Genomic DNA, 52,968 nt, shown 5'->3' on the forward strand with positions numbered 1-52,968 from the left:
ACAACCTATTCTATTTTTGAGGTGGGCCTTAATTTGATTGCTTAAAGCTTCATCCTTATATAAACTTTTTCCTAAACGGGTCAAATGTGTCGGTGAATAGGACTTGGGAACTCAGTAAACCACTCTCTTTCTCTCTCATCTATAACTCTCTCTTTCTCTAGAATGAGGACTATAAAGATTGTGTGAGAATTGAGTAGTCACTTTTGTAGGATTTCTATGGATTAGCACCTAACTTTTCCCATATAACGACACCCATTTTCTTCCAACTTCGTGTGACATTTTACGAAAAATATCACTTAAGAGGGTTTATTCACTTTAGTGCTCAGATCATCTCTTAAAAATAGTTATTTTTTGGGTTTCATTCTCTTTCGAAGACCATCTCTTAAAAGAATAGTTATTTTTAAGTCTCATTTTCACTTGGATATCTATTTAAAACATGGATTAAGGAATTGACCAAATAGCTATTTTTAAAGTTGGGAATCCCTAACAAGCAGTAGTATTTTATTAATTTGGGCACATTTATGTAGCTCAAGTGAAATGAGATAAATACCAATGGTTATCCATTCTGATCCCAATTAAGTGACTTGAGGTAGTGAATATACATACCGCTTGTTGATTGGTGGAAAAATTGCAACCTCCAAAATGGACTTTTTAGGTACTTTACCCGTTCAACTTTTTTTAGAAACTTCTCACAAAAAATCATGTTTTCTAACAAATACCCCTATACAAAAGTTTTTTTTTTTTTACTAAAATAACTTTTATGTAACAAATCATTTTCCAATCCCAATAAAAGGAAACGGTTGACCGCATTTATACAACGCGAGACTGCTCCTTCAAAATGCCGAATCACCATATCAAAACGTCGAACTGCTCCTTCAAAATGTCGGACCGCAACTTCAAAATGTCGGACCGCCACCATGAAACGCCGGACCAGCCATTCCAGCAAAAACCTGTTCAAAATGCCGGACCTCCCTCTACAACGAAAATAATTTGTTATGTGAGGGAAGAGCACTTACATAAAAAAAAAAAAACTTTTGTGGATATTTGTTAGAAAAAGTTGGGTGGGGCAAAGTGCGTAAAACGTACACTTTAAGGGGGGTTTGCAATTTTCCCTAAAATCAATCAGGGTTTATGGCAAAAATTAAGGGCCACATTGCTAACCCTCAACGGTATGAGATACAAACAATCCTTTCTTAATTTGAATGGTGATAACACCCATCCTTGTTTAGACATAGGAACCTGAAACAAGGTTTTTCAAAATAAAAAAATGAATTTTGTGTTGCTAAGCCTACTAAAGAAGGTAAAAAAATGTCATATTGATAAGACCTCTCAACTAAAGAGCAACAATGATATTACCCTTTTTATCCTACTAGATAACTCGAACAAGGATTTTTAAGGGTAAAAAAAGGACGGTTTATGCTCAAACATGAACAAGCGGATGTAGAGTCACCATTTATGTAGTGCCAATTATTTTGAGCATAATGACATAAATACCCTAGTCTTTTCATTCCATGAACCCTAAAAAAAATATATTAGTAGTAAAAACATGTTCTTTTTTTGGAAACCTAAAATAATCAAGGATATCCTTGTCATTTGGCTGGGCTACTTGATGGCCAAATCACCAAAATACCCCTATTTATGCGGGGTTTCCAATCATCCCTACTTATGCAGAGTTCCTAATCGTGAACAATATTGTTATTGTTAAATAGATTTAAAAAATAAAATTTAAAAATAACCATTGTAATGCTAAATGAGACGATTTAACACCAATATTTTCCCTGATTTTACTCTACCAGTTGTCCTCCTTAGTGTTATTTACCCCCAACATCATTTTCTCTCTATTCAATCACTACGGATTAATTTTAGGAAAAATATCTAGATACTCCTTAGTTTTTAAGTTTAATTTCACAATAGATTCAATGGTTTAAAAGATATCTTGAGGCATAAAAATTGTAGATTTTATTTCTTCTAACCCCTTGAGTTTTTCTAAACCTGTTTTTTTAGGCCAAACAAAGTTAAAAAGACATGCCTTTTCTAAAAGCTATCGTCTTAAACTTTTAGAGAGAGAAGCGCTTCATGGAGGTGAGAGGTTACTGGAAAGAGAGAGAGAGAGAGGTATTTGGAGAAACACAGGATGAGAGAGCGAGTGAGAGATACAAGAAGAGAGAGAAAAAGAAAAGTTTGGGGTATAGAAGTGGAGAGAGAAAAGATTGGGTTTAGAAAGAGCATGTCTTTATCACATTTGTTTAAGTTGAAAAATAGGTTTAAAGTGACCAGAGGGTTAGAGGATACCGTTTGAAATTTTAGGTTTGATATGAAACCTAAAAATAGGGGATATAGATATATATTTCTTTAATTTTATTTATAAGTCTTGGGCAAGTAAGTATCCAGCAAGCTCCTATGAATGATTTTCTTAAGAAAAAAGTATGTGGCTGATTTATATTTTTAAGACCACTTATTTTTCGTAGGAAGAGGTCACAATTACCACTGTCAATTGGATGTCAGATTGGGCAGTTGGTAGTCTACTATTGATCGGGTTCAATGTCCAAAAGAAAATGTTTTGAGACTCGTGACATACCCCATATTATCAAAAATTATATTTGATGGCTAGAATTGATTGTGACATCCTTTTACTATAAGTAAATGGTCTCATAGTATACAATTCCTTTTTTATATGAAAAATTAGATATTCGTGTAAAAATTATTCAGAATTAAAGTGACCAAGATCTCGATCTCATAGATTAAACTACCCCAATATAAAACAAAAACAATATATGATCAAAATCTCTAATTAAGAATTGACATGATATCATATGAGGAGCTTGTTATACCGAAGGAAACATATACAAGGAGAGCATTTACTTTTGGTATACAATAAGGTCATAATTGCTATTTTCCGTCTGATTTCAAATCTGGTGGTTGTAAGAATGTCATTGACTAGATTCAAAGTTAAATTTTTTTTCTTAAATATCGTGACACAACTCGAACCATCCAATTTGACATCTAATGGTTGAGAGTAATTGTGACCTCGTTATAATAAAGATAAATGATCTCATACTCTACAATCCTTATACAGAATTTAACACCCATTTTGTTACTATTATGTTGGGATTGCTTCTGCTATCTCTCTTTCTCGAAGGGAGCTGGAAGAAGGGGTGGCAATGGACCTGGGGCCCGACCCGGGTAGACCCAATCTAGGTCCCGATATGGGTCCAAAAATTGGTCCCGGCGGGTCGGGTCTGGGTCCGAGTCTGGGTTCAGTAATATTTTTCGGGTCTCAATTTATGAAATACACAAAAAAACAGTTAAATAAATAAATACTCTACTTTTTTGGTCAGTTCTGGTCCGGTCCGGTTCCGGGTCCTGGTCCGATGAATTTAGGTCTAGTCAAACCGGACCCAACCCGACTCGTTGCGACTCGTAGCTGGAAGGGATTGAAAAGTTTAAGCCATTCTCTACGGCCTCTTCAAGATTTGAGTAGGGCAACATGAAAGTATAGTGGAGGGTGGTACAGTTTCCTCTCTCATCATCACCATCACGATCAGGAGAGAGGTAGGTGGACTCCCCATCAATTAAATCAAACATATTGAGAGACGCTCCCCTGTGCTGATTAATGAATTCAAACGAGAAGGGGCACGCTCCCATTATTCAAATCAAACATAAGCTCTCGATTGCAACTACGTTGTCCTTATCTACAGGAGATCTCCCTTTTGACCAAAAGCTTAATTTGTCCAATACAAAAGAATAAAAAGTGTTTTATATGGTGTTCCCACTAGACTTGTGTAGCCACGTGAGGGAACACTTACTTTCTCCCATTTCCTTATTTTACACCTTGCTTGTTGGAAGGATGAGGCTTTATTTTATTAGGAATAGCATTTTCGAACTTTTGTGATATAAAAACAAAAAGGAATCAATCTCTGAACAAACTTATGTATAGATATGTGGGCTACGCATGAATCTCGATATGTGGTATTTCTTTAACCTCTTTCTATGCAAATAAAAAGATTTTGGTTTATGGAGTTACAAAAAGGAATAATACAAATATCAAGAAATCAATTAATAAGTGTTTTTGGGTATTTTGAGTAGAAATAATAAAAGAAATTAATTAAGGATCTTACGTGCATGCTGGTCAGCAAAATGGTTGGGCAATACATCACTCAAGATGCAGTATCAAAAAAAAAAAAAAAAAAGGGTAAGTCAATGGGGGATTTGGGGTTTTAGCTTTTTTATGAGAATGGAGTCGGTGACTTCATCGTAGCATTCTTTGATACTAAGCCCATTCTCAACTTAAGATGCAGTATCTGGAGCTTTATAGATGATCAACCTCCAAACAATCTCACCTCTCATAAATGACGTTGGGGTCTAATTGCTCCTGAAACATTGAATTATCAGTGAGAAGACTCAATTATATTACGGAGTCCTCATGCAAAAGATATGCTAGAGAATTTTTCTGTTTTAAATTTTGGGATCTAGTATAAAATCATGAGTAAGTTATTATAAAAAAAAAAAAAAAAGATTTTGAGCTTCAAAGCATTTAGATTTGACCATCTAAAATTTCAATTGTTTCCATTCAATCTAAGGATATATCTCTTTATGCACTTATAGGCGTCTTATTTTTTCCTTGTTTGCCTTTCTTTGAGATTGGCAACTAGATTAAAGAGGTTACATCTCAAAATTTAGGTTCATAAACATACTTCTACATGTGAAACTCAAAATCTTTTTTGTTTTTAAATACTCATCTATTGATTCTAAATAGATCTCAGAAGTTAAAATGAGAAAATACTCTTAGATCTTTTAACCGAAGGAGTAAGTCTATGGCGTGCTGTCACGAGAGCAAACTATAGGCAATTTGACATAAAAGTGACAAATTTTCATTTCAAAGAGGGTGGCAAAGAGACAAGGGGGTGTTTTGTTTTCTAACCTAGTTTTGGGGAATGCATAATGCATATGATTGTAGAAAAGTCACATTATTAAGGGTTATTATAGTAAAAGGTGCGGTTTGCATAGAACCGAGGCTCTAAACAATCAAGTTAGGGCCCACCTTCAAATAGTGTCGAAAAATGTGGTTTCAATACTGGAAATCTTTATGATAGTCTTAAAAACTATTTTCATCTTAATTATAAGATTTAAAGCTTCAAAACTAGTGTAGATCCCAGTAGATCTAAGAAAGCTTGAAATCTTGAAAATTGAGGGTCCAAGTATGCGTTACAACATGCACTATTTCAAAAACTTGAAATCAATTTTTTTTTCATATCCATGCATCTTGATGATCAATTTGAGGATATTTGAGCATCAAAACAACCTCTTCTAGTGAAATTTTGAAGTAGGCTCTAATTTGATTGTTGAGAGCATCGGCTCTATATAAACTTTTCCCTATAGGGGTGTAAATGTTCAAAACACAAAATGTTATTATAGCCCACACAATTGATGGAAATGAAGAGTTTGTAATCAAGGCTGGAAGTAAGGTGGTCTCAGTTTAACAACGGGCAATAGTTGCTGGAGATGAAGCACAAGTTATCTCCTCATTGCTGACATGAATCTTTGGCAAGTGTGCTATGGGATCTTCCATCTCCTTAATTGAAAGCCTTTAAAGCTATGTGCAGACACTCTTATCCAAACCATGATTAAAATTCGCAATCTGAGCATTGGTAAAACAACACATAGAATTTGGAAAAGGGGCTGGGGTCGTGGCGGTAGCACCCCGTTTCTGCTCTCACTATTAACACCACCGCACTAATACATTCAAAAAAATTAACTATTAATTTACTTGAAAAAATAGGTAGGGCCAGTATTTTCCACTGAATTATCCCAAAAATAAGAAAAAAAGAAAAACACCTGGAAATGGTGAGGAAATCTATTGAGTGAAATATCACTCTCAACCGATTTTACTCGTAGATTGAGCTGTGGCAGTCACCAAAGTTGCATTCATCTTCACATCTGTGCAATTTAAGCAATAGAACCAGGAGTTATGCCTGCCCTATGGTTCTGTAAAACCGATATCTAGCCAATAGTAGAAGGGTGGACATTATGCCCTTAATGACTTGTCTAGACTGGGAAAGGCTTTATAGTCTTCTTGTCTTCGATAAAAAAAAGCACTCACTTATTGCCAAGGGGTGGATGGTCCTTTGACCTTAATTGAAAGGTGTAACCTTGGTAGGGTTGGCAATGGACTCCGACTCGACCCTGGATCCAATGATCAGAACCGACCCAGGTTTGGGTATGGGTCAAAAAATTGGACCAGACAGGTCTGGTCCAAGTTCAAATATTAAACCTGAATACTATTCATGTCCGGGTCTTGGTCTGTGTAGGACCCAACCCAGACCCGACTCGAATAGGTAAATAATATTTAATATATAATATTGGTTATGTTAGGGTGTTCATATCATAGAGCATTTTATAATTGTGCTCAATAAATTTTGGACACTTATATATCTTTGTTTTGTACATGTAGCATATTTTGTGCTCCATGTGGGTTATGTCACATATCATATAGATGATGTCACACCCTCTCAATGACCAAAATACCCTTACTTAAAAATATTTTATGTACAAAATAATAAATATCTAAAATTTGTCGAGTACAATTATAAAATATTATATTTTGTGAGTACCTTAACATAACGTTACAGTAGAGAGCTAAATGCACTTCATTGGTCCATAGAGGTCTGAGTAGATATGTACCCAAAATTGGACTTATTTGTGCACGCAAAGAACGTGTTAGTTCTCTCCTGTATAGGAGTCCCGGTTGAGTACAGTATCACAGGTGGGAAGTGGGAATTACCAAAAAATTACCAAAAAGAATTTCCCTATTCGAAAAGAAAAAGTATACAATAAAACAATTTATTTTTTTTAGAGCCTTGGCTCTATACAAACTTTTCCCATGTATCTTTGGTACAAGGTGGTTACAGTTAATCTTGACCATTGGATATGAAGTTAGACAGCTGCATTTATTCCATTGACCAAGCTCAAACTTCAAAATAAATTTTCCCGAACTTTTTGACACACCCAAATTATTAGATTTCACATTGGATAGTTGTAAGTAAATGTAATATCCTTGTTTTAAAGATAAATAGTCTCATTACATGAAATCCCAAAGATTGATTGAGTTAAAAATCCAAATAATTCATGCATTACCAGAGGTGTTTTGAAGAAATACTAAAAGGGAAAAACTCTTGTCTGCCCAAAGGCTGATAGAATAGTGTAAGTCCAAATTGCATCTGGGTCAATCAGACGGTCATGACTGAATTTTGTGTTTGAATTTTAATTATTTTTTACAAATCTAAATCATAGATGTCTACTCTTCTCATCAAGGCACACCTAATAAAAATATTAAAAAATAATTTGCAAAAGTAAATTGACAAAAATACCTTCTGAAACTTTTAGGGGCATTTTGATCAATTTATATTCATGAATTATTATTTTTTATATTTTATTTGATTCTCCTATTTTTTAAGAATAGATGCTCAAAATATGAAGTGATTTAGATTTAACAAAAAAAAAAAAATTCAAATATAAAATATAATTGTGACCATTAAATCAGCCTAGATTCAATCTAGACCATTGAGCGTTTACTGTAGCTGTGAGCTACCGGGCTAATCTCACATTCTCCCATACTAAAAATTCAACATAAATAAATACCGTGTGCAGGGCCCCTTCCCAGCTAATTTACCCAAGAAAAGCCACCATCAAATGCTATGTCTTGTTGTAGGATCCCCTTCGCCCACTGATTTACCCAAAAACCAAGAAAAGCCACCATCAAATGCTATGTCTTGTTGTAGGATCCCCTTCCCCCACTGATTTACCCAAAAAAAACTACAAATAAATGTTTTGTCTTGCTCTTATTTAGTTCCTCATTTGAAGTTAAAATTGCAATTTACTTAATTTAATATTTTATTTTGGATTGTATGTCATGTTTGATACTAGTGTACTCTATTGGGTGCCATCAAAACAAGACTTCAAGAGATTCCCTTTTTTGCTTTAGGGTATGTTTGACAAACATAATCTAAATATTTCAATTTTAGAAAATTTGAATAATGGTACCTTTTTCATATATTTGAGTTATACATTATTCTGATGTGTGTTGTATTATAGAATTGTTTTATATATGAATTATTTAACTGTCTAGAAGAGTGCATGTTCAACCATGAACTCACGATTTCTTTAAGTAAAACACAGTGCAGAGGTTGCAGAAGTAGCCTCACCATTTTCATCACTCTCTGCAATATTAATCTCGTTCTCTCTCTAACTCCTCTATCACCAAGTTTCATCCCTTTCTCTAAAACTCGTATCTCTCTTAATTATTCTTTCTAAAACTTCGTCTCTCTCTTCAATTCTATTTATGGTGGAGTTTGGTTTCCATGGCCTTAGCGGTGTAACTACTTGCTTTTTTAACGGAGGAGATGGGTTTTCTCATGGTACTTAAATGGAGAGACTGGGGTCTCCTGGTACCAATAGGGATTCCTGCTAATTCAGATATTAGACCATTATTTAGATATTAGACCATTATTTGGATATAAAATTATATGATTCGGTACTGTCAAACATGGTACACTAACTTCTATAATTAAAATTATATTTGATTCTACAATATGCTAAACTCTCATGATATTAGTGTGTTATCAATGTATAAATGAATCATTATCCAAGAGGATCTCCATTTTAGTTTTACAGTTACAAAAATTAATCCTTTATTTGTTTCTTATGTTACACCTTATAGCCAAGAGATATTAAGCACTCGCTGGATTCGTGGTTGGTCTTTCTATAGGGTCCATAGGAATCCATCACTAGTGGAAAGGAGAATCCCCAATACCAAGATCCCACCCAATATCATGTGCATAATTTGGTTGGTATGAAGCAAGTGAATACAACTAAAGAAGAAGTGCAAAAAATAAAGTAAACACAAAAAACACAACACAACAATACACAACTTGCATGGTTCACTATATAGGGCAACATCCACAGCCTCGATATGTAGAAACTCACTATCATAATGATGATTATAGTTTTGGGTTATAAGATATACCTCTCTCTAAACATTAGCAAAATCCTTAACCGATATCCTCTCTTTTAAACTCGCTCTCCCAACTTAGTAATGTTGTTGATTGATATATTTTCCATCACAATACCATTATAGAAAAGATAACCTTAAAAGTAATTGAGAAACTTTTTTTATTTAAAAATGAAAATTTAACCGGCCCAAAATCCCATGTGAATACCTCTTCTCTCTAAGAGTTTATACCTCCCTCTCTCGAAAACTATCTCCTTCTTGAATATCCCTTCCCATGACCCAAAAGGGGTGACCCTCAAGATGAATATTATGAATGTTGTTATCATAGTTCAATTGTATATTCGTATGGGCATTATTTTTTAATAGTAAAATATCCATATCAATATGTGTAGCATAGATAAAGAAGCACATGTACTGTATACGTGCATTGGACCTATTATGCACCACCATCGCGTGTCTATAGAAAAGATTATGCCAAATGATTTCGTGCTCCCGAGGGAGCATAATGCATTTTTGCTCCCTTGGACAAAACCCAATCTAGGAGTATTTTCAAGACCCCATACTTTGAGGATATAAAGTTGGGTTTTTGTGCCCATTAAAGAATAAGAGCATGTAATCAATATTTGATCTAGTGGAATATAAACTTAATGGGAGAGTGGTCCTTTGTGAATCATAATAGGCAAATGCTATATGCCGATGCTCAAATATGACTTGACGTGCTAAGCCAGTTGGGCTGGAAAATCCATGATTCCTAAGCATAGAAACAAACTGATGAGGGTTTTATGGGTCATCCTTAGATGAGGTCGGAGTTGCCCAAATAAGTGAGCTGATGGACTATGTGACCCTCGTATGTGATGGTTGGCATCTAGAGATCAGGACCAAAGCCTCATCACTGAACCATCACATGACATGTACATATGATAGCCGTATCAAGAAAGCGAACCACCTTTCAAGGTGAAACGTGTATATGTGGGAGACATTTCGCCTATGCACCATAGAGTTGTGGTTGGTCTAGATGACCTTGGATTTGTCTATGGGGAAGAACCTGTGGTTCATAGACTGAGATGGTGTCCCCTTTCCTATTGGCTAACTTTGGTGGCTCAATCATGAACCCTTGCGGTGATATGTGGGTCATAGGAACCACTGGGTCAGTTTGCGAAAGCAAGTGTGCATTATAGTCTACATTCGGAGGTGGAGTGTTCCAAGGATATTATAATTCCTAGACCTTGTCGGATCCGATTCTATCAAAATTATTTGATTTTAATTATTGATGTGAAATGATTTTTATATTGATTATTTGAATGTTTATGATTATCTGGTTATTTTATTTTTACAAAATGGATTTATTATATAAGAGATATTTATTTTTTATATTTAATTAGTAAAAAAATAAATCTTTTTTCACATATTCTAAAAATAAATTTTATAATTTTATAATTCACTAAACATAGCCCACCAGAGCTATAGACCCACCTTGAATTATGTCACATGGAGAAATTGATTGGGGCCTACTTAAGACCACCTAAGGTGGCACACCCCACTCAAGGAAACTCCTACTTACTATTTTGTGACCAAGCCACCAAGGCTCGTACATCAAATTAAAAAGATACATAAATTTTTGTGATTAAAGAACTTTTGACTATTCAATTTTTGTATGATTTAAAATCTAAGAGATTTATTTCAATCAAAATATTATGTAAGAAGATTATGGAAAAATATACTATGAATGATAATATTTTTCATATTATAATATTTGATGGGATTAAGTATAGGAAGCTGAAGTATAGACTTCTAACATCTACATTTGAATCATGATGACTGATCTAACGAATTGATGACTCATATCTCTCACCCCACATGTCTCATATGATCAATGATCTGGATCTAATCTCCAGAAAGATGGATAACCTCAAAAAAACCCTAACCCTTGGAAACTCTATAAAGAGTGGTATCTCTCTCATAAACCTCTACACATTTTCTCTCTCTCTCTCTCTCTCTAAGATCTCTCTCTCCTTAGACAAATATTTTTTAAAGTTAGGAATAGGGGGCATGCCCCACACATACAAAGTATTGAGGACTTATGGTTTATGTGATAAACCATGTTGCTTTCATATTTGATTAAGGGTTGTAGCCAAGGCTTTCCCATACTTCAAATATCTAATATAGATCATTGATCACATGCGTCATTGAAGGAGGAGACATGGGGTGTACTAAGCCCGGTTGAAGTATTCTCCGATATCTTTTCCTTTGTGCTTTGTAGTATCTTATGTTTTGTGCCTTTCTTATTCCTGTAGCATAGTGTTACTTTTTATTAATTCAATAAAAGTTGTTGTAATTAGTGGTAGCAAGAGGAAACTACTTTTATTTATTTATTTTAAATGAGTTTTATTGTATTTGTACCATTATCAGTCTTCTAGTTGGTGAGAAAAAAAAAAAATGTAAAATTATATACACCATACTAGATCACTTTGTCCAACTTTTATATAAGCTCTTCAACTCATTTGCTATGCTTAGTATTTTTTTTTTCTAAATTGCATTCTCCATGAGATTAAAAAGATAATCATCAAGATTATATAAAACCGTCCAAATTTTGAAGGATGTTCAAAAACTCAAAATTTAGGTTTTGTTTTCTTCTTTAAAATATTAGTGATTTTTAGGTGGTTTTCGAAAATCTCGGATCAAGAAAACTTCTCAAGCTAGTCTTTTAACTAAAAGGAGTAAGTGTATAGTATGCTCTCGTGGGAGCACAATATAAGTGCTAAAAGATTATTTATTAGAAAATTGTCTTTTGTGACTTAGAGATATTGTTTACTCCATCATATAAATTTTCTATGGGAAAGTAAACCTAAGTAGAGGTTCATGAGGATCGTGAATCTGAAATCTTTTTCTTTTTTGAAAAATAAAAATGGTGCTTTGTAAAAAATTTCCACCATCCATTTTGGCTTTAAGTGGAGGGACCATTTTTTAATGCATACAAAAATAGGTGAGTTGGCTGACTCATCAGAACTGGATCCATTTTCTTTGGTACATTCTTCACATGTTAATACAAGGGGTGGAGTACCTGTTCCATAAGTTGAAGAAGGCCCATTATTTTTGGCGCATTGGCTCCTTCGATAATGCACGAAGAACTTATTTTCGAAAGGGAAAGAAAAGAAAATCCTATGATTATCCAATAGGTTTATATGAAGAACCTTTAAAGGTGAAGATCCTTTGAGAATTCAATGGGTTCACATGAAGATTCTTTACAGGTAAATTATCCAAAACTTTAAAAAAGTATTCTAATGGACAAGTATATAATACATTTTTCATTACAATACATTGAACCTCTCACTCATACCACTATACAACAGTCTTTTGAACAATTTTCAGCAAGGTTAGAGGAGCACAAATACCCCTTCACATTGACACAACCATTTTTATTCACTTTGACTATATGAGAATGTACATAAACTTGACAATACAACACTTAGCCGATATTTTGCTTTATGCAATTCTCGTAGAAATACATCATTTATTTTTGGGTGCGGTCTGTACAGAGTCTAGGCTCTAAACAATCAAATTAGAGCCTACCTTCAAATAGTATCTATAAATATGGTTTCAATACTGAAAATCTTTGTGATAGCCTTAAAATATATTTTTATATTTATTTATAAAGTATAAAGCTTCAAAAAATAGTGTAGATCGACAGATCTATTACCACTTGAAAATCTTAGATATTGTCTAAAAATATGTTACAAAAAATTACTATTTTCAAAAGTTGAAATCCATTTTTTTCCTCATGTCCATGCATCTTGATGTCAAGATGATCAATTTGAAGATATTTGGGCATCCAAACAATCTCTTCTAATGAAAGTTTTGAGGTAGGTTCAAATTTGATTGTTTAGAACCTCGACTCTATATAAAATTTTCCCTTTACTTTTATATGAACTCTTACAATTTTACTTATACTTCAATAAATGTGTGCTTCGGAGACGCAATCCAAAGGAAGCCAAATCAAAATGCAATTTGCCAAGAATCACTTTTCTACACTCTACTTTGAAATTTCAATCCTATAGCACTATGATCCATGCCCAGCAAAATAAGCTTCTAATGAACCAGAACTCATCACTTGAGGGACAGATTTCCAGCAGCAAAGGTGTAGCAGAAACGCTAGGCTAAAGGTGCCAAAATCAAGCAAGATTAATTTTTAAAAACATGGAGCTTTGAATGGGATTAGAAGGGCATAGTTTTGACTTGAAATGAAAACTTACAAGATACCAAGAGAGACTATACCTGTTTTGTTTTTTTGGGTAATCAGAGAGAATATTTGTTGTAAATGTAATTTGACCACATATATTGTCTATCAGGTTAATATGGAAGCCGTATATTTTAATCAGTATATGTGGATGTAATATCTTGTATTTTATAGTAAGTTTAGGGATATCACAAATGTATGTGATTTATTTCTATTTTTTTCATATGCATTTGTCTGTTTAAGACAAGCTTTTATATTCATATTAATTCATGGACACTGAATCTCTTCAGAGAAACCTGAAACTCTTCATACCAAATAGAAAAATATTGAGAAATACCGTTTGCTCACATAGTATCAGAACCAAGTTCATCTTCATTATGTCCATTCATTTAAGATCGAGTTTATTACTCTGTTACTCGATTATATTCTTTTATGTATGATTGCGTTTGTTGTTCTCTTACTCGATAATGTCTGTCAGTCTGCGAGCTGTTGAATCGATCATGGATATACACCGAGTTCTATTAGGTCTTCCAAGTGTCATTTTGTTTTCTCGGCTGACTCGACTAGTTTTCTGTCTCTAGAGAAGATCTGATGTTTTTTGTCTATTGCTCAAGCCTCTACTATAATCGAGTTTTTTATTTTTGAGGCCTGTTGATATGTCGTTACTTGAGCCTGCCCTATTAAGCTATTTTTCTGTGCTTGTTAATCAAGCAATCTGAATATGGCACTACTGCTTACACTGGTCATGCTATGCACTTGAAAATTCAATTGCTCATTTTTGCAACTTAATGTTCAAACTCCAGCCGCTCACTCTCATAGCATCTTGACTTTAAGGGGGAGTGAAAAAAGAAAGTATATACTGTCTACCAGGTTAATATAGACGGTGCATATTGTTATCAGTACATATGAGAAGGGTAGATACAATATCTGGTATTTTTTAATAAGTCTAGGTATAACATAGGTATATGTGATTTATTTCTATCTTTGACATATATATTTGTCTATTTAAGACAAGTTTGTATATTCATATTAATTAATGGAAACTGAGTCTCTTCAAATAAACCTGAGACTCTTCAAACCAAATAGAAAAATACTGAGAAATACAATTTTCTCACAAAATAGAGTGTTTAAGCTTAAAAATAAAAGCCATGGATGTTGGTGAAGCAAGGGTAACAAGGGAGCTTGAAGGTGTAAGCCTTGATGAAGGGAACTTGCCTCTTCTCTCTCTACATCCACTCTCTCTCGTCTCTCGAAACATATAGCCATAGTTTGCCACTTCTTTTTCTATCTCTAACACTCTTTCATACCATGGTATTCCACCCTTTCCAACTTACACTATCTCTAGTTTAGTATTCTCTCACTACAATTGAATTGGTATATGAAATGAAAGTAGGTAACTTCTATTTATTGGCCTTGGTGAATTGGTATATGAAATGAAAGTGATTTCTATTTATGGATCTTGGTGATCATTTTGAGCCATTGATCTGGGTCTCCTATATGTGGGAGAGGCGCTTAATGTTAGCCATCTAAACCCAAGTTGGCTATCACTATCAGTGATCTAGATTTAACAGCATTACCTCTTGATTAATTCAAATTTAAATTTCCCTCTAATTTTCAAATTCAAATCTTCCTACCAGCTGAAATCAAATCCAACCAAATTTAAACCAAACTTTATTTACTTAATTGCCCATGTTTTTGGTCAACTTATATAAGAGAATCATTGTAGAGAGGGGTGTGCCTCTCCTACTAGTTTTAATTCTTTTCTCTTTAGGTCTTAGATTAAAAACCTAGAACTTTCTCTCACTATCACATGGGAAATTCGGAATTGAAGAAAATCTCACCAAGTATATTTTATAAATGACTAAATGCTCTAGCGTTGAGATCTAATTATCAAACCCTAGTACCATTTCTCGAAATAACCCCCATATACATATTTCATGTTTTTTAAGGATATAAAAATATTCATAGAAAAAGGATGGAAAAACAACCCCTCCATCCCCACCCACACCCCCCCCCCCCCCCCCCCCGGCCATTGCTCTTCTTCCTCCTACTCTCGTGTGGGTGTATAGACTTACGCACGTGAGTGCCATGTGTGAGCCTATTGGCCATTTAGGCTCCAAATGTATGGATAACTCATATATACTATCTTATTTGAAATTTCTAAAAAATAAATCTATTTTCATAAAATATCATAAATAAACTAACTAAAACTTCACATAAATCACCAAAAATCATTTTAGAATATTCTCTATCAAACCAAATTACTTCAAGGAATTAAAGAACTCTTTTGGAGGGAAATTCTGTACCTCTGGATTTTATAGTATATAATACTAAGACACTCCACTTTGGCTCATCCCATAATCCTCAAGTATTTTCTCAAACCAACCTGATAAACCTATGAAACATTATCTCAAGTAGGAGCTCATACTCGGCCTATCAAAGTCTATCAATAGATGACAGAATCCTGAAATCTAAGTGAGGTGCCTCCCTCATGGATAAGCATCACATGCATCATTGTGCGAGTGTTGAGGTTTCTCTCTAAAACATATATGCAAACCCCCTATCTGGTGGATCGACAGGAAGGGCCGCTTCCTATTGATCGGCTATCATATGCACATGTTGTGGGATGACTAGTGTCAGGTATTAGGCTCTACTTGAAAATAGACGATCTAGATAACTTGTTACAATATGCACTATTATTAGACTTGTTCTTTTTTCTTTATGTCCACATATCTTGAAGTTGAGATGATCAATTTGAGGGTTCTCCAATACCAGAATACTCTCTTATTTAGGATTTCTGAGGTGTACCTTACTTCAATAGTATAAACTTGCAACCTTGTATAAACATTTTCCATTATAAATATAGGTGTATAAGACTTTTGGACCTTCCTTTGTAGGGTGAGGTTTGTATAAGGTGTCAACCTTATACTATTGAAGTAAGGTGCACCTCAAAACTATGCCGAAAATGGAGTTTCGATGCTACAGAGCTTTGCGATGACATGAAAATCTACTGCTGCCCCCAATTACGAAATTTTAAATTCAAGAAATTGTGATGATCAAGTAGATATATACATATTTGAAAATCTTGAAAATGGATGGTTTAGATAATATGTTAGAAGCTGAACTATTTTAGTACTGGAAATCTCTCTTTTGTTTGTCTCTGAATCTCGAGGCCAAGGTGATCGATTTAAAAGTTTTGTAGCATAGGAACAACCTTCTCTAGTGGGTTTTTTAAGTGCACCTAACTTGTACAGTATAAGGTTGACACTTTATATATACTTTTTCCTACATCGGAAAAAACCACTTATGACCATTTGTTTGATCCAAAATTTGAAATATACACTCTTTTCATTCTAATGATTAATCACAAAAAATAAAAAATTGAAAACACAACTTAGAAAGTATTTTTTTAGCCCAATTAACATAGACCGTTCATTTTGGTGAGATGCTTAGATCTAGGTCTTAGAAGGATTTTTTCATTTCCAATTTTTTTGGTTATTATCATTAGATGAACAATGTTAAAAAATAAAATAAAAATTATTTTGAGTTTATAAAGGCTAAGATCTTGAAATTCACAAAATGAATGATCTATATTTGTTTTTGGAGGGGACTCATTTTGACCATATCTAGGGTTCAAATTGAATTTTTTTTTGGGGGGGGGGGGGGGGGATTGATTATTGAGATGAAGAGAGTGTGTGCGCAAAATTTGGGGTCATACAAATACCACAAACATGGTTTTTTAGAAATTCACAACATGAATGGTCTAGATTCGTTTTTGGAGGGAACTCATTTTGACCATATATAGGGTTCAAGTTGGACTTTTTTTTGGGGGGGGGGATTGATTTTTGAGATGAAGAGAGTATGTGTAAAAAATTTTGGGTCATACAAATACCACAAACATGATTTTCTAGAAGTGTCGTTTCATTATACTATGATACAACCGTTGCATTGGATCATTGCTCTTAACTTGTTAGCTTGATGAGCCTAGTAGTAAACTTTAACAAGCAATTCTCTTTTTACCTTCTTACCCTTTTCATCCTTCTCTTTTTCTATCTAACATTCTGTCTATACCACTTTCACCCTTCTCTCTATTCTAGATGGAGTATAACAATTCAGAGATTTCTATACACAAATTTAAACTTATTAGGTAAAGAAATACAAGAAGGCACAATCGTTGATACATTTAAGTTTAAGACCAATTTGTTGGTTAAGAGATAATGAATTTGTGTTTTGGTTCCGCCAAAAAGAGATGAGTTGGAGATTCCTAACTCTTCCATTTCCAGCTCAATCAAAGACAACCCTAATCTTCTTGCATAAAAATAGGGTTACATACCTATCTCTCTTCATCCTTACCACATTCTCACTCTAGGGATTCTTACTCTATAAACCTTCAAACCATTCTCAACTGGTTTTCTCTCTCTACCAGGTTAGATATTACTGTGCAAAATAGGCTGAGATAGTAACAGTTCCCTCTATAATGAAAGAGAGCCATGATGGAGAAATGGTGGACCTATGAGTATAATATGCTGATGAAAGGGATTTTTGGCTCTTTCTTATTGCTAGATCACTACAGCAATATAAAGCCCTTGCCAGGAGAGAGAGGGACTATATTTCACATGGAGGAAAAGGAGGAGAGGAGACTTAAATCATATTTCTTAGAGAGAGACAGAGGAGGGGGCAAAAAAATTTGGACACAAAAGGGAATTTTTTGAAAGAAATGATTAAAAGGATTCTTATGCTGTGTAAGAACAACTACTTTCATGAAAGGCCTATTTTGGCATTGAAAATATTAATGAAATGGCATTTGTAGGAGAGAGATGATTGGAGGTGAATAAGGTACATTTTCAGTCAATGAATTTCAACTGTTTTAGTTGGAAGGACTTTTCCCAAAAATGATGTAACAACAAAGAAGATGGGAAGATTTCTCCTCAAATTTAGGACCAAATCACTGAGATGCCTCATGAAAATTATAGGTCATAATTCAGATTAGTTGACAACTTAGGTATGTTTTAGTTGGTGTTTAGGAAACCACATTGGCCTTTGGTACTTGGCCTTTGGCCGAGGTGAGTAAATGGACTTAGTGGACTTGGCCGAGTTACATATACCCTTGTAAGATATGTAAAAAAACAAAAAGAAAAATTTAAAAAAAAAAACAAAAACCAGAAAAAAGAAAAAATTATAAAAAATTAAAAAGAGTTAATGGAAATCATTAGAAGACTAGAGAAGGTAAAAAAAATCTGTAAAAGATGCATTACTAAAAAAAATTGATTTGTACATTGAATATTTCATAATATTTAAAAAAAAAGGAAAAATGCGACAATTCCCAATCATCTTAAGAACTATCTAAATCATCTAAAAATATATATTTTTAACCAATATAATGGTGATAACTAATTTTCATAGTTAATATCTCTTAATACTTTTTCGGGGTTTTTGGTGCCTAAAGAGTTGGGAACCCAAACTTAGCCCCAACTCACCTCACTACTAAGGCAAGGCTGAGTTACTCGGTTAGGTCCAAATGAACTCGTCTGATTTACCAAATGAGTGAAATATTAAATAGTTGATATTTAGGTATCATTTGATAACTTTCCTTTAAATTTATAGTGCAAGTTGCTGCTATTCTAAAATTAAGAAACCTTTCCCCCAATGCCAGTTCTCATTATCAGGATATTAACACTGCCTTGTCCTTTTGGAAAAATATAATATATTGTTGCAAACTCATATTATAGAAGTAAGGTGCACCTAAAAAATCCAATAGAAAAGAAACTTCTGCAGTTGAAAAACCTTTTAATTATCTCGACCTCAATGTGTATAAATATAAAGAAAAATAATAATAATTCAAAGTCCTAAAAAGAGTACATGCTGCAACAAGTTATCCAAGCTAGTCTGTTTTTAAGATTTTTAAGTATTTATAAAATTACGCGATCTGCATTAATTTTTAGAACTTTAAATTTCATAATTAGGATTAAATATGAATTTCCAAGTCACTATAAATTTTTTTATACTGGAACTACATCTTCCAACAAAATTTAGCTATAAAGTGCGCACCTTATGCAAATCTCACCCTTCTTTTTACTTAAGGTACGTTTGGTTCGTGCAAAATATTTCTCGAAAAATACTTACATATGTAAATTGTGTTTCATATGTTTGGTTCGAAAAATACTTTCATATGTAAATTGTGTTTCATATGTTTGGTTCGCGCAAATGCATATGCAAACAAAATACCATAGTATAATATTTTAGTATGAAATGGCCCAATACATAGTAAAATGAAACCACACCTCTTGACATGGGAAATATTCCCCGCGCATTTGTTTTCACACGCGGACCTATATTCACCCTTCACCATTTGTTATTTACAATATAATATATTATTATAATTTTTTATATAAATAATATATTATTTTTATTATACTATATTATATAACATTAGATAATATATAATATTATAATATAGTATAATACTACAATATAATAATATAATATTTATACATATTTATAATGTATTATATTATATTATATAGTATATTATTGTAATACTTATATTATATATTATATATAATAAAATATATATTAATAAAATAAATATAAAAACATTATATTATATATTATATAGTTTTATATATATATATATATATATATATATATATATATATATATATATATATAGAAAAAGATGGGATTAGCCCACTAACTCATATGAACATATGAGCCTAACTGTCCAGATTGAATTTGGGCTGATCTGACTATCATAGATGTCCTGTAGTGTTTTAATTTTAATTTTTTTTTTTACAAATCTAAATTACTTGAAATTTTATATTTATGTTCATAAAAAATAGACGAATCTTTGAAAAATATCAAAAAAAATATTTTACGTGAAATAAATTGACCAAAATACCCCCGAAAAGATTCGAGGGGTATTTTGGTCATTTTTGTAAAAAAATTTCAAGTGATTTGGATTTGTAAAAAAATAAAATAAAATTCAAACGCTACCGGATATCTGTGATCGTCAAATCGGCCCAAATTCAATCTGGGCCGTTGGGCTCATATGTTCAAATGAGTTAGTAGGCTATATATATATATATATATATATATATATATATATATATATATATATATATATTCAAGATTTTGTGTAAATATTTTCACACGAACTACATGATACCAAACATATGAAACTGTTTGCTCAGTGTTTTTTAAATGTGCTACCAAACATGGTAAAAAAAAAATGCATATGCAAATATTTTCACAAGTAAAGTATTTACATATGTAAATATTTCTCGAGAAATATTTACGCGCACACAAAACATACCCTTAGAAGTTTAACAAATAGTTATAGTGACTTTAATACATTGAATTAAATATATTATTTACTATGAAATAAATTCTTAATGAGATAGGATGAAGTTAAATTCAAATTATACAAAATGAAAAATTAAATATGGTAAAAAATTTATAAATGGAAAGTGAAAAAAATACCTTCTCGTACAAATCAAAAATAAAATATGAAACCCATTATCCAGTTTGACAACTTTAACTTCATATCATTATCAATCACTTGCAAAATGCTTCCTATTTGCCTTTTAAGAATTTTTTTATAACTATTTTTAGGTAAATGAAATTTTTTTTGCCAAATTCAAATGGCTAATTTTGCTATTGCACTACATAAAGGTTTTTATGTATGGATATAAAGTAAAGGAAAAAGTTGGAAAACCTTTCCTTTGATCTTCTCAACTTCGAGATGTATGGATATAAAGTAAAGGAAAAAGTTTATATAAAGACGAGCTCTAAACAATTAACTTAAGGCGCGCCTCAAAAATTCACTAGAAGGGGTTGTTTTGATGTTGAAAAACCTTTTAACTCGATCATCTCGACCTTAAGATATAAGGAAATGAGAAAAATAGATTTCAAGTCTTGTAAACAATGTATCATTTATTGTATTTTCTAGACCGTCAGTTTTCAAGATTTTTAAGTGTTCATAGATATGCTCCATCTACACTATTTTTGAATATTTAAATTTTATAATCAAAGATGAAAATAAATTTTCTGACCCTCAAAGATTTATGATACTGAAACATTATATTTTGATAGTATTTGAAAGTGTCTTACTTTGATTATTTAGCGCCTCTAAAAAAGAATTTAAAAGTCTTAAAAATAGTGTATCTTGTTGCAAGTTGTCTGGATCTTCTATTTTCAAATATTCACGGATATGATTGATTTGCTTCATTTTTTAAACTTTAAATTGCATAATTAGGTTTAAACATAGATTTTCGACCTATCATAAGATTTCCAAAACAAAATCACTATCTCCCGGCAAAATTTAGAGATGGACCTAACTTGTCTAATATGAGAGAGAGAGAGAGACTGTGCTAAATTTCTGGAACAATAGCATTTTAATACTTCCTTGGTAATTGGAATACAGTGTCTAATTATTAGTTATTACCATGTTTCTCCATTAAACCAATTTAATCAACTAAAACAAAGCTCCAAACTTTCCAGAAAAGGAAATCCAAATCAAAATCTGAAGGCTTCCCCTTCTACCTTGAAATCAAATGCCCCAACGCTTGAAACTTCTTCTCTGCAAATTAAAATTCCTGCCAAGAAGAAACTAAAAACAACCCAAACAAAAAGAAGAAGAATATAACAGTATCCTTGGAGCAATAGAATACCAACATCTATAGTCTTCACAAAAGGAACTCCTTTTCCCTTTGAATCCTCATCTCTTCATAAAACCTAGCAATGAATTTCTCAGCCTTCTTATCAACACAGTCACCTTCTTCCTCTATATCAGTCAGGCTACATGACACAGGCAACCCCACCTCACCAGAAAATACAGTAATTGCCGAAATATCAGGTTCTTCATCTGACAACCCCACCTCACCTGAAAAGACGGTAATGGGCGATATCTCGGGTTCCTCCTCTGGTTGTTGGACAGAGAAGCAATCCTTACAAGGAAGAATAACCATTGCAAGGTGAAACCTTTGACTTTTTCGACTGGGTTTCCTTGAGTATTGAAAAACAGGGGAGTTATCGGGTGAGAACTGGTACGCTGCTATGTATTTGTATTTCTTTTCGGGAGATTGGAAGAGCTTGATTCTTGCTGTGCTGATTGCTTTCTTGCAGAGAATGAGTTTGTGCTTGAGATACCCTCTTTTCTTGGCCATGAAAATGACCCATCTTAGGAGGTCCCAGGCTCGTCTCGCTATTGTGTTGACCTTTTTCGGCATTGGAGATATGCAGAGAGAGAGAGAGGGTTTTCCAAAGTGATTTACTTACTGTAGAGAAAAAACTTGGATTTTGCAGGGTTTTTCTTCTAGGTCCTAGAATGTGGGTTTTCAAAGGAGGTTTTGGCTGTTTCCTGGGTTTTTTTTTGAGCTTTTGCTTTGGAAATGGAATATGGGTGTTTCTAGTACAGGATTCTGGGTGTTTTGAAATATAAAAAAAAAGAGTTTCTATATAAGAATCTCTAAGAGGAAGAAATTGGTGATTTCAGATACTTACCTATCAGGACAAAGTGAAAATGTTCAGCTGAAACGTTGCGATTTCCAAAAAAAAATGTCTTCACAATATTTGAATTTCTAAGGAGTTTCCGGTCCAAAAAAAGTGCTCCTCCTCCAGAGAATTTCAGGCTTGAAACATGGTTTTCCCAGAAGTATAAAACACAGCTCCAAATATCAGGCATATACACCCCTAAAGAGGGGGAAAAGGGTTTTCTCAGGTTTTCAAGAGAAAGAATGGGGCTTTTCTCCTTTGAACTTTTAGAAAGATGGGTTTAGTTGTGCAGAGGGAGAGGGAGAGGGAGAGGGAGACGGAGAGGGGAGGGGCATGAAAATCTGCTGCTGTAATGGGTTTTTTTGGAGGATAGAAATAGGGGTTTGGAGTTGCAGCAAATGGGCGCTTAGTTGAGCTGGAAAAGTTGTTTTGGTCGGTGGGGTTTCAGAAAATTTTAAATTTTCGAAAAAGGAGCGTGGGACTAGCCGTTGGGAATGTCAAGTATTTCATCCTCATCCTTCAGAGAGGATAAGGGAACAGTTGGCTGTGTTCCCTTCGCCTCAAATGCCTGCTGGACCTTTAGAGAGAGAGAGGATGCATTTGGTGAAGGACAGAGTGCATGTGTATAGAGAGAGAGTCTTTATAGAGAGGGAGTGTGTGTTTCTAGAGAGAGAGTCCAGATGTTTGATTAGAAGGAAGAGAGATGGAGTGTGTTTTTATTAGGCGTGGCAATGGACCCGACCAGACCCCGACGGTTAGACCCGAATTCGGGTTTGGGTATGAGCCCAAATGTTGCGCCGGAATATTTTTCAGGTCGAGTCGAACTTGACCGGTACTTGCAGTTATGGGGTATATGATGACAACAATAATGTGTATTCAGATACATGCTAGGTATTCATATTGTCACAATATGGGCAACATGTATAATATTATTGGCAAAACAAAAAAAAGGTCACAGTTATAGATCTTACGATGGTAAAATTTAGGGCAAAAGAAAGAACTCATAGGTATGGCAATGGATCTGACCAAACCCAAAAAGCAACGGGTAGATCCGAGACTTGAAAAATCTGGGTATAGATCCAAATTTGGACCCGAATACTATTCGGGTCTAGATCCGATTCCAGCCGGACCCATCCCGTACCCAACCCGATACTAGCTCTAGTGTTTATAATTCACTTAGGAATGATATCTTGTTAGCTGATAGACACTGTTTGGATAGTATGTTTCACTTTCAGGTCCATGAAATAAGGCGAAGGCTGCGTATTGTCGGACCTTGATACCCCAAGCGGGTCCCATCCAATGTACGTATTATCAAATTTCATTTATTTTAAATAAAGTGGAAAATTTTAGATAAGTCCTACAATAAACAATAGAAAAGGAAACAACACCTCGAAAACCTGACAAGAAATAGAGCTCGAGTGATGGAAAACTCTCGAATTTGACAATAATTGTATGGAAAAAATAATTTTAATTTAAAAAAATATATTTTGTAAAACATTATCTAGCCCATCTATTTTAAGGTGTGTATAGATCCATTACCTCCACATTATTTTTAGAGTTTCAAATTTCAAAAAATAAAATTTTAATAATTTTATAGCGTTTTGGATTCCAGCACTACACTTTCGATGGGTGAGCTACAAGATTATAATTTAAAAAGTTAATGAAAATTATATTTATGTTAGAGTCTTAATTTTTTTTATAGTTTTTTATTCCCAAACTACCTTTGATCATAACTTCTAGGATTTTTTTATATTTTTTATGTGCAAATGTTGCCACAGAGAGAGAGAGAGAGAGAGAGAGAGAGAGAGAGAGAGAGAGAGAGAGAGAGAGAGAGAGAGAGAGAGAGAGAGATTCCTTGTCAAAAAAATATGCCCAGAACTCAAACCATCTAAGTTTTAGACAGCAAATTTAAGTGTTTAGATAATCTAAATATTATACTCATTTTGTGATTCTAAACTGCAATTTGATATAAAAAAAATCATCCAAAATAGGTAATATACCGTTATAATAAATGTAAATTTTGCTGCCTACATTAACCTTCTTAAGAACAACGATCCTGATTAGTAAACAGAATTTCATAACTTTCATTACAAACAAAATAAAATGAAAATCACGGTAACCATTCAAGCTTGTCATTTTTTAGAGCGGTTCACACTTGTCATTATCGAACCCATATTCCTTTACATTAATGTTTCTCCGAAAAAAAAAAAACCATTTTGATTATCTTATTTTTATCCTACTTGGCCACAAAAACATTACATGTTTGGTTATTTGTTAGTGGTTGTTGAGCCACCAAGGCTTCCAAATATGAATGAAAAAGTTTATATAAGGTTGCAACCTTATAATGTAGAGCTACGGATGCACCTCAAAATCCATCGGAAAAGGTAGTTTTAATTTGAAAAACCCTTTGATTGATCATGTCGACATCGAGATATATGATCATAAAAAATAAAAAGATTTTAAGTCTAAAAAATAGCGCATTTTACAATATATTATCTACACCGTCCATTTTCAAGACTTTCATATATTTATAGATCTACTTGATTTTAATTATTTTTTAAATTTAAAATTTTATAATTAGATATAAAAATAGATTTTGAGATAATCATAACAACATTTAACATCAAAATTATATACCATTATAAAATTTGATGGCACACCTTACCTCTACAGCTACGGATGCATCGGTACTACGCCAACTGCACCCAATATGAATAGGTTAGTGGCCTTAGACAAGCATGTTATGATCTGGTCCCTTGCCTCTACTGTAGCACATAACAAAATACCCTTTCATCTTTTTATATTTTCAATATCAAAAGGGCTTGTACACAATGGTATGTACATGGGCCATAATATACTTCCCCAACTGAATATATTGGCTACTTTTACTTCTCTTTTTTTTTTTTTGGACATTAACCGGATTTCATTGAGTGAATAAAAGGTACAACGTAGATCAAACAAAAGATAAACAAAAAAAAAACAAGCCAATACATAAAAGAAAGAAACAAAGGAATCAAAATACTGTAGTAGCATTTTAAGTTGTGTGGGCATGTTGGTTGACCATATTGTAGAACTCAAGACGTTATATTGTAGTACCTAGCCACCCTGACCACCTTATTTTGTGCCCATTCCTTAAACGAGTTTAATCTTGATGTCAATAGGGCTGTCAAATAAGTGAGTTTGTTGTCTCGTTTGGGTCTCAATGCACTCCCCAAAACCCAGCAAGACTGTAAGGTTTGGATTTGATCTATGGATGCAGACCAGCATTGGGAGTCCAAACCCCATCCCGAAGTATCGAGTCCAAGGCTGGGCCACGTTTAGGCGGCCGTAAACGGACCCAAATCAAGGTCTGGCTAGACCACCCAGATCAAGTGAGGCAACTCCACTCCGGATCTAACAGACCTAGACCCCACTAGGTCCCAGTTTGATTCTGACCTGGTAGGGTCAGGTATAGCCCTTGCTGTGAAGTCCTACTTGATTCTTTATTTGATTGAAGACAAAGATAAATGCGGACGGACCTGTTCATCTCAGCAACTGAAGCCCTGAAAACTATGTTAGCCGAAATTTTAGAATCCAAAATTTTAGAAACATATTTGTATTCACCTTGTAATCAATCTCCACGAAGTGCAACATGGACCGACACAGAAGTAGAGTTCAATGTTACACCATATTTTTTGGGCCTCCAATTGCCTAACTGCGTGTTAAGTTCATCACATTAGAGCTCATCATCTCTTGCCATTGATGAAGATATTGGTGCATTTGAGTTTTTCAAATCGATAGCATTGCCTTTTGGACTGGAATTCCAACAAGTGTATTGTGGGGTAATCTCATCAATCATCCACATCATTACATGTGAAAGGCTAGTCGAGGTTAGCTGGTGTTCACTGATGAGACTTAAACAGCAGGACTATGGTTCATCACCACTGGCAGCTTATAAGATTGGATGGTGGATTGAGTGTCTGAGCACTAACCTAGTGTATATTTTCCCATTTTCATTTAGGAAACAGTTTATACAAGGTTGCACCTCCAAAAATCCACAAAAAAAAAGGCTGTTTTTTTTTTTTTGGTCCTGGGTAATTTAGTGGGAATGACGAGCCCCTATCTGTTTTCTAAATCTTTAGTGATTTTTGAAGGCTTTAGACGCGAATGGAAGCCTAGACCCTAGCTAGGACACAAATAGTGGTACCACCACAACCCCAACCCCAGTCTTGAAAAATAAAAAGCTTTTGATATTGGAAACCCTCTAATTGGTCATATCGACATCAAGATGTATGAAAATATATAAATAAAAGTGCATCTTAAAACACATCATCTGAACCATTCATTTTCAAGATTTTCATGCGTTTGTAGACCTACAACAACTTTGGTGCTCAAAAGTTTATAATTAGAGATAAAAACAGATTCTCAAACCATCCTAAGAATTTTGGACAAAAAAAATATACATGACAAAATCTGGAGGTGCGCAGTACTTTGATTGTTTAAGGGCACCCTTTGATTTATACTTGAGGGTTAAGTTTATATTGAAGCAATGGATAGAACAATTTATGTTGCGAACAAGCCATTTTAAAACAAGGAAAAAGTTTATATAAAGGAGCAACCTTATAACGTAGAACTATGGATGCACCTCAAAAATCCATCGGAAAAAGGTAGTTTTAATATTAAAAAACCCTTTGATTGATCATCTCGACATCGAGATCTATGACCATGAAAAATAAAAAGATTTTAAGTCTCAAAAATAGTACATTTTACAACATATTATCTACACCATCCATTTTCAAGATTTTCATATGTTTATAGATCTACTTGATTTTAACCATTTTTTAAATTTAAAATTTTATAATTAGATATAAAAATAGATTTTAAGATAATTCCGAGAACATTTTACATCAAAATTATATACCATGATAAAATTTGAAGATACACCTTACCTCTACAGCTACAGCTACGGATGCATTCGTATGCCAACTGCACCCTTAAAACAAAGGGTGTGATTCGTTTAATTAAATTCATGCAAACAGAATAGAAATACAGATAGATCAGAAACAACTTCAGAGAAACTTGCAGGAGAAAAATTAACGGTTACTTGTATTCTAGAAAGTATCCCGACTGTTGTCCATTCTCATCTCTTTCTTTTTTGGGTTGTTTGGTAGTGATATTTAAACTTGGGATGCAGCGTTAACAATGGTCTCTTGCAGTTTCTATCTCTAAATATTTTCCTCTAAAAAGATTTTTGCTTTTTATTAAATTTTCCTATGAAAGACTTCCAAGACCTCCACTTCCTTTTGAATTCTATTCCTACGCGTTACTCTTTTTCTATCTTTCGGGTTTTCGCCGACGCTGCGAGTTTTCTGAGTACTGGATGAGTTCACTTGTTTTTGCCTCTGTCCAAGTCAGGGACCTATTCAACTATTTGCAAGAGCAAAAGCCAACAAAGTAAAAAGGAAAGAATTAAGAAAGCACCACACATAGTGAGGCTCAGCAATGATGGACCTCATGTTATAGGCTTAAATACGTCGACCAATAAAAAGTAGCAGTAAATTATCCTTTTCTTCAACAGACAGCAAGCAAAGAGAAAACTAAAGTTCAACATAATGGAGAAACAATGCATAAGAAGACAGAAAAGTATGCAGAACCACAAAAGCAGCCTTTAATTTTCATCCGAGAAAACATATCAATATATCATGACTTACAGTGGAAACATTACCAGTCCCTGAAGCCAAAGTCCAAAAGTCTTGATGCCATGTGATCTCATTATTTTTCTAGAGTACACGGGGAACTTTTTGCCAAACAGCATGATTTATTCGAGAAACCCAATTGTTCAGTCGAATCTCCGGCATAAATGAATTTCCCAAGGTTGACAGGTCAGAACAGGGTAGCAAGAGGCCCTACGAGAACAGGATAATGTTGTAGTAGAACGAGGTAATGGAGAGAGACAGTAGTTCACTACTTAATAATGTTACACAAACCTATAGCCCGGCAAGGAAAGACATATGCTACCACTTTGGCATGGCAAAGTCCACAAGATTGTCTGATATTCAAAATTTTCAAGTAATGGTTTGAAGCACTTGAAGAGTTCATTGACATGTCTTCTAATTTCAAGGCATTTTGTCTTGATTTTTGTAAAAAATAAAACAATAGGAATAACAGAAGGAGCTAGGTAACATGTGAACATCCAAAGGCAAATGGCAGTGAGCAAGATGGTGCAAACCACCATCCCATACCCTTTCTTGATCAACTTATCAGGCACTTAATACTACATATTGAAGACAAATCTATACCCTTTCTTGATCAACTTATTAGTCACTTAAGACTACATATCGAATACAAACAGTTGAATCCACAATTTTACTGTAACTGTGGTAAATTGGACTACAATATGAAATTTTTCAAAAATGGATTGCAAAATATCGAATGAATAAAGGTCTTCATGGGAAACATTAAAAAAAATCCTGGCAAATAATGGAAAGAAATGAGTGAGGCACAACTGTTTAGACAACATAATAGATATAGCGGCATCACTTTAGTTGCCGAACAAGGCAACGGCATAAACAGAAGTGAAAGGTATTTCCTTTTACTATGTTTCCCTCCATGGTCTGGTGCTCAGAGCATTGAAAGTATTTTCTCCAAGATAGTCATAGCCAACCCTTAAAGACCCAGATTGTACAGAAAAATAAATTTATAAAAAATACTGAATCTTGCAACCCATTCTTGTTGAAACCTGAGGGCAGGAAATCATCTCCCAATTTCATGTAACTCAACCTACCAAACCCACCACCATTGATCAAAGAGACCATATGTCAACTAAATTATGGAATGTAATGGTAAGGGGTTACTGTAATCATAAATGATTTTGGATAACATTAAATGTATCAGACATACATTTGTAAACTTGTCTTCCTTAGACATTAATTCTCTGTCAGACATTCAATTTTTCTCTATATGTTATAAGGATTCTGGTATGCTTTTACCATTTTCTAAAGCATCATTGTTTCTTATTTATTTGAGCTTGAAATAAAAAGAGTATCATCTAAAGCTTTAGTAAATGGGAACCTCTTCAGGCCTAACTCCATTGTATTTTTTGCAATATTGTTCTGCATTAGGAGATGGAAAAAAGGGAAAGTTATAGAAAAGGTACTAGAAAAATATTGATGAAGCTTCCGAAAAGGAAAGCATTTGCAGGAAAAGGATACTAAGAACATAAGCAAAGCAATTATACACATAAAAAAAAAGGACCCGAACACTGGACTTATATGTTGAGAATTCTGAGCTCTTTCTTAGGGAAAAGCAAAGAGAAAACAATAGATAGGAGCAGGAGAATCTGTAGAACGATGATTATAATTATCTTTGTCACTAGTGCCGCCTTTGAACTTGCTATTCATAATCTATCTTTGTTTCTATTGTATCACTGTGAATCTTATCAAAGCGATCACATTTGTTTGTGCTGCAAATTCTGTATTGTACAATTGAGTGCTCATTAAGCTAAACTTATTACCATGTAACAACACTACAGGCAAGTAATTAAAGAATTAAACCATGCAATAATAAACTAATATATAAGCATGAATGGATCCATCACCAACTAAAAAAGTTCAGCAAAGTGAACAAAGGAGATCAAAAGAAACTCAAACAACATTCCTCCTAAACTGTCCTTAGTCATGGTATCTGAAAGATTTGACACAAAAATAAATAGATAAATAAAAATAAAAAATAAAAGAGATCCAGGGATCTCAAGAACTATGTTATAATATAAGAAACACTCAAATTGCTGACTAGGACCCAACATCATCATGCCTATCAGATTGCATAAAATCTATTGCAGACATGCTTTAAACCAAAACGTTACCACAAAATGTTCTTCCATAAGATTTGTTTGAGCTCATAGGACAAGTTGAAATGAAACAATATTTTGTTTTTCTTTTCTTAAAATTTGTAGAAACAGTTCTGTATAAAAAGGAAATGTACCATTAAGTTCATTTTTTTTTTTGAGAAGGAATGTACCATTAAGTCCGTCAATGAACTTCCTCTGGTTAGGAGAGCCTGAGTCAAAAAAATTCAACCTCGTTGCCTGAGATAAGGTCTACCGATCGAAGCCTTAGGGAGGACTTGGGATTCGTTCCCTGAGAAAGCAGAACCTAACTATGTTGGGCAAATGGCGGTGGCGCTTGGCAAACTCCCCTAATCTGCTCTGGTCACATGTGCTCCGACACAAGTATAGAATCCCATCTGAAGTCTGGCTACCAGAGGGGAGGTCCCACAACAGACCCTTGGGAGCTTGGAAATCGTTCCTATCAATCTTGTCTACTTTTAAACAATCCATCAGGTTCCACCCGAGGTCTGGCAGTAGGGTTCGATTTGGTCAGACCTTGGTTGGGACACACTCCTCTCAAGGATCGTTATCCCTCATTGTACTCCCTTACCACAAAGCCGCTAGCCTCGATCTCGGAAGAACTTCAACTGATAGGTAACAGAAGAGTTTGGAACCCCTCTTTTAGGCGACCTCTTTCTGACGTCGAACTCCTGGAGTTCATCCCCCTCTCAGCCCTGCTCAATGATTATTTTATTCCACCTTCAGGACCGGACAGGATCATATGGACGCTAGATGCCTCCGACTCCTTGTCGGTGTCCTTGTTCTATAGAACATTACTACCATCTCACCCCTCATCCCCTTCGGTAGCTTACAAGGTATGGTCATCAATAGCGCCACCAAAAGTGCAAGCGTTCAATTGGATCGCTTGTGCGAAAAAAGTGCTAACAGTGGACCAACTCAAGTGAAGAGGTATCCCTTTTCCGAATCGATAAGCCTTTTGTCTATAAGAAGAAAAAAACCACCCTCACCTATTCATCCACTGCGATATAGCCCATTACCAGTGGAGCAAACTCCTTAACCTTTTCGGCTTGACCTAGGTCATGCCAGCCTCCATCACTGGACTTTTTAACCTAGCAGACTGTCTACCGTGGCCCAAAGCTGGGAGGCTCCTTTGAAGGCAGCGACAAAGGCCACAATTGGACTTTATGGATGGTAAGGAACACAAGAATTTTTCGAGGAGCCCATTGCAATAATCCCGCCTTATTCCACAAAATCCACACTCTCATAACTTTCTGGGCCACTAATCACAAGGCCTTCAAGTACCTCCCTTCCTCTAACTTCTTAGTCAACTAGCCACAATTACTTCTGCATCAGCACACTCGACCCACACGCCATGTGGGATGGTCTCCCCCTCCGTAGGGTGCAATTAAGTTCAACTTAGATGGCTGCTCGCTTGGAAATCCTGGCCCCTCAAGGGTTGGGGGGGTGTTTAGAGACTACCAAGGGAACACCTTGGCACAGTTCTCCAGACACATAGGCCACGCCAATTAACAACTGGCGGAATCCCTCGCCTTGCTTACGGCATCAAACTCTTTGATCCTGCATGGGTTCAACCACTTCTAGTGGAAGGGGACACACGGAATTTAGTCTCTTGGGCTGCAGGTCTTGTTTCTCCTCCCTGGTACCTCACTACGATTTTTGACGAGATATCTTACCTCTACAAGGATATTCCCGTCTCATGGACAAATATCTGGAGGGAATCAAACGCACTGGCAGACCATCTAGCTAAGGAGGGTGCCATCACAAAAGCAGTAGCCACCACCTAAGCCCGGGAGACCTTCCCACACGCGTTTCTTCATTTCAGTTTGTCAATACTATATTAAGCTCTGCCCGGTCTGGCACTTAGCTTCCAAAGCCTTTGCAAACAGAGCCCCTACCTCTGTTTTTAGGCATTGTATTACCCAACTTTTCTAGAGCACACTTTGTACAACAACTACTCTCATAGGTGTTATAAGCCTTCCACTGAGAGGACCGACCCGCGGGTGAGACAGTGAAATTTAGATCCTCATAAGAATTGTTTCATCTCTATCAAAGCTAGTGCAAATGGACACTATAACTGTGAACCGAACCTGTATAGGTAAGGCAATTCTGAAGACGGGACAATTTTAGGTGGCAAACTAAATTTAGGCATGCGAAAGACAGAACTTTTGTTAAGTAAAACATTGGCCCGATGATTAAAGCAAATGGATGGGGAGAGAGAGAGCAAAAGATATTGAACACCTAAATAACTGTTTGCCATCAATCTTTTTGCATAAGATTAAATGCAATGCAGAGAACCAAATTTACTTCACATAAAACAGCATTTCGAATTTTAAGTGCCAGACAAAGGTCAAAGGCTAGCTAAAAAGCTAAGCAAATGTGTAGATTTTATTTAGCCTTTTTCATGGACAGTTGGCAATTTTAGTGGCAGATTAAAGTAATTTCAGGTAAATTAAGATTGTAATCAGCCAGTCTTGGTTACCATTTTGTCCTCATAAATCTGGCTCTTGTTATTGCAAAAAAATTAGGGAAGTCACTGGTCCTTGATTTTTTTTGTCATTTTGAACTCAATGGTCCAATTACAAAAGAATTGGACCATATTATTGAGAAAAAAAAAAGGGCAGTCAGTAGGCCTAAATATATGCATCATTTTGCCTTCCTTGGTCCCGCTCTTCAAGAGCTGAACTACCCAGACATTAATAGGACTGGTCTATAAGCCTCACCTAGGAAGCAAAATGGTAAAAGATAATAGGGTTTTCATAATTTTTGAATGTTGTCCCCTACCAACCCCACAAGTACTGTCAGCAGTAAAGAGTGCAGGACCACTATTTTACATCATGGAAGATACTTTTGATCTGAAAGTGACAAACCAGGGAGGCCAAAAATATGAATGCGCTTGCAATGAATGCAAGTTATTTTGAATTCAGAAACATTTCACTGAGTGTTAGAATGATCAGACTGATGACAGAACCAATGAATGGTCAAGTCCAGTCAAAATTAATTCAATCCGTAGGTTGAAAGGGAATTAACAAAAAAATAAATAAATGAAAAATAGCTTAAAAATATGAAATATATTACATAAAAAATTGCCCAACTATGTTCATCCAGCCCAACTAGTTAAAAACGGTTGATCACTAGATCCAACTGGTCAAAACCAATTTAGCAAGAAATGGGCATTTAGACTGAGTGATCAAGATGGCAGAACCACACCATGATATAAAGTCATGCCCATTTTCACCAAACACAACTTTTGCTTTGGACCAAACTGGCCAAGCCACCAGACGGCAATCCGACTAGTTGGACCAATTGATTCAATCAGGTCCTTATAATAAATAATGGGTTTAGTTGGGCACTTTAAGATCTGAATTATGGGGTAAATTTTAACAAGGGACCAGACAAGCCACCAACTAGACATTGCATCTATTTAGTGAACCAACTTTTTGACATACAAGTATCCCATGGATTGCCTCCCCCTACTAGCCACGAAAAAAATAACTACTTGAAATTAATTAAGAAGGTATTATGACTGAAAATTTATAGGTTTCGAGTCAAAATTACTAATTTTTCTCATCCATAAGGGAAAAAATTCTTCCAAAATAAAATAAAATAATAATAACAAACTAAAGATTCATATGAGTACATTTTCCCCCTTATACATGAATGAATCAACAAGAAATAAAGATTGGCAGAAACACAAATAGAAGCTTTTCTGTCACTCCCATATCCTTTTTTCTTATTCTTAGATAAAAAAGAACTGCAAATAACAGTGAGGAACAAATTCTTCCAAAATTACGAATCAAAATTACTAATTTTTCTCATCCATATGGGAACAAATTCTTCCAAAATAAAAAAAAATAATAATAACAAACTCAAGATTCATATGAGCACATTTTCCCCCTGATACATTAATGAATCAACAAGAAACAAAGATTGGCACAAACACAAACAGAAGCTTTTCTAACACTCCCATGTCCTTTCTTATTCTTAGATCAAAAAGAACTACAAATAACAGCAACGAAAAGAAAAACAAAAGAAGAAAAACCAAACTTCTAAGGGAGATTCATGGGCCGAAGTCATACCCGGAGTGACTTTCTAGCACTGGGAATCCGTCGCTGAAACCCTGAACTTCTCCTCTTGGGGGTAAGAACAGGACTCAAGATCAGGAACCCATGTGCTTTTCTCTTCAAAACTGCTTCCTTTCTTCATAATTGCCGCTTTCTCACAAACCCCACATATTTCTTTTGAACAAAAAAGCTTCTGGTAATATAAAACCAAAGCTTCGTCCCAAGAGCTGGATGCTAGTAATGTGCTACCACCGATGACGCTTTCTGGTTATTTTTCTCACCATGGAAGCATCTGGTGCTAAGCCACTAGCATCCATGCAAGCTCCTGGTTCTAGCTACCAGCCATGAGAGCTTTTAGTCTATATGGAATGAAACCATTGAAGATTCCCGTTAATAGTTACCAGCCATGTATGATGTCCGAGCACTTGTCTTTGATCCATCGAAAGCTCTTCCTAAATGATGCCTTCACTCTTCCTTCCACAGCATAAACTTTGTAGCCTGCAACCCTCTTTCTCCTCTTCACCTCTGGGTCACTCAGCCGCCATGACTTACTGCCGGAGGAGCTCTTGCTCTTCAGTTTCACTTGGTTTCCACCATGACCATTAGCAGACGGAGCATTCTCCCCATTCACCATCTCAGTTCTGGAATGGTGATCCGCCATTTTTGAACGAGGGCAAAAGAACCCTGTCGATCCCCTTTTCACACAGTAAATTTAATTTTCTAAGTGGTTGTGTGCACCAAAAAACAGAAAAAAGGGAAGACAAAGAAGCACAGGATTGGGGAGGGGGGATAAAGGAAAAGCTTTGCTTGAATATGAACTGTTTTCTTCTTTTCTTTGATAATCAATGCTTGAATATGAACTGTTGAGCCCCTGATATGAATTTGAAAGAAGAACAAACGGTCAAGGAACTTAACTGAGCTCTCTGTTAAGCGGTTTAACATTGAGAATATGAATTTCAGCAAAGAAAAACGGTTTTAATCTAAGAAATGCACAATAATATAGAAAAAAATCATTGAAACGCAAGGGAATTCTCTGAGGATCAAATCAGGAATTACACATATAAGAATATCTGAGGCAACAGCATTGATTACGTATCTTAGCAGACCTGCAATTCCATGGAACTTTTACAGAGACAATGACCAGTCCCAAATCAAACATATAAAAGATATGGAGTAATTTCCAAGTAAAATTCAAAGAAGACACTGAAAAAAAGGCCAAAATAACCTACATATATATCATGACCCATAGAAATTCAAAAAATAATTACAAAAATCACTGAGTATAAAAATCAGACTGATGCCCTCCACATCAAATATATTCCAACATATCAAAAAAAATAAAAACACAAATGGACTAAAACCATGGAAAAATGGACTAACTTCCATGGAAAGAGCCAGATCCACACACAAAGGAACTGTAGATAAGCATATCTACACCAAAAAACAAAAGGAAGAAGAAGAAGATAATTGCAAAAAGACTAATAATACAGTAAGATTTCAGAGAGATCTTGAAAGAAGTTATTTAGCAAGTAAAACCTCAAAACAACTTTTTTTTTCTGATAAATGTAAACTCAGAGGTTCCCAAAGCCTAATCGAATACATGACAAAAGAGAGACGTGATAATACCTGATCAGGTGTATGAATAGCTTCAAAGAAACTGAAGCACCTGAAAATGACTTCTGGCAAGAGTTTAAAAGGGGATTGCAGGGTCTAGAGAGAGAGAAAGAACAAAACAGAGCTAAAATAAAGCGCAGAGATGAGAGAGAAAGACCCTGGTTACGGGAAATCAAAGAGAGTGATCACTGTTCTGGCTTTACAGAGAGGAGTAATTAATATAGTGAATCCATGACATTGGTCTAGAGAGAGAAATCCCTTCTTTCAGGTAATGGGAGAGATGGTCTAGAGAGAGAAAGAGAGTAGAGTTCCATTCATTTTAAAAAGAGGAAGTTAGGTTTCTTTGTTTTGTTTATTTGTGTACAAAAGCGGACACGTTGTGTGGCTTAAATTATTGTAATTATTGAGAGAGTAGGAAATCAGGGACCCCTTTTTTGACCGGGTTTGGGGGGACTAGGACAGCTCCACTAGGGATGGCTTTGGAAGCAATACTGACCCTGCTTTCCTTTGAAATATCTTGATTGGCCTTAGTTCTACTTTTTGAAAGTGATGTAGCCGCAGTGGCAGCAACATCTATAACCATAGATTTGGGGAAACTACAAATGGGACTCTTTGTTTTTTTCTGTTTTCTTTTTATAGTCTTTCACTAAAGCCAGCATGTATTATCTATAGACTTTATAAACTTGGCCACAATAGCCATCATGTCCAAAGTTTATATGCTTCCAAAGTGCATAGGTTGTCCAGCTTGTATTTTTTTGGATATTGTAAGTTTTTTTTTTTTTTTTTTTTTTTTTGTCTAAAAAGGGCGAGGATTTTGAATATTTTTTGAACATGTCCCTGGTACATGAAGTGGATTGCGTTAGGTAGACATACAGTATAAAATGTTGTCGCATCTTATCGAGCATCTTGAACTTATGTTAGGAATGAAGGAGCAAGATTCATGTAGCCAACCCTAAATAATTGGGATAAAACTTTTGATGTTGATAATGATGAAAATCTTTTGGGTAAGTTTAAATACTATTAGGACCATTTATTTTGATGATGTATTCACCTAATTCTAGCCATCCAACTAAAAGAAAAAAGAGACATAATGTATACTATGTATGTGCTTAAAAAAATAACTTCTTATGATTGAATTAGAGACTTTTCAATTTTTGTACAGTAAAAACAAAGTTTTTTAAACTCATTACTTTTTTGAAAGTTCATGTCTAGTTAATCTAAAATGGTTCCCACACTTTTAGATCTAAAAAATCTTGTTAAATTGATCTTTAACCCGAGAGAGGTAGTGCATGCTATATGCTCCCAAAAGAGTATGCTCTAGAGCCTCTTTTAGCATTTCTCTCCAACCAAACCAACCAATCCAAATGAGAGAACTACAATTTCTTTGTTCCACTACCAGAGCATCGGCTCTGTCTCCAGCATTTTACCCAATCAAATCCCTATATCCATCTTACATGTAAATTATATTGGTGAGAATTTGTTTTTTTTTTCTTTCTGGTCAATCTAAACAATATAAATTTATAAATTCTATGTGTATAAACACCTTTGGAGAAAGCACTGTTTTCAATGTAGCATTCACCCCCACTCTAATAAACTCAAGTTATAAAAAGGTTTAGGCGAGTCTATACCAAAGTTAAAATCAAGCCTATATCACCTCGGTGCGTCTATCCCAAAGTTACAATCAAGCCTATATCACCTTATTTTCCTTCAATTTGCTCACCTAAAAAGTAAATCTTGATTGCAATGAATGCTTGATTTGGACCACATGTTAAACATAAATAGTGATATATTCTAGTAAGGTGAGATGAGGGGTGTCAATAGAAGAGGTAGGGTGGGCTAGGATTCAGTGGGGAAGACAGGCTTCTGCCCGTTTTTTCAAATAGATTAGGAGTTAGCTTTTTTAAGGTGTTAGTGGGGGTGGTGTTAGCTGTGGGAATGACTAGGGTGTGGACGTGCTACCACCACAACCCCAACCCCCATTCCCAACGATTTACTATTTTATTACGTGTGATATACACTTTCATATCTTGTTACATACTCCTTCAAAATGATAGATTAATATTTCTACTATGGCATTTCCAAAACAAGGATTTGTGAATTTTATTTCTATTACCTCATTTTCAAACTCGACTAGGGAGGAATGTGAAGCCCAAATTTGAAGCATTGATCTTGAAAAGTATCATGTGGCAAAAGCTTGATGAAGATATCATCTACTTGATTACGAAATGAAACAAATTGAGTGACAAGTAATCTAAGAGCAATATTTTCACATGCAAAATAATAGTCTAACTCATTGTGTTTTGTCGAGGTATTGAAAAAAGGATTAATTGTCATGTAGAGAGCACTAATATTGTCAAAAAAACATTGTGACTGAGGAAAAAGTACCCCAATAACGCCACATCAATTATGCAGTAGTGGATGTCAGAGATTGGTATTCAGCTTCAGCACTTGAACGAGTCATAATCGACTGTTTCATAGCACTCCAAGATATGCAGTTGGAACGAATATTGAAGCAAAAACCAATGGTTGAACGGCGAGTATTTGGGCTCCCAGTCCAATTTACATTAGAGAAAACATAAAACTCAATAGAGTAGCATGTAAGATTCTTATACCACAAAACTGTGTACCATTGAGATAACAAAAATTTCTTTTAACTACCTGACAATGTGCAATTGTAGGCGCATGCATAAATTGACATTTTGTTTTAACATTATAGAAAAGGTCAGATCATGTGATGATAACGTATTAGAGTATACCAATAATGCTCTAATAAAGAGATGGATCAGAATTCCCATAAACATTATTATTCATTGATAATGGTATTGAAATAGATTTGGCACCTAGCATCTAAGCATGATCAAAAAGATCCATAGTATATTTGAACTCCACCTAAAAAATAAGATACTTCTACGCAAAAAAAGCAATGACGGGGTCCAAGATCTTTTATTGTAAATTCCCTTCCAAGTTGTGAAACAAACCATTCTAGAATATTTGAATTATCATAAGTAACAATAATATCATCAATATAAAGGAGAATGATAATAGTGGCTTAAGTAGAGCAACAAACAAATAGAGATGAATCAATTATGCTACCAAAGACACAAAATATAATAAGTCAGCACTAAATTTGACCAAACAAGACCCAAGGTTTTTGCTTGATACCATATTTCCAAGCATGATTTGGATATTCAGAGCTCAAAAATCCAATTGGTTGCTCCATAAATATAGGTTCCTTAAGAAAGTCATACAGGAAAATATTTTCACGTCAAGCTATTTGATAGGTCAGTGACGTACAATAGATATAGTAAGCACAATTCGAACACTAGGATGCTTAATCAATTCAAGCAACTTGATATCCTTTAGCAACTAGTTTGTCTTTAAGTCTCTCTGAACTATTATTAAACTTTAATTTAGTTTTTTAGACCCAACGATAACCAACATCGTTTATATTTGGAAAACATGGAACTAGCTCCCAAGTGGAATTAACGTGTGAAGCTTCAATTTCCTCTTCCATTGCATGATGTTAACCCAGATGACTTAAGGCGGACTTAGTGGATTTAGGTTTAGAATGGATAGCTTTAAAAGTAATGGAGATTAAAATAGTGGCTTTAACAAATACTTTAGCTATAGTATGTGACCAACTATCCAATTGAACAAATATGAAGAGATGGATTTGTACAATAGGGAGAAGACATTACTTGGGTTGAGGAACAACTTCAAGATGGAAGATCGGTGTTGCTCTAATACCAAAAAGAATTTTTGAAGAGAGCAAGGAATTTTTTAAGAGATAATAGTGCCCCACACTAATTTGTAGTAGTTATTTTCATTGTACATAAACTAGTGATATAATAGTATAATATAAAATTTCATAACTTGTTACATAAAATACATTTTTGCATTTTGTTATATTCTCTTCTTAAAAGAAAAACACAATATTTCTATTGTGGCCTTTCAAAAACTGGGATTTATGAATTTTGTTTCTATTAGACACCTAATGCATGCCTCTTATGCAAACATGATGAGGAGTTTAGGAATCATTTACGTATATTATCCGTATGAGACATATGTTCGCACATTGGAACTTTTGAATTGCAGTGGGTAATGCCGGCAACTCCCTGTCCACTCAATGAAAGGGCTTTGATCATGGAACTCGCGATCTTAGCCACCATCTAGTATATTTCATTAGAGTATAAACTCTAGGGCTTTCAATAATCCTTAATGAAACCTACATTCTCTAAAAGTTAAAATTGGAGCAATAATTAAGCTTAACTTTGATGGTAGCTTTCGAGAAACCTTCGACTGGCAAGAGTGGGGAGCCGCACTAGAGATTGTAATCAGAAGACGCTTACATGTTAATCGAGGCTCCCCTCCTTGTTTGTCGATACAATGACATTGGAATCATATATTTGCTCCAAGAAATTCAATTGCTAGAAGGGACCCATCTATTCTATTGTCATTATAAAAGGACATTCTTGAAACAATGTTCAACTAGCTGTTGGCAACTATCAATCAAACCTCAGATAACTGTGTCAAAAAAAACTAGTTGTTGGCACCACATGATGGTATTCAATGAATATGGTATAATACTTCTCACTTAGATGTTTTTTTAATACATTCTTGCATGGAGACCAATATTGAGGCAGATGCACTATCCAAAAGAGTTGTGAAGTCCTTATTTAGAGTATCACAACTTTTAATGCTGCATATAATCTATTGTAAATAGACTCAGTCTCATGAATCACTAGACATACACACTCGTACACCGTTCCTGACAACCAATAGAACTAAAAACCTAACAATAAAAATAAGGAAAAACTTTATATAGGGATACAACCTTATAACGTAGAACTACGGATGCACTTTAAAAATCCATCGGAAAAGGTAGTTTAGTTATTAGAAAACCCTTTGATTGATCATCTCGGCATAGACATGTATGACCATAAAAAATAAAAAGATTTTAAGTCTCAAAAATAGTGCATTTTACAACATATAATCTACACCGTCCATTTTCAAGATTTTCATATGTTTATAGATCTACTTGATTTTAACCATTTTTAATTTTTTAAATTTTATAATTAGATATAAAAATATATTTTGAGATAATCCTAAAAACATTTTACATAAAAATTATATACTATAATAAAATTTGAAGATGCACCTTACCTCTACAACAACGGATGCATCAATATGCCAACTGCACCCTAAAAATAATGATTTAGTGCTTTCTTAAGAACCTATCATAGAATATGGGCATGAGAGATGTCCAAATGGGCTTTCACCTTACCATACATAAAGGTTTAGAGTGCCTAGTTCGTTGGGTGTGAATGCAGAACCATCTAATGGAATTAAATATGGAAATGGTAAGGAGATGCAAGAGATTGATCCACAAAATATCTAGGTCATGGATCATCAAGGACTGACTGGTCTGGCTGCTAATCGATTGCTTTGGTGGTATGGAAGAAAGCAAAAAAATATTTGGTAGAAAATTAGTCAAAATTAGTGTTTGACTAATCAGACCTACATATTTGAATTACTTGAACTGGCTAAACAAAATTGAGTAATTTTTTTTTATAGAAAACTCATTTGAAGAGTTATAACCCTTCACAAAATTACCAAGGGGGTCAAAAAATCCTAATTCATTGGAGCATTGCTTTTTAGTTTCATTTAATTGAGGTAGCTCCTAAAACATTATTAAAAAAATTATTTTCATTCAGGGTTGGGAGTCCTGAACCAAATAAGGGACTTTAGTGATTTGACACACCTAGAATAAGCGGAGGGACTCCCATCATTTGGTTGGGGGCTCCTACGTAGGTCAAATTATTAAAAAGCATGTGGTTGTTCAGGGTTTGCAACTTAACAAAGGGTAATTTAGATCTTTTTAAAAAAAAAATTGAAAAGGTACCTAAGAAATGAAAGTTAAAAATAATCCTCCAATATTAATTGAGATATTTTGACTCCCTAATGATTTTGTAAGGAGTTTTAACCTCATAAATTATTTTTATTTTTTTTAAAATCATATTTTGAAACTATTATTTACATATTTTTAAAAAAATATGATCCAACAATATGCCCAAGAGTTAGATTGATTTTGATTACACAAAATACTCAACAATTTGATGGGCATTCTGATTCTTATCATACTGATAGAACGAGTGTTGGATGACATCTTGGAGGTCGATGTTACTCATGGTGAACAATAACTAGCTAAAATTAACAAAGGAAAAAGTCTATATAAGGTGTCCGCGTTATACTGTAGAAGTAAGGCACACTTCAAAAGCCCGCCCAAAAAGGTTTTTTTAATATTTGAAAAATTGCCAATTGATTATCTCAACTTTGAGATGTATGTTACGAAGAAAAATGACTTCGAGTCCTAAGAATAGTGGATCCTGTAGCATATTATCTGGACCATTTGAAGTATTTATGAATCTACTCAATCTACACTATTTTTAAGTTTTAAATATCGTAATTAAATATAACAATAAATTTTAGGGAAATGACATTTACCCCTCTCCCAAAACTTCCATCCCTATTAGCCCCTTAGGTTCACCAGAATCCCTTGTACCCCTTTAAATTTAAAATTTTGGGACTCTTAGCCCTCTAATTGTGTTTTTTTTTGTTTTTTTTTTACAAATTTGATCTTTTTATTTTACAAAATTTTCCCTTCATTCTCTCTTCTATTGCCTAAAATCAATCTGACCTCCGTGGATCCCACCCTATAAATTCTGACATGAAAAAAAAAAATGAATTTTTCTTTAACATTATGACCTATTTTACAATTATATCAATATCGTTTGAACTTGAAAAATGATTAATCAAAATATTTGTTACTATTGTTAATAGTTATTATTATTTATTTATTAAATTTTTTTATCAAAATACTTATTAGAGATGAAATATTTAACAATTAATAAAGTATTATTGTTATTATTACAATTATTAATTATTATCATCAATAAAATTTATATATCAAGTCACAAAAAAAATATGAATGACTAATATATGGGTTTGTCATTTTGTAAAACAAAAAGATCAAATTTATAAAAAAAACCAAAAAAAATATAATTAAAAGGCTAACTGTCCCAAAATTTAAAACTTGAGAGAGTGCAAGAGAATTTGGTTAACCCCAAAAGTTAATAGGAATGAAAATTTGAAAGACGAGATTAGAGGTCATTCTCCCTAAATTTTAAAAATATCTTCCAGTACCAAAATTGCATCTTGGACAGGGTTTGGAGAGACACCTTACTTTATGTTTAAGATGGATGCCTCATATAACCTAAGCAATTACAATTACAATCTTACCCAAGTGGACCTACCCCCACACTCACTTTCTCTCTCTACCTAACTCAAACCCTAGTTTCCCTTAAAACCAAAGTGCCCTAAATTACTATATTGCCCACCTGTGACTGTAAATTTCTTTAATGTTCCATCAAATAAAAATTCTTTCTTCAATCAAAGCTTTAGTGCTTTTTGGATTCGGGGGTACATTGTGTCAAAGGAGGCTGCTATGGGGTCCAAATGATGCAAGAATTTAGAAGGATAAGAGAAACAAAGGTGGCAACACTCAAAATAGAAATTATGGTGTCAAATGTGGGGTTTCCCTTTTCAAATTAACTTAAAGGTTTTTTAGCACCTTTACTATTCTCCCCCAGGAGCATATTGTATACTTACTCCCTCGGATAGATGCTTCTCTTATGAGCATTTTATTTTTTTCTAAAATTTTGAGAACCACCTAATAATAGCTAGATAATTATTTTAAAAAAAAATTTGGATTTTGAGTTGTCTAACACTTAAATCTCACCATCTAAAAATTAAACATACCTTATTCAATATTGAGACATTAAAATTTCAAGCCCATGAATAAAATTTGAAAACTTTTATTATTGAGGTTAGTCTACTCGAATTCAGCAAAAATCGAACTTGAGATGTAGTATGCTAAATACCAGTTGCTGACCACTCACCCTATTCAATCTTGAGACATTAATTTTTCAAGCTTGAGAATGAAATTTGAAAACTTTTTTTTATTGAGGCTAGTCTACTCAAATTCAGCATGAATTGCACTTGAGAAGTAGTGCTGCTAAATACCAGCTGCTAGCCACTCCACATGGGTCATTCTGAGATTGGACGGTGATGGATGGAGAGTTTTAAAATTCCTATAATGCTTTACTCAATTCTTATAAATTCTTGACAAAGCGGATCTAATCAAGTGTGTGCTCTCATTTGTTTTTATGAATAAATAGTTTTAATGATAAATATTTCAGTCCTCTAGAAATGGAAGGACCGTATTTCTCGGTTTCAAAGAGGGATGGGTGATTCTGATAGTTCCTTTGTGAGCACGTGCCTTTTGGTAATTTCGTATCGAGAGCGCTCAAGAGGATATTCTTTGTATTAAAACCTGCCACGTGTCGCTAAAAAGCCAGCGAAAAGGTCGGGTTAGTGGCACCCAGAGAATATTTATCTCGGATTTATATATAATTAGAAAGCGGATGACCGAAATAGTGGTAAGAAAAGGGCAAATTATGTACCCCTCATAAATATACTTTATGGACATCCAATGCTCAAATATTTTTTATATTACATTTTTAACTTAATTATTATATTTCTTTACTTTTACCTCTTTAATAAATAATAATAATGATAAAAAAAGTTAACAACTCCTAATTTTTCATTTTATTTCATAGTAGACCTTTTTTTTTTTTTTCTTTCAAGCGGTACAACAAAACTCTCAAGTATTTCACCATACCCCATTATCTCTTGTGTCCGACGTTTATTGACTTTTGGTCACAAAAACTATCCCAGCAAATTGTCTCAATCACTTAGGTACTGAAAGTGTAAAATAGGAAAACAATTTGTTGATGCTAGTTTTTGTGATTAAAAGTGATTAAATCATAGGTTAAAAAAATAGAGCTAAAATGAGTAAAATTGATCTAAAAGGTGATGTTAATGCCTTAACATATATTTTAAAACTTTAAGTTTATTGAGAAATGAAACTTAAAATAAAAAATACGAAGATATTTTCTCAAATATCATGTATCTTAAAAGTTACTTACTATATTTGTTAATCTTTATCTTCCTTAGCACTTATCTTTTTCCTATTTAAGTATACTTTAAATCTCACAATAAATCTAACTAAATATTTTCAATAAATTTAAACTTAAAAAAATTAACTTACCGCATATTTATCTTTTTTAAAAACTCACGCTATACATTCTTAATAATTTGCATCACTTAGACTCTTGTCAAAGTTGTAGGTGATCGTGTTGTTGCACTCCATGTTCTATAATTTAGGTACCATATTCCAACTATCTCGCTCGCACCCATTTTCTCTCTCCCCCTTGATTCTCTCTCTCTCTTGCCCTTTTTCTCCCTCGGTCTCACTTACCATGTCCTCTCTCTCTCAATTTCTCTTTGGCTCTTTCTCTATCCTTTTCACACCTATTTTCTATCTCTTTGGGATAAAATATGCGTTTATTGTTACACTCTTTGCAATACTTTTTTCTCGCCATTGCACTGTAATTTTTATGGAACTTTCAAATGGTTGGAAGATTGCTAAAATTTGTATGGATTTAGCCTGTGGATCGAGCTTTAAGTAGAATAATTTTTGTAATTACCTAAGATCAAATATGTGTTTTAAACTTTTAGGAATCTTTTGAGATTAGAAGTTTAATTACCTGCTATGTCCGCAATTGTTTATTAATCAGGAAGCCCAGCCAAAGAGTTCCAAGAACCTTTCAAGTTGCCACGGCTCTAATAGAGAGATAAAAGGACATTTGTGAAAAAGAAAAGAAGTTATAAATGGACATAGATGTATTAAACGAAAAATAAAGATAAGTGTAACAAATAAATAACTATGAAGATTATATTTGCTAATTTCCCTAAATTAATAGACTATACTTTCAAGCCGCCATAGCTCTAATAGAGCCGTTACTGAGGTAAAAATGACATTTGTGAAAAAAATAAGAAGCTAGAAATAGACATGAATGTATTAAACGAAAAATAAAAATAAGTTTAAAAAAGAAAAAATATCTTTATAGCCTCAATAATTAAGTTTCATTTCACAATACTCTCAAAGACTTTAAAAGTCTCATTTATCCCTTTAAGCTATTTAAACTTGTTTTTTAGGCCAAACAAATCTAAAAAGATAATGCATTTTTTAAAAACCATCCTCCAAAACTTCTAGAGAGAGAGAGAGAAAGAGAGAGAGAAGGATTTCATGGAGGTGAGAGATTACCAGGAGGAGAGAGAGGTATTTGGAGAAATACGGGAAGAGAGAGAGTGAGAAATGCAGGAAGAGAGAGAAAGAGAGATGGGATATATAAATGAAGAGAGATAAACGATTGGTTTTAGAAATAGCATATCTTTCTCACATTTGTTTAGGTTAAAAATTTAAATTTAAAATTGTCAGGGGGTTATATATATTTTTTGAAACTTTGGATTTATCTAGAAATGAAATCTAAAAATAAAGGCTATGGAGATATTTCCCTTTTAAAAAATAAATAACTATGATGGATATATTTGCTAATTTCCCTAAATTAAATAGACGATAGTATAATAATATATTTGCATAAAACACAACCAATATAATAATTAAAGCTCCAGGTAACGGGAGAAACAAAGAATAAACCTTTGTAGAAGAAAAAAAAATCATAAAATCTAAAAGTAACAAATTTCTTAAGGGATGGTATACTATGAGATTGTTTATCATTTGTACAATGATGTCATAATTACTCCTAGCCATTAGAAGTTAAATTGAAGAAAAAAAATTATATTAGGATGCTACCTTATAATGTAGAACTATGGATGCCCCTCAAAAATCCATCGGAAAAAGTAGTTTTAATGTTGAAAAGCCCTTTGATTGATCATCTCGACATTAAGATGTATGATTATAAAAAATAAAAAGATTTTAAGTCTCTAAAATAGTGCACTTTACAACATATTATCTACACCGTCCATTTTCAAGATTTTCATATGTTTATAGATCTACTTAATTTTAACCATTTTAAAAATTTAAAATTTTATAATTAGATATAAAAATAGATTTTGAGATAATCCTACAAACATTTGACATCAAAATTATATACAATGATAAAATTTGAACGTACACCTTACCTCTAGGCTTACGGATGCATCTATATGCCAACTACACCCTAAATTGAAGGGAAAATATCTTATTATTCTCTATTTTTAAATTTCATAGCTTATGAGACCCAAAAATTGAAAACATTACTTGAATGCAAAAAGTCTCCATCTTTTCTATCTTACAACCTTTAGACCCCTTTGACCATAAATTATTGACCTAAACAAATACTAATATGACACCCTATCCAAACTCTATCTCTATCTCAAAAACTCCAACTCTCTCTAAACGCCCCTTGATTAGACCTACTTGCAGGTCTCTCCATCCCTTTCTCTCTCTAAAACCCACGTTCGGCGCAATTTGCATCTCTCTAGAAAGCATTCTCCTTTTTTTATTATTATAAAAAATCATATATTTCATTAACAAATGATTATTTAAAGTACCCAACAAGGCTAAGCATCAGTTCTTACAGGGCATGTACAATACATGTGCCCAACAAAAAAGAAAACCCTAAAAAAAATAAAAGCAACCCTAAATTAAAGAAAACGCCATTCTCTCTGCTCTTTAGCAAATGCCTTTGAACCACCATCGGGCGGTATTTTCTTGGGAAAAGGGTACTGTGAATGTTGGGCAAAACCCCACCATTGGCAATGGTGACAGTCCCAAGCAACCTGCTCAACTCCTCATCGTTTCTCACTGCAAGTTGGATGTGCCTTGGAACGATTCTTGACTTCTTGTTATCACGAGTAGCATTTTTAGCAAGTTCCAACCATAGTTAACAAGGCGGGGACTACCAACAAATTGGCTCACCATAAAATTATAAATAAATCTTTTTTATTTTAAAAAGTCGGATGAAAAAATCAGGTAAAAAATACGGATCGACAAAATTACTTCATATAAAGATATCGCTAATATATAGGATTAGGCTAAAAAATTCGGATAAATTTATAATATTAGAATTTTAAAATTCTAAAAAGTAAAAATTATGTCAAAGCTATCAATAACTAATGACTGCAATTTGCATACAGATGTATCTGTAGGTGTAGAAGTAAGGTGCACCTTCAAATTTTATCATGGTATATAATTTTGATATAAAACGTTATTAGGATTATCTCAAAATCTTTTTTTATATCTAATTATAAAATTTTAAATTTAAAAAATGGTTAAAATCAAGTAGATCTATAAACATATGAAAATCTTGAAAATAGACAGTATAGATAATATGTTGTAAAATGTACTATTTATGAGACTTAAAATCCTTTTTTTTTTTCATAGTCATACATCTCTATGTCGAGATGATCAATCAAAGGGTTTTTCAACATTAAAACTACCTTTTATGATAGATTTTTGAAGTGCATTCGTAGTTCTACATTATAAGGTTGCATCCTTATATAAACTTTTCTCATAACTAATTCATCCATAAAAACTCTATTAGGCTAATATAATCGAGTCAATTAATTTAAATGCCTCTTGACTCTTATTCAATCATCTAATATTAAATACATAATTAACTAGTATATACCAAAAAAATGTATCATATAAATCTACCCATGAAATATTTTAAGAAACATTCCACCAACTTATTATATATAAAAAACAAATATACTATATAAATTTATTCATTGAATACTTTAACTATAGTATGGTGACAAATATTCTACATAAATTCATTAAATACTTAAAACCAGCGTTTTAAAAAACGCCGAGTCGAACCGGACTCGCCCGGTTCGACTCGGAATTCGCGATAAGGGACCGGATCCGTTGAAAAATCGGGAATCGTCCGGTTCTAGAGAGAACTGGACGATTCCGCACAGTGACTCGCCGATTCACTGTACGGAATCGGCGAGTCCGTATGGTTTTTTTTTTTTTTTTTTTTTTGGTAATCCATGATAGATTTTTTTGTAATACTTGATCGATTTTTTTGTAATCCATGATCGAATTGTTTTTGTTTTTTTGTAATCCATGATCGAATTTTTTGGTTTTTTGTAACCCATAATAGAATTTTTTGTAATCCATGATCGAAATGTTTGTTTTCTTTTCTTGTAATCCATGATCGCTTTTTTTGTTTTTTTTTTTTTTTTTTGTAACCCATGATAGAATTTTTTGTAATCCATGATCGAATGTTTTGTAATACATGATCGAAATGTTTGTTTTTTTTTTGTAATCCATGATCGAAATGTTTGTTTTTTTTTTTGTAATCCATGATTGAATTTTTTGTTTTTTGCTTTTTTTGTAACCCATGATAGAGTTTTTTGTAATCCATGATTGAATTTTTTGTAATCCATGACCGAACTGTTTTTTTCTTTTTTTGTAATCCACGATCGAATTTTTTGTTTTTTTTTGTTTGTTTTTTTTTGTAATCCATGATCGAATTTTATGTAATCCATGATCGAATTTTATGTAATCCATGATTGAATTTTTTGAAAATTTGTGATTTTTTTTTTTTAATCCATGATCGAATTTTTTTTTGTAATCCATGATAGAATTTTTTGAAAATTTGTGATTTTTTTTTTAATCCATGATCGATTTTTTTGAAAATTTGTTATTTTTTTTTTAATCCATATTATTCAAAGAGAAAATGAGAGAGATGATGATTCTGAGGCCACCCTATCCCAACCATATTATTCACATATCGAGTCCCAACAGCAACAGTGTAGGGATGAGCACGAAATACTGTAAATTAAATGCTGAATGGCGGTTCATGCAGGGAAAGAACATATCAATATTCACATATTCATTCAAAAACATGAAAATTCTTAATGGAGTACCCTCATTTTTTATTGAATTCCTAAAAAACAATATTTATAATGAATTTTAATAATTTTTTCGAATTTTTTTTAAGCTTTATTCTGACCGATTCACCCGATTCTCGATCCGGATCGCCGATTCGCCGATCCGAATCTGTTTTTTGGAAACCCGATCCGGGTCACCGATCCGTTTTTTTAACCATTACTTAAAACATCACATCTACTTAACTGGTACCAAAAGAAAGTTCACGATTTTTATTTTTCTTAGTACAATAATTTAACTATAGTATGGTGTCTATAACTATGGTTAAAGTTTTATAAATTTATTTAATTGAAAATAAGCTCTTAGATATTTGGGTTTCACGTCGTGTTTATGGTTTAGAGAGAGAAGAAGGACGAAGGAAGAGGCTCATAGCCACAACCGTTTATAGAGAGAGAAGAAAGAAGTAGGAAAAGTTCATACGCTTGGTTTATGGAGAGAAAAGAAAGAAGATAGAAGAGTTTATCGGCTTTCCAAACCTTAATGGAAGAGGGTCTAACTGATTTTTAGAGAGCGAAAAATACGCTTGGTTTATGGAGAGAAAAGAAAGAAGATAGAAGAGTTTATCGGCTTTCCAAACCTTAATGGAAGAGGGTCTAACTGATTTTTAGAGAGCGAAAAATAAAAGGAAAATGTGATGCTGATTTGGGATAGTTAAAAGATGATTTTTCTATCTCATTTGAGTTTTTGTTGTTCGAAAGAAAGCTCTAATTATACTGAGTTCAATATGCAAATGTGGTTTGGAAAAGAACTATGGGATATAAATTTTTTTTTTGGGTTTTTTTTAAAATAATATTGTTTTTTCAAAAACATGAAAGTAGTAATTGCAAAAATACACAAAACAGGGAAAAAAAAAATTATAGGTATAACAAGATACGATTTTTTGGTCTGATTTAAATGAAATTGAATTATAAAAAAATAGCGTTTTAAACGTTTTTATGAAAGGTACCCTATTTTTTCACGACCTTTTCAAAGGTTGCCGTTTAAAACCGTTTCCATAAAAACGCCTATTTTTTAAAAAAGTCGCCGATTAAAGGGGGATTTACTGACCATGGTTCTAACACCTCGGCAGCAAGATACTCAAGAACAGCATGATAAAGAAGAGCACCAGCACCAACCCTCTCTGCAAATTCCCTGCCTTAGAAAATCGAGCAATTCGACCCACTGGAATTTGGAGACCAGCTTTGCTGCTCCTCGATGTCGTCTTCTTAGAGCCTCCTGATCCGATGGCCTTTCCTCTACCCGCCATATCTCGTCTCTCTCTCTACACAGTGGGGCTCCCTCCAAATACACAGCAGGCATGTCCATCTCCAAATGCCTTTCTTCCTCTCCTCTTACCATGCCACTCTTGTCACCTCTTCTCTCTCGTTCCAAACCCCTTTCTCTCTCATCCGAAAACTCTCTTTTTCTCACATCCCTACTTTCCTCGTTTACTTTATCATGAATTTTGTATATTACTATACTTTCTATTTATTTACACTAATTTATGAATTTCAATTGTTTTTCTTTTTCCCCAATATGTTTGGATTTTTCCCGTTGTTTTTTTATATTTTATAGTTTTTTTATTAGTATCTTTTTTAGGTTTTTACCATTATTTGGATTTCTACATATTCCTTTAAAAAATTTCTTGAATTTCGGGCCGTTTTTTGACCCTTACATCGCCACTGGTGTGACTCGGCCAAGTGCGAGCTGAGTAACAGGAGTAATGTGACTCAAGCAGGGAACTGGTTGGGTCCTCACAAGAAGCAAAGCTCTCACAACTGGTTGGCCCCTCCAGTCAACACCATCAAACTCAACTTTGATGGTTGTTCACTGGAAACCCAGGGCCATCAGGGGCAGGAGGGGTTTTCCGTGATCATAAGTGCAATATTCTCCTCACCTACTCGTAAAACGTCGGACATGGAGATTCCCAGTTCGCCTAAGAGATGGCTCTCCTGCTGGGTATCAAAAAATTCAACCCCTATTGGGGTCAACACTTGGTGGTGGAAGGAGATGCCCAAAACATCATCTTTTGGGCAGCAGACACCTCCCTTTTTTCTTGGTACCTCTCTATGATTTTTTATGAAATCAACTATATATGCAGGGATATGAACGTCTTATGGAGTCATATTTGGCAGACGTAAAACGAGTTTGCTGATCTTCTTCCTAAAAACGGAGCACGGCCAAGTGTCGAAGACCCCGACCAGTCTATCTCCTTTTTTGCTTTGGACCACATAGGCCCTTTTTTGGCTACACTCCAATTTTTGTAATCAAGCAAGACGGGGTTGATTTTTTGTATAGGGTCTCCGGACCTATTTTTTTGACCAAGGTACCTGCCTCGAGGGTACTTGAGGTCCTCTCTCCCCCCCTTCACTTGTATTCGCTCTCTTAGATAAATACAAAGTTAACATTATCAAAAAAATGTGGCTCAGGTGGGGATCGAGTCACTGCCTGAACAGGTTTTAGAACACTGCTTGTACGTTGTAGCAAGGTATTATTGTGAACATGATTATGAGGGTGTTTTAACCACTTTGACTTCGTATATTTCTTTGGTTGTGAAGATGGCTAGTGGAAAGAGCTGCTTTTAGCCACGGCTTATCTATTTTCTTATGGTATTGGAGTTATTCAATTATAGCTAAAGCCTTCAGTCGGAATAATATGATCATTTGTGTCCCCTGGCATTAGATTTCTTTGGAATTTCACCGTGAGATTTAACAACACAAGTTGATAATCAGTAAGAACCAATTTCTGCATTGTGTTTATTTCATGCAAGAAATTCATTTGTTTGTGTTATACATGTGACCTTCAACGTAGTTAAATACAGAGGACCTTTGTTCAATGACTCAATAATCAATATGAGCCTATTGGGGG

General features: G+C 34.1%; 4 long non-coding RNA genes across 4 annotated transcripts; 1 reads left to right on the forward strand and 3 right to left on the reverse strand.

The window, feature by feature from the left end:
* Positions 1-25,511: 25,511 nt before the first annotated feature.
* LOC110007066 (uncharacterized) lies at positions 25,512-27,176 on the reverse strand. Its single transcript, XR_016046872.1, has 2 exons — positions 26,337-27,176; positions 25,512-26,267 (listed from the first exon to the last, which is right to left on the reverse strand). It is a non-coding gene; the product is annotated as an uncharacterized LOC110007066 (long non-coding RNA).
* Positions 27,177-28,358: 1,182 nt separating this feature from the next.
* LOC148779022 (uncharacterized) lies at positions 28,359-32,432 on the reverse strand. Its single transcript, XR_016046873.1, has 2 exons — positions 30,732-32,432; positions 28,359-28,618 (listed from the first exon to the last, which is right to left on the reverse strand). It is a non-coding gene; the product is annotated as an uncharacterized LOC148779022 (long non-coding RNA).
* A 2,100-nt stretch (positions 32,433-34,532) lies between these two features.
* Positions 34,533-36,539, reverse strand: LOC148779023 (uncharacterized). The gene is made up of 2 exons (XR_016046871.1): positions 36,270-36,539; positions 34,533-35,514 (listed from the first exon to the last, which is right to left on the reverse strand). It is a non-coding gene; the product is annotated as an uncharacterized LOC148779023 (long non-coding RNA).
* Positions 36,540-51,154: 14,615 nt separating this feature from the next.
* LOC148779024 (uncharacterized) lies at positions 51,155-52,692 on the forward strand. Its single transcript, XR_016046874.1, has 2 exons — positions 51,155-51,416; positions 52,202-52,692. It is a non-coding gene; the product is annotated as an uncharacterized LOC148779024 (long non-coding RNA).
* The last annotated feature ends 276 nt before the right edge of the window (positions 52,693-52,968 follow it).

Source organism: Amborella trichopoda, chromosome 13 (genome assembly GCF_054954075.1).
Source record: "Amborella trichopoda isolate Santa Cruz 75 chromosome 13, AtrichopodaSantaCruz75HAP2 v2.0, whole genome shotgun sequence".
NCBI classification, from domain to species: Eukaryota; Viridiplantae; Streptophyta; class Magnoliopsida; order Amborellales; family Amborellaceae; genus Amborella; species Amborella trichopoda.